The sequence below is a fragment of the Leptonychotes weddellii genome, chromosome 16 (genome assembly GCF_054177405.1).
Source record: "Leptonychotes weddellii isolate Sample4059 chromosome 16, ASM5417740v2, whole genome shotgun sequence".
Lineage (NCBI taxonomy): Eukaryota > Metazoa > Chordata > Mammalia > Carnivora > Phocidae > Leptonychotes > Leptonychotes weddellii.
The window spans coordinates 41769028-41824792 of record NC_138384.1 but is presented as its reverse complement, the minus strand read 5'-3'; the positions used below and the strand labels follow the sequence as shown (position 1 = coordinate 41824792).

Below are 55765 nucleotides of genomic sequence, written 5' to 3'. Positions count from 1 at the left end.
TCCGCAGATACCGGGCCGTGAGGCAAGCCGGGAAATGGAGTCGTCACCACGCCCTCACCGCATTGCAGGTGTAACGCGACTTCCAAAGCACGCCGGGAAATGGAGTCCCATGTGCTTCCCCAAGCCTCAAGTAGACACTGCAATTACGGAGATAGTCTAGAAAATAGAATAGGTAGGTACGGCGTTCTTCTGCCCTCCTATGCTAGGCCGCAGTCCCTGCCGGGAAATGTAGTCAACACCAAGGCTTCAGAGTAGTTGCTACAGAGAGCCTTTGTGTCTTCTGGGAAATGGAGTTCAAGGCAGCCTCTCCGTTTGAGGGGGAGGGAGCTACCAGGAGCCCGGAGCATGCTGGGTAATAGTCCAGACCGGATCCTGACCCTTTATGAGACGAGGCTGCAGAGGCTTGCTGGGAAGTGAAGTCCAATCGATACTTTTGGAAAAGCGAGAGCCAAAGGTGGAAAGACATCAGTCCCTTGCGGGAGACTGCAGAGTGTTCAACGCCTCCTTCCCCTCCCCAGGCTCCAAGAAAGAGCTGAAGTTGATCAGGGGCTGCAGGAAAATGGGAGTCCAAACATTCCAAGTTTCCACAAATCAGGAAGGAAAAATCCCTCTCAAACAATTTGGGGAACAAAGTTATCGGTGGTCTCTCAGAACAATAGTCTTCAAATACATTTTAGCTTTTTCTACCAACGTGGGTTGCACCAAGAAACTGAGACGAGCATTAAAACATGTGAAAACAGAATTTCTGTTTTCAGCTCTTTGCGTCCTCCCGCTTCCTAAGTTTACAGGATCCAGGAGGGCCCCAAACGAGGAAGCCGGCTGTTAGGAGTAGCCTCGGATTTTGTGCACGGACTAGGTTGCTCTATTTATCGATTAATACCCGGAAAGACACTATCCCCAAAGGACGCTGGGAAACGGAGTTCGTGTGAGCGCGCGCGCGCGCGCGTGTGTGTGTGTGTGTGTGTGTGTGTGTGTGTGTGTGTCCCGGAACTACTTGGAACTAGAATGAAATCATCCTCAGCCCCTCCTGCCTCGTAGAATAATGGGAAATGGAGTCTCTAGACTTTCCCTTAATTTGAGTCTATGTTCATACTAACTGTCCTGCCCTTTCTGAAGCCTCAAGAAATCTGCAATTCCCAAACTGACCCACAGACCCCTGGGGCCGGACAGTCTCGCTGAAGCCTTGTCGGACTACAATAACCAAAAGGCAAAGCGCGGACATACTTCCGCTCCCTTTTCAGTGAATGCTGCTGCATTGTGAGCAGTCCATAGCGGGTGTTTCTGGGAGCTGTAGTTTTTCAGCCAAATGGTCGTTGCTGCCCTCTGACGGCAGCTCAGAGATGAAAAGCAAAAATCTGAGTCAATCCCCAAGGCTGGGAAATCCTACACTGGACCAACAAGGCCCAAAAGGGCAGCGGAGCGGGGGCGGTACGGGGGCGGTTACTTAACGGACAGAACTCATGGGACACGCGCAGTGGACGGCTCGTGGGCAACCGCCAAAAGGGGATTGGGGTCCGTGGGAGTCAGAGGGCTACCGTCGGAGGGAATCTTACCAGGATGTTTGCAGGGGTGAGAACGTTTGTTGAGGGGTGCTAGGGCAGATTATAAGTATCTATGAGGGGCCTGTGGGTGTCTGGAGGTGCTCAGGGGAGTCCGTGGAGAGGTAAGGGGTCTTACTGGGGTCCAGTGGAGAAGTGACTGGGGATTTGGAGCGTTTTTAAAAGGTCTGTGGGATACCAAGAAACTACTGCTGACTGAGGGGATCTCTGAGGGACCCGAAGGGGTGAGCGATGTTTAAGAAGCCTCAGGAAGGAGCTTCGGAGGCCTGGGGGGCTGGGGGAGGGGAGTGCTGGGGGTTATAGGCATGAAGAGAGTCTCTGAAAGGATGAATTAATTGATGAAGTGTTGTGAGCTCTATAAAGGACTTTCTATTTGGAGTCCGAGATCCTGGGATGTAGAAGGGAGCAAGGGTGTGGTTTTGCAGAAACTGAATAGGCTTAGGTGAGTCATTAAAGATTAGAAGAGCCGCTGGGGTTTTCAAGACGAGATGCCACCTGTGACATCCCACTGGGTCAGAATTGGGAGCAACAAGTCTGGCTGGGCTGTGGTCTGACCTGGAGAGCGGTTCTGGAGCTGAGCACTTTTTAATCCACATTAGACCTGGTTAGAGGTGCTCTGAAGGCACTGGAATCGGGCTAAGACTCCTAGTCTGGGTCCTCCCTCCTCCCCCCAGTGATAACATCCCCCTTTCTCCATCACACCACCAACCACCAACTCCGTTGCATCTGTGTTGCCAGGAGACATGCCTCATCCCAACTTCCAGAAATAGCCCAGTGGCCCCCACCCCAGGGAGTGACTTACATCACCCAGGAGAGGGAGCAGTTGCCCGCAGCCTGCCAAGGGAGCCTCGGTTTCCTGCCAGTACCCCAGCCCTGGATCCTCTCTTCACTGCCAATCGACATCATCTGGGACCACCCACCCTGGGCTGGCAGGAAATGAGGGTGAAGCCTGAGTAGATAGGAGCTGCCAGTTCCTTCCCCCTCAGAGTTGTGCAGGGTGGAGTTTCTCCGTGAAGCCAGTCCAACAGGCCTGAGTCCTCAATTCCCACTTCATTTCTTCACTGTGTGGCTTTAGGGAAACTCCTTCCTCTCTCTGGGCCTCCGGCACCTCACCTGCACTGAAGGAGTTGGGCTGCCCCTAAGGACCCTTTTGGCTTGAATTCCTCCTCCTGATTCTTTCATCCCTGAATCAAGCTCTCCAACCTTAGCTGCTAGCTTTAGGAGCTCACCTTTCAGAGCCTGTGATCTGGAGACCTTTGTCTAGATCCAACCATCCTGTGCTTAGGAAGAACATGGGCTTGAGAAACAGACCTCATTTCAAGTCCTGCCTGGGCTTAGGGCCTTGGGCAAGTCATTTAACTGAGCCACTTGCCCCTGCCTTGCTGGATGTGGGAGATAAGGCACTGCAGCTAACTAGGTATCAGGTACTTGGCACACAGCAAGTCAATCAGTAGCAACTAGGATTAAGCCTGGCCCTTCTCAGTTTGCTGGTGGACGACGTTCCCTCAGTTTGACAGAAAGACGAATAAGGAACAGTGGAAGCTCTACATTTCAAGAGACCCTGCAGGCCTGTTGCCAAAGTCCCGCTCCAGGCCACAGGGCCACAGACAGGAATACACAGAAGCAGAAAGGAAAGGCAGTTCAGGTGATCAGAAGAGCAAGGGCAATAGCGTGGTTTCAAGGACCAGCGGATCCCCACAGTATAAGGGAGCAACTGGTCAGAGGGCCAGAGGATGCCTGAGAGCTTTATCATCAGGCCCTGGGGGTTATGTATGTGCCTCTGGGGTCAGATCATTTCCCAGGCCTGGATTGGACCCATTCAGATGGGGTTAGACCCTCTGGCCATAGATCCCCTGGAGGGCCAGTCTAGGCTCCTGTCTCTGAATCAAAGGCTGCGACCTCGTGGTGATTGTACCCAGCACCCAGGACAGATCACCGCATCCAAAGGTCCAAAGTTTTATTGTTTTGAATACATTCTCCAGCAGCCCCTCAACTTCCCTCCCCCCCACCCTCCATCCCCAATACAGAATAAGGCTTGACCACAGACCCCCACCCCAGGGGCCCCAGCTAGGAGGCAGAGGGGGCTTCCAGTTTGGTTTCAGGGCACCCCCTTCTCACCCCCCCACCCGCCTGCCTGTGGGCTAGTCCTAGGAGCAGCTGGGGGTGAAGGGGTTGGACCAGTGCTGGGGTAGGGGGTAGGAGAGGAATAGCAGGCACTTGTAGAGATTTGTGGCCTATGGGCGGCACCCCTCCCCCTCCTCTGCCCCCCACCCCCCAACATGGAATTTTTGGTTCATCATAAAATGTCCCTCCCTCCCCTGCTGCAACCCTGTGGGGTATGAGAAACCCAGGCACTCAGGGCCCCTGGAGGGGCAGGGAAGGCAGGATCGGGGCTGAGGATGGCCCGGGAGTGGAGAGGGAGAGGGACAGGGACAGGGACAGGGACAGGAGGCAGAGAATAGGGAGGGAGACAAGGCTTTTACTTCCTAAGCGATTGTAATAAAAAACGTTCCTGGGCATTGAGGCCAGCGCCTCAGTTCAAATATAAATTCCCCAGAATGGAGGTGGCCCCCTCAACTCCCCCCCCAACCCCCCACCACCACTTTGCCTGGAGCTTCGAAACCCACAGATAGGGGAAAGCCCCCAGCCCTGGGCACCCACCCACCCTCACCATTAAAAAAAAGAAAATTAAAAGTTTTATACAAAACGTCGGGGCAGGAAAGGGGAGGAGGCAGGGGAGACACCAGAGAGCTGTCCTCACCTCCAGGGCTTGGGGGGGGGGGCGGTTAAGGCAGCAAAAGAAGCATGGGAGGTGGGGGGACCAGGGCCCCCTGCCCACAGCCCTCAGGAATCTCGATGCTCCAGAGAGAGCTGGGCTGTAGCGTGCTGGAGGTCAGAGCTCACTCGCCTCGGGGTGAGGGGTCCCCCGGCCTCCCCGGGTCCCTCCCCACGCACCTTCTTGTCCTCACCCTCATCCTCCAGGCCCCCAGCGGGGCCCCCACCCCCCTCCAGGCGACAGTCTTCGCTCCAGCGCCGCTTAAAGCGCAGCTTGAGAGGCATGCACTGTGCTGCCCCGGGTGCCTCTCCGGGCTCGGGCTTGGGGGGCGCAGGTGGGGCACGGGGGGTCTTGAACACCTCCCCGTCTTCCTCATCTTCATCGCTGATGTCAGTCACCTCTACTTCCTCCGACTCGCCCTCCGAGATGGGCTCCACCTTGATCTGCGGTGGCGGCGGGGCCAGCGCCCCCGCCCCTGCACCCTCGGCCAGCCCGCCCGCGCCGCCGCCGCCGCTCTTGTCGGCACCCACCGGAGCCTTCTCCCCGGCCGCCCGCTGCCGCCGTCCCAGCGGGGGCGGCTGGAGCTTAAACTTGAACGGGGAGGAAGAGGAGGAAGAGGAGGATGAGGCCGAGGAGGGGACCGGAGGGGTCTCGGGCGCCATGGGCGGCAGCGGGCACTTGTCAGGGCGCTGGGGCTGGGGCACCACCAGCCCAGGGTAGTGCAGGAAGGCGCGGGGACTGAGGTGGTAGTTGTAGACGCTTTGGGTGTGGGCCTGCAGGTACCGTTTCATGTCCTCAGGGCTAAAGGAGAAGTGGGAGCCTCCCCCTGAGCCGCTGGGGCCCCCACCACCACTGGGGTACATAGGGCTCAGCGTGGGTGAGGGAGTGTAGGCCAGGTGAGTGGGTGTCATGGGCAGAGCCGGTGAGAGCTGAGGGGGAAGCAGGGAGCCAGGCCCAGCCAGAGGCGACACAGGGAAGGGGCTCAGGGGCTCGGGGCCACCCCGGGGCCGGGGGTAGACGCGGAAGACGCCAGGGTCATGGGGCAGGCGTGCCAGTGGGGGCCCGCGGAAGGCCCCCAGCTCCGGAGGGCCTGGCGGTCGGGCCCGGGGGTCCTCTCCCAGCGGCTCTTCCAGCTCTGATGTGCCATCGCTACAGTCACTGACTGAGCCTCGACCCAGGCGTCGGGCCACCACAGCCGAGAAGAGGGAGGATGAGGAGGAAGAGCAGGCCGGTGGTGAGCGGGGGTCCTCGGTGGGGGACAGCACCTCGGAGGGCGTTGAGGGAGGGAAGCGGAAGTGGCTGCCACCCGACGGCACTGGCGGGGCGCTCTGGGGCACTGCCCCCCCTGCAGGAGAGGGGAGACGTCATTGTCAAGGCCCGCAGCCCAGCCTGGACCCAGAGGCAGATGCCCTCCTCCCTCTGAGGCCCAGCACACCAGCCCTAGTAACTCACCAGCCAACCCCACATCGATGAAAGGGTAATTAACCAGCACCAGTTTGTTGAAGTTGAACTTGTAGGTGAACCGTTTCCCCTTGGTCTTGTGCAGAATGCGTTTGTTGTAATAATAGCTGTGGGTGCAGAAACACATTGGATGACCGCTCACACCGGACCCCAGTCTAGACCCCATTCCTTGACCCAAGTCAGGTGCTGCTCACAGAGAGGGACCAAGAAACCTGGGCCACGCAAGAGAAACCAAGGACCCGGAGGAACGGACCTAGCTCTCCCCTCAGGTCTGGGGCCAGACTAGAGGCCACACCCAGGACTGCAGTCTCTCCTCAGGACACCTCTATGGGACAGAGGCGCTCAGAGGAGCCTTACGACTTGCCCATCCAGGGTCACACAGCTATGATTTGGCAGAGGATCAAACCCAGAGCCTATTCCCGTGGCTTACAGGCTCCCCAACCAGTGGGGGCTACCCACATCTGCCCAGGGGCTTCAGCCCCTCCTCACCGCAGGGCCCGGCTCAGCTTGTCATAATTCATCTGAGGCTTGCACTTGCGGACGCCCCAGAGCCGAGCCACTTCATCGGGGTCCTTGATGACGAATTCCCCGTAGTCCCCCTGCCAGGCGATGACCCCCTGGTACTCCTCCTTCCTCAGCAGCTCCAGGATAAAGTGCCACAGCTGGATCTGCCTGGAGCCAGGGGACGACTCCGGCTTGTAGGCCCAATCCGGGAAGGCAAACCCTGGGGACAGGAGGCAGGGGAGTGGCCCCGGGTCAGGACGCCAAGTCCAAGGCTCCGGGTCCCCTCCCAGGGTCCACCCTCCTACCCCGCCCTCCACATGGGGAAATCCGTCTCCCCTCCGCCAAGTCAGGACCTGAGTTTGAGGGAGACAGTGTGTGTCTGTGTGTGAGGGGGCTAGACAGGAGCTGGGGGGGGAAGGGAAGCTGGAGCCTGCTCCAGCGACACCGGGAGAAACAGGAAACCGTCGGCGGCGGGTCCCGGGGCCAGTGCCAGGGGGCCAGGCACCAAGCCAGGCCGGCGGGCAGGGCTGCCAGTGGGGGAGGGGCAGGAAGGGGCACACGTGGCCAGCCGGGTTGGGGCGCACCCCCCCAGCCCCCCCAACGCCCATTCAGGGCCAGTTATACCCCTCCCCCAACTCACCCCCCAGCTCCAGTCCCCTCCTGGGAACATAACACTGTCTCCCTCCCAAAACCTACCAGAGCCCTACTCCCACCCCAGGACCCGATGATTTTTTTTTTTTTTTTTTTTTCTTAAAAGGACCAGGAGGGGTGGGGTGGTTGGTTGACGATGAGGTCAGCGCTTGCACACACAGAGGCTTCTGTCTTCCCTGGAGAGTGAAACCCAGACTGTCTGAGAGCGAGCCCCCCCCCCCCGCCCCCAAGCCCTAGACCCTCTGTGCAGCACTGCCCTCCCCGGACCCAGGCACATGGACACAACCTGGCTGGAAGGCCCCAGCCCAGGCCTGGAGACTGAGCAGGCAAATGCTGCAGCCTGTTCCCCTCTTCCGCCTTCTCATCCTCAGCTTCTTCCCTACCCACCTGCCTACCCGCCCCCAGCACTAACCTTGGGTAGAGGTTGGTGGTGGGCTGGCTGGTCCCTGGAGGGGGTGGGCAGCCTGTGGGGGGGGGGCTGCGGTTGTCATTTCCCAAACCCCGGGGTAATCAGGGGCCATCAATAATTCAGCACTAGGCAGCCGGTAATGGAGGGGTGGGAGGAGGGAAGGGGAGGAAGAGAAGGAGGGGGAGGCAGGGCAGGGGCCCTGGTGCCACCAGAAGGAGAAGGCCAAGGTGGACAGCTAAGGATGGGCGGGGTCCCTAGTCCCAGTCAGGCTGCACAGTGAGCCTCTGGCCCCTGGCCCTGGCTCAAGCCCCAGCTCAAGCAGGTACCAACCAGGCCTGGGGCAATGCTGAGCCTCCCTCAAAGCCTCCACAGCAGTCTGGACTCCCAACAGGGGATCCTTACCCTTGGGGACACAGGGGTTCAGCAGTTCATACTGCCACAGGGACCACTCCTTCTAAATCCAGAGCTGACTCTGTCCCCTACAGTGACCCAGCTTCCTGAGCCCTGGCCTTGGGTAGAATGGGATGGCCAGCATTCCCCATGTAGTCCCTGCCCAATTCAGAAATCCCAGCCTCAAACCAGCCCCTTAGGGCTCCAAGGATACGACCTCCAGCTGGTCACAGACCCAGAGTCCTACACCAGCAGCCCCTGTTCAATTCAGAAGTGACAGCCCCCAACAATGCCTTTCATAGATCCCAGCATCCGTAGCCCCATCCCTCTCACAGGAATCCAGGTGTTCACCCCATTATCCTCACCCTGCTCGAGAATCCAGGTCCCAGGGTCTTCCTCAGAGCTCAGAGGCCCTTGGGAATCCAAGTTACCAAGTCACTAGCTCCATGTACCCTCTGAACCCTCCAAAAAGCTGCTACCCCCCACTGAGGGCACCAAGCTCTGTGCTTCTCCCACCTAAGCCCCAATCTGGCTTTCAGACCCAGGAGTGTGTGTGTTGCGGGGGGGGGGGGGGAGGCGAAGCCCCTGAGACAGCAGTCTGGAGGTGGGGGGGTATACTGACTTCCATCCTCCCCCCCAAAATTAAAGCCACCCTTCCCAGCCCACCCACCCCAGCCTCCTTGTCCCGGTAACCAGGCAACGTGTGTGCAGCGACAGTCCTGGGAGCGGGGGAGCAGGAGGCTAAAAATAAACTTTGCAGAAGAGAAGGAGTGAGAGAGACTACATGCAACACAAAGGGAACTCGAAAGGGAGGTGGGGGGCTCTGGAAAGGCCGCACACCGCATTCCGGGGGCTGTCCCAGGCCACCTTGTTAACCCCCCCTCCCTGAGGAAGCCCCCCTCCAGGCCTACGACCCTGGATCCCACTCCAGGCAGGGACCCTCGCCACTCCCAGGTCCACCCCAACCCAGCTTTCCTCATCGGACATGGCATACATGAGGGCCTGTTCCTGGCTTTGGGGGGAGAAGAAGAGCGGGGGTGACGTCAGGGTGTCTCAATGGGGCTCTGTTCCCCAGGCCTTGGAGCCAGGAGCCAGGCACGGGCAAGGGGAGCATGTGTGAGTGTGTTGTGTATGGGTCCACGTGCTTAAACAGGGAACCACCGGGCCTGCACCAAGAAAGCTTGGGGGAGCAGGACCTCTGGAGCATGGGGGGCCGGTGAAACAGGGAGCAGGCAGCTGACACAGAGAGGTGCTCAGGGCATTTTGAGACAGGGTGGAGAGGTGGCAGCAGACAGACAGGAAGGGTTGGGATGGCAGGGTCCCAGAAGGCACACCTGGGTCCCACAGAGGCGGGGCAGGGATTCTCCCAGACAGACTGGAAATGCGGGGGGGGGGGGGCAGAACTCCTGGGCACCCCCCAAATTCACATGACTGGGCAAACTTTTTTTAAAGAGACTATGGGGGTCGGAAGGGAGGGGTGGTAGTAAAGGAAGAACACGCCGACCTCCTGGGGGGCCCTACCACCTCCCCCACTCCAGGCAGCCCTCGGTGGCGCCAGAGCCGGGAAGAAAACAGGAAGTGGGAAACAGCCGCGGCAGAGAGGAGAGGGGCCGGGATGGAGGATCGGATGGAGGGGCGTGCGGACGGACAGACGCACCGATGGGCCGATCGGGAAGCCATTCCAGGCCCCCGCCCCTTCCCCCAGCCGGAGAACCTACACGCGGCTCGCGCCCAAGACAGGGTTAGGGGAGCGGCCCAGCCGGTCCCACCAGGCGAAGGCCCGTAGCAGGGAGGGAAAACGAGGCGGGGTTGTCTGAGCGCCTAGGCCCCCTCCCCGGGCGAGGGGAGGCTCCTGCTGCCCCCAAGGCCCAGGGGCCCTGGAGCCTGTGGGAGCCAGAGAGTATGTGGGACGCACGTGACTGACCCTACAGCACTCCGCACCCCTGCCCCACCCCCCTGCCCCCCTCCTCGGCCCCAATCCCCAGGCGCCGGAGCACGGCTCCGAGCCCTTTAAGAGCCGCCCCCTCCCGCCGAGCGGGAGGGGGGGGCGGGGTGGGTGGGCCGGTCGGGGCACACACCCGCACACAGGAGCCCTAGCCGCGGCCGCCGCCGGGGGAAGGAAACAAGTTTGAACAGCGGCGCCCGGCCCCCTTCCCCCTCCCCCGTCCCCGCCCCGGGCCGGATTCCGACGGGGTAGACGGGCAGGGGGCGGCTGGGACCCCTCCCCCCAGCGCGCTCGGGCGCAAAGTCCAGCCCGCGCGAGCCCGGGGGCGGCGGGGGAGGGGTGGGGGGAAAGTCCGAGTGGGAGGGGGGTTAATCCCGCTGCCCCCCGCCCGCCGACGGATGGGGGGAGGGGAACCTTGGCCCCTTAAGGAGGAGCAAGTTGGCGGGGAAGAGGGGGGCGGAGGGAAAAGACGGCCGGTTGAAAGAGAAGCGCTGGATGAGGGAGGGGGGGTGAAGGGGGAGCCTCCGCGTCCCCCTCACCTTCCCCACCCTCCTCAACCCCGGGGCCCCGGCGGCGCGGGAGAAGGGTACCCAGGTCTCCCCGGAGCCACCTTAAAGCCGCGCGTTCTAAGGTCGGAAACAAAAAGTTCCTTTTTCGAACGTTCGGGCTGCGCTTTGGAACTTTGCGACTCGGCGCGGGCGGGGGAGCGAGGAGCCGGCGGAGACGGGCGGGGGAGGGGCGGCGCAGCCCGGACCCCGAGTCTTGGGCTCCCCAATCACGCCCTCCTCCTAGAAGCCATCCCGTATCCCCCTTTAAGCCGGTGCGGGGCACGCGCCGCCGTGAAGGTCATGGGCCGGACCACGCAGCGCGGAACCGGGAATAGCGGGCCCCGTGGACAGCCCCCCCTCCCACGCCCCGCACACGTCCCGGCCCCCAAAGTGCAACGTGACAGAGCGGCGGGGAGGGACCCCGCCACCCCCGTGATCCCGGGAGTGGGGGAGAACCCAGCTTTCGGGGTCCAGTAGGGAGAGGACCAGGACTCGCAGCACCCACACCACTCCGCCCGGACCCAGAAATTGGGGGTCCCGTGCAGCACCCCTCGGTTGCGCCACGAGAAGCAACAGGTCTCGAGTGCTCGGGGGTCCCCCGGAACTGGGGATCACTCGGGCTACCCCGGAACCCTCCAGCCCCCCCAAAGTTTCTCCGCCTGGTTTCCCGGGGCAACAAGTCTCCCCCACACGTGCTACCCCCGCCCCCACCTGTGTCCGCCGGGGTCTTCATGCTGGGGGGCCCGGGGCGAGGCGCCCCGACTCCGGGCCGCAGCTCCCGGCGCCCGCGCTGCCCCGTCCCGTCCCGCGCCCGTCGGGCCGCCCTCGGCGCTTCACCCGGCCTCGCCTCTCAGAGCCTCTCCCCTCCCCGCCGCCGCCTCCCGGGTTAATATCGCACTCCGGGGCCGGGACGCCCACGCCCCCCGGCCGGCGACGTCACCGCCGCGTCGCCATGGAGACACTGCGCCCGCCCCCTCCCCGCGCACTCACACACACACTCGCCGGCGCGCAGCCACTGAGGACCGGCCGGCTCTGGGCTTAAAGGGGCCGCGCGGCGGGGGAGGAAGGAAGGAGGGGGCGGGGGTGGGATGGGGTCCTGCGGGTCATGACCCTTTTCCGAGGCTCCAAGTCTGCAGATAACTTAAGTCCTTGGCACTCGCGACCTGCCGCCCCTCCTCCTCCTGCCCACTGCAGAATCCAGAGTTTCTTTTGGGAGCTTGTAAGAGGGCGGAGTTGGGGGCACATGGAGGGGGGCCAGAAACTTTTGAAAGGCCTGGACCTTTCGGGAGGGGGCAGAATCTTCACCTCAGGGGGACGGGGTCAAGACCTTGGGGGTTGATCAAGACCACAACATTTCCCACCCTGGCCTTACCCTACTGCCCCCCCCCCAAAGCCCTTAGCCTGAATGGGGGCAGCTGTCCAGGGGTGGGGTGGAATGGGTGGGAGGCATTTCCCAGCATCGGAAATGGGGAGGCGGCTGTGCCCTCCGCTCCTCCGGGGATGGGGTCTTGGCCTTCCAGATATCCCCAGTCCCAGCTGCGGAGGAAGTGACCTGAGAGAATGCATTCGGGAGCATCCCCCCACTCCATCCCCAGGCTGCAGCTGTTCTAAGGACGCGGCTGGCGTCGGAGGTACCCCCACCTCCACCACCAGCGCAGGGGTTCCGGAGGTGGGGCCAGGATGCGAGGGGGCGACCAAAGTCTGAACAAATGTGCTCCCAAGGGGCACTGGGGGGTCGCCAGGAGAGAGGAAGGTAGGGCTTAAGGATGAAGGCCAGTGCGTAGGGCAGTGTTAAGTCTGTTCTCCGCAGCAGGGAGGGATGGAAGGAGCCTGAGGCTTCAGGAAACAGGAAATCAGCGCTGATCAGATGGCTAGTTGGAGCCAGCAGCAGGGTAGAGAGAGGGCAAACAGAAGCAATATCCACAGACCGAGCCTGGAGACAGAGTTTCAGAGAAGACTCTGAGGTACCAAAGGAGGGAAATATTGCAGGGGTTGGGGGGTGATGCTCAGAGAAACTGAAACTGAGAAGATGGGCAGGGAGAGACAAGCCACAGGGAGGGAAAGCCAGCAGGGTCAGACTCTATCTTCTTAGGGCTCTAACCCGCGGCGGGTTCCTAGATGCATTAGAACAGTCTCTCACCATCGCCTCAGAAGAAGTCTCTAGCCTCTTCCTCCTGGAGACCAAAGCCTCCAGGGAAGCATCACCTCCCTGGGGAATTATGTAACCTTGCCTAAGGACAGTGCAGCTCCCCCACGGATATTGTAACCCTCTGGGAGCAGTGTGGTCCAGCAATAATAATCACCATCATTGTTATTATAACAGCTCCCGAATTCCTAGCGCTCATGATGTGCCAGGCACTGGGCCAAGCATTGTCTGGGGCATCTTGTCATTTGATGCTCACAAAATCCCAAAGAGGGAAGTTACTATTGTTATCCCCATTTACAGATTAAGAAGGTGAGGCTCAGAGGGGAAATCAGTCTGCCGAAGTCCTACAGCCAGGAAGTGTTGGGAGTCAGGATTCAAACCCGACCTATCCCATTTGAAACCACCACCCTTCACCACTATGCTTTACTAACGCCTTTACTGTCCCCCCCCCCCAAGAAAAAGACAATGCAGAGTTTCAAATATAATAGGTCTGTAACAACTTCAGTGATCCCACACTCCCACCGACAAGAGAGACCTGTGTTGCAACCCTAACTTTGCTATTTCCTGTCTGTGACATAGAGCAAGGGAGTTTGCTTCTTTGAGCCTCAATTTCCTCATCTATAAAACGGGAATATTATTAGATCCTACATGACCAGTATTTTTTTTAAGAAGTAAGATGTGAAGTAAGTATGCAGTAAATACTGGTAATAATTAGTAGCAGAATGAACTATATACCCCATGGATAATGTAAGCACCACTCACCATATAGACTCCCAACTGTACACAGTAAACACAGGGTACGGACAGTGTGAAATGGCTTCTTAATGGCGTAAGTCCCACCCTGACCCAGTCATAACTCAATCCTACTGTTTCTATGAAGTACAATCATGGATGGTGGGCATGCCTGGTGGTAGAGTCTGAGCCATCACAGAGAATGGGCATCCCCGGTGAAAATGTCCCTTGGGTTGTGTGACCTCTGGTGGTTTGTGAAAACCTATCCACAGCTAGTGTAACCACTGAGGGATTGATGCGACTCTACCACAGAAGTGTGGACCCTTTTGGATAGTTCACTTGCCTCGTGAACGCTGAGAGCCATCCTCAGGGAAGGTGGACCCATCACCACTGGTCATTCCTTAAAGACATGCCATCCAACCAAGGCCGTATCAATTCCAATGAACAAGGGGACACTCCACTCCCCGCTTCCGTTCACTGTGAAAAATCTCCACAGATCCCCCCTGGGGCTTGTGAAAAGTGCAGCCTCTCACAAAGACCTAAGACATGCCTACAGTGAACAGTGTCGTGCTCCGGGGAGAAAAGAACTCTTTCTAGACAGTGAAGGCACCCTTGCTCCCATGGACCTAGCACTTCTTGTTCCAGTTTACCATCCTGACACAGATAACACTTATCCTGTTGCTGTCAGGCCAAGGCATGGACAGAACCTGTCCCCAGAGAAGTCCCAACACTCCACGGACCTCACTCCTGGAAAGGAAACTGTATGGATGATGAAAATCATAGTTGCAACCTACCTATCACCTATAATAAGCAACACTGAGCCATCATTACTGTGTGAACATTGTAGTTCCCTTAGAAATAACATGAATCACCCTATATAGAGAGTGTAGCCACCTAAATAGAGTGACTGCCCCCAAACAAAAATGTAATCCCATTAGAGAGTACCACCCCTCTTCAGCTCCCTGACTTGAAATGCCAAAGGGCTCCTGGGCTCAGACCTGGGTCCTCCTCTCTCCTCCATCTATTGCTCATTCCCTTGGTGATCTCCACCAGCGCCATGTTTTCACATGCCATCTCCATGCTGATTCCACCCAAATTTCTCTCTCCAGCATAGGACTCACCCCTGGCCTCCAACCTCACACATCAAACTGACTCACCAGTGTCTCCATTGGGATTTCTCAAGCTTGCCAAGTCAAAGTGGTTTTCCTCAGCTCCCCCAAACTGTCCCCACCTCAGTCTTCCCCATCTTGGGCACCTGCAGCGCCATTTTGCAAGTTGCTCAGGCTGAATTCCTTGGAGTCCTTGACCTTCTCTCACCCGTCATCTGATCAGAAAGGAACTCCCATATGCTCTACTTTCAGCTGCTTCAGAATCAAGCTCCTCTTCGCCACCATTCCTCACTCTCTCCTGGCTGCCACCAGCCCCTATGGTTTGAGCCCCACCCATAGCCAGAGGGGTTCTAGTAAATCACATGATGTCCCTGTGCTGCCCCAAATCCTCTGTTCCCTGGGAGTAAAAGCCAACTCCCTGTAATGACCAGCAGGGCCCTTCCTCCCTGACTTCACTTCCCACCTTTCCCCTCCATTTCTGTGCCAGCTTCACTCCCAGCCTCTTTGCAATTCCTTGAACAGGCCAGGCAGATGCCTGCCTCAGGGATTTTGCCAGGGCTGTTCCATCTGCTCAGAAGGCTCCCCCCCCACCCCAGAAGTCTACATAGCTCTGCCCTTCATCCCCTTCGGGTTTTTACTCAGAAACCACCTTCCCAATACCTGACCACTCTTTTAAATTGAAGCCCCCTGGGCGCCTGGGTGGCTCAGTTGGTTAAATTGGAGCCCCCTTCCTAGACCCCTCTGTCCTTTCTATGCACTGTTTCTCCCCATAGCACCTTTTTCTCAAGTGATATAGATTAACTGTAACGTATTAGCTAGTCATCTGAATCCCTCCTCCATCCCTGCTTTATCACCGGTGCCTACACCGGGGTGGGTCATAGAACAGTCTGGTAATATGTACCTGCTGAAATGAGCTGAGTCCATGTACAGCTGGTATAACCCCACGATCAGAACCCATCAGACAGACAGAACAAGGTCCATAACTGATAGAAACTCCCATTTGCAATGTGGCTCTCATATGGACAGTGGAAACCCCAAATAGTGCAATGCTCAAAAACAGCGTGAACCCCAGTAGAGGCAGCACGACCCTCATAAACCTCATACAGACAGGGTAACCCTCATAAATGATAGGAGTCCCATTCAAACAGCCCAGCCTTCATAAACTTTGTGAGCCTCGTATAAAAGGGCAACCCACATGAATGGTGTAAACCTCATATTGCCAGTGTAACTCTCATAAACAGTGTGAGCCCCATATACATGGTGAGGCAGCAAATAAACAGTGTGGGTCCCCCTACAAATAGCATATACTCTCATTAGCGTGCCCTACCATAGACACAGCGTGGCTTGTTGAACATGTGAATTCCTCTATCAACAGGGTCAACTCGTACAACCTGGGTAAACCCATATGCACAGCGAAGACAAGCATATAAATAGGGTCGTTTCCATAACCAGCGTGACTTTTCATGTGAACAGTGTAGCCCCATAGTCATATGGCCTCGTGCAGTGCAACCCATGGACACCGTGCCCTCCCGGGAACAGTGCCGCCTGCCTCAGTGGACCACTCAGTGAACAGTGTAGATTTCACAAGGATTGCAACAGGGGCGCCTGGGTGGCTCAGTTGGTTAAGCGTCTGACTTCAGCTGAGGTCATGATCTCAGGGTCCTGGGATCGAGCCCCATATCAGGGTCCTGGGATTGAGCCCCACATCGGGGTCCACGTGGCGGGGGGGTCTGTGCTTAGCGGGAAGTCTGCTTCTCCCTCTCCCTCTGCGCCCCCCCCCCGCTTGTGCAGGCACTCACTCACTCTCTCTCTCTCAAATAAAATCTTTTAGAAAATCCAATGCTTGCAATAAACCTCAATGTCACTATGTCAGTTTTTTTTTTTTTTTTAAAGATTTCATTTATTTATTTGAGAGAGAGAGAATGAGAGAGAGAGCAAGCACATGAGAGGCGGGAGGGTCAGAGGGAGAAGCAGACTCCCTGCCGAGCAGGGAGCCCGACGCAGGACTCGATCCAGGGACTCCAGGATCATGACCTGAGCCGAAGGCAGTCGCTTAACCAACTGAGCCACCCAGGCGCCCACTATGTCAGTTTTATTAAGTCATTGATAATGTAGCCCTTTTCCATAAACAGGGAGAAACCCCATGTTCCATTTAAGCTCCCTGGGCCTTTGTAACCTTCATAAAATTATATTATCCACCCCCCTCCCCAAAGTCCTAATTCTCTCATTAAAAGTTACCCAACTGTCCTTCAACACACACATGTATTAAGACAGTAGGAGTCCCTGAAGGGTGGTGTAACCTGTCACAGACAATGAGGTCCCAAATAAAGACAAAGAAATGGTGAATTCGTGAACGGCAAGGATTTCCCAGGGCCCAACACAGGATAAGCCACATAAAAAGCGCCCCTCCGGGATGCCAGGGTAGCTCAGTGAGTTGAGCGTCTGCCTTCGACTCAGGTCATGATCCCGGGATCCTAGGATCAAGCCCCGCATCGGGCTCCCTGCTCGGCGGGGAGTCTGCTTCTCCCTCTCCCTGTACTCCTTCCCCTGCTTGTGCTCTCTCTGTCAAATAAATAAATAAAATCTTAAAAACAAAAGCACCCCTCCTATTTACTGAGCACTCACTATATGCAAGGCCCTGGATTCAACATCTGATTTCATTGTCACCTCAACTTTATTAGGTAGGTACTCCAATGATCCTCATTTTTCAGAGGAGGAGAGTGAAACTTAGGTTCCAGGCCCACGGCAACACAGCTAACTATGGTGACAGCTGGGACATCAAGTACTGGACCATAATGCCTCCCGATAGATTGACAAATGCCCCAAAGATATGCTGAACCCTGAAATACCTCCCCAAAACATTGCCACCACCATCAGCAGCACCACCAGCATACAAACTGCGGACAAGGTGACCAATAAGACTGAGACAGCATAAACTCTTCAGGCAGGGATAACCTCCTGAATACTAACAATCACACTAATAGCCAAGATTTTCGAGGATTTACTCTGCTGGAGACACTGTCCTAAATCCTTTGCACATATTAATTCATTACAACCCTATGCCGAGGTGGGGTTTTTTTGTTTTTTTTTTTTAAATTATCCCTGTACAGATGTAGAAATGGAAGCACAGAGGGATGAAATGACTCACCCAAAGTCACACAGCTGGGGAAGAAGCCCCACTAGCTGGGTTTGACCCCAGCAGCCTGGCTAAGCCTGTACTATCCTGCTTCCTGCAACATCACCCCCCCCCCCCAGCTTCACAGGACAGTGTAATTGCAGTGAACTGTAGAACTAAGTTAACTACGGTTTATGTAATTCTCCCAGGGGCAGGGCACAGCTCACTGTGCACACCTTTCCTCGATGACAGGGAAAATAGGCCTTAGACAGCATGAATTCCCATGGACAGGTCTCCTTCGTGCATGGTGTAACTCCAATAAGCAGTGAGGATTCCTCTGTGGACACTGGTTTTTGTTTTTTTGGTAGATTTTATTTATTTATGAGAGAGAAAGAGTGAGGGAGAGGAGCAGAGGGAGAGGGACAAGCAGGCTCCTCACAGAGCACGGAGCCAGATGTGGGGCTCGATCCCACGACCCTGAGATCGCAACCTGAGCGGAAACCAAGGGACAGACGATTAACCGACTGAGCCACCCAGGCGCCCCTCCTCTGCGGACATTGTGAACTCACCACAGCCAAGACGTTCCTGAATGGGACAGCAGAGGCCCCTCTCACTACAGCAGAGCATACTCCCTGGACAGGGTGAGTTCCGTCATGGACAGTACACACCTCCCCACCAACAGTCTGATTCTCCCTCACACCTGATGTGAACTGACTGCGGACCCTGAAACAGCATCCCCATCAGTGGAAGTCTCCCTGTAACGCAATAGAATCTCCTATGGGCAATGAGAACTCCCACCTGGTATGTGGTTCCCGTGGACAGTATGATGTCTCATATCCATGACAAAGTTAACAAGGACATGGCACATCGCCATGTATGGGGAACCTTCTGCAGCTTCTGTGAACCCCTTTTTGTGACAGTGTGAACCGCTCTCCAAGGGTCTACCTACGTAGGCAATGGGAACTCTCTGATGAGTATAAACTTCCCTCAGACCCAGCATCTGCCCAACGTACCCAGTCTAAACTGCCCTGTAAAAGTTCCCTCAAAGCCCGCTCAATGTTTAAGTGCAAACTCTTCCAGAATGTTATTAAAATAGCATAAAATAGCATGGTTATAAAATAGTACGTGCAAGTCATAATATAATACTGTAAGTAATTGTGTAAGATTCCTTCCCAGTGGAACTTGCAGACAGTGAAATTTCCCCCTCTCTCAAAGCAAATCTCTCGTGGACAGTGCATAATGCGTATCTCCTTCAAACTCAGTGAACCCCGCTGGACAACCGACGTTTCTTCCCAGCCCCGCGGTGAACTGGCCATATGTCACGGGTCGTGGGAATGTCACACAGCATGCACCTGCAATAGGCTGGGTGCGTTTTCTTCACAACTGGTGTGGATCCTGTGTGCATACTGGGAACCCACCACAAGCAGCGGACGCCTCGGCTGAGGCCAGTGTTCACTGCTCCCCATTACCCTCTATCTAGGGCAAATCCAACGGGGAGAGTATGGATGCACTGCAGACAGCTTCCCACCTGGTGTAAACCCCGTGTCTGGGCTGCAGGAACCTACGACTGGCAGGGCATATCCCTCTCCTCCCTACCCTGTGTGAACACCCCCCCCACACACACACCCCGAGACCTTAAAAAAGTCTCGCTCCCGCCAAGTGCGAACACCCACAAAGTAGCTCCCCCACAGAATGTAGTGTGAAGGGAATGTGGTGTGAAGCGCCGCCTTTTCCCATCTTGTGCCCCGACAAGCCTAAGGGGGCTGTCAGAAAACTGCACTGCCCTACATGTCAAAGTCTTGGAAGAGAGGACTTGTCCCCAGGGTCCCCAAGCCCCAGGCCGCGCGCGTTCACTCCACTGCAGCGCGCGCCTCCCCACACGCGCACGTTCTCTCCCCTCCCGGTGGCAACAGGGCTTTCCGCGGGGCCGCGCCGGACTTTCTGAGGCTGTTGATTGGTCATAGTCCCGGCCGCCCTACAGCCAATCAAGCGGGGGAAAGGTGACATCACTCGTTCTCCTCCCCTCCCCCCCCACCCCGAACTTCCCTACTCCCGGCTACCGACAGCAACAACCACGTGGGGGAGGGGTAACAGAGTAGAACCCGGTGAGGTCATTGCACCGCCCCGGCCGCTGCTGATTGGCTGCAGGGCTTGCGGGTGGCGGTTGGCTGCTCCTCGCACCTCCCCCTCGTGCCGCTACCGCCGCCACTGAGAGGAGCCACTGGCGACGCCAGAGCCGGGAATCCGGGTGAGTCGGGGCCCTGGGTCTAAGATGCTCCCGGTGTGCAGGGAGACTTACAGGAACTGCCCTGTCCGACTTTTTCTCCTCGCCCGGGTTCTTTGGTGCTCCAGCACTCTGTCACATGGGAGTTGTAGTCTGCTTTTTACTATCGACTATGGGCCGGAGACGTAAGAAGACTACCATTCCCAGCAGGAATTGCGACTAGCCGGTCAACAAACGCTCAGGCCACGCCTCCTCAGCCTGCTTATTGGACAGCCTATTCCTTAGCCCTTCCTTCTTGCACCCCATTGGCTACTGTCCCTCACAGAGGCTGGGTTCCGGCCTAGAGTGCAGGGCGACTGGGTACTGTATTCGTCGTTCTGCACTAAGACGGCCTGCAATTGGTCAAGGCTGATGCCCATCACTTGTTGTGGGGCAGGGCCCCAGGCAGATCAGGCGGTCGTAGGCTCAGGTTGGTGTCGGTCCCAGAGGGAGGCCGGTCTTGGGCTTTGGCCCCTCCCCCTGGCGCTGCCGGGTGGGCGGGATTGGTCAAGGCGAATGTCGCTCGTCGTGGAGAGGCGGAGCCGACCAGGCTGCGGATATCTATTGGTCTAGGACGGCGCCGGTCAGCGGGGTTGTGGCCGGTGATTGGCTGGCTGCTCCAGCTGTTGCAGGTCCATTCACCATTTTGTGTGTTGGAGTAAAAAAAAAAAGGGAGAATCGAGAGGGAGAGCCGGAGGGGGGGCGGGGAGGGACCGGACCGGACCGAGCCGGGGCCACGGCCCCCCGCCCCGAAACCCCGCCGAGCCCGAGGTGAGGGGCGGGGCCAGGGCTGACACGGGCAGGGGGGATTTGGGGTGCTGGGGGCCGAGAGGGGACAGGTGGCAGGGACGGGGAGAGGGTACAGGGGGAAAAAAGGTGGGTTGGATGGTGGGAAAGGCGGATAGAGTGGATGAAGTGGTAGGGAGGAAGAGTGACAGAAAAGGGGTGACGGAGAGGGGATGGTGGGCAGAGAATGGGTAACAGGAATGGAGGGGTGACAGGACTAGATCAGGGTGACAGGGAGAGGGAGGGGACAGAGTTGGAGGGGTGACAAGGAGAGGTGATGGAGAGAAAAGGTGACAGGTCCAGAGATGGCTGACAGGGGAGTGACTGGGAGAAAGGGGTGACAGAGATAGATGAGAGTGACAAGGATGGGGTGGCTGAGGAGGGGGCCTAGGGCCTGTGAGGAGAGAGGCAGAGGTAGAGTGGTGACAGGACGAGAGAGAGAGTGGCAGAGAAGCTGGTGCCAGGAGGGCTGATGGGAGCAGAGGGCATGAGACCCTGAAGACCCAGGGCCTGGGCTTCGGGAGTTACTGCTTAGATTCTGAAGGAGGTGAGGGCCCACAGGGCCTTGGGTGGGAGTTATCCAAAGTGGGGTGGACAGGAAGAGAGTAGGCCCCAGGGGAAGGAAAAAGGCTTGGCTTCTGGGGTGAAGAGGCAGGACCAGACGGCAGGGTCCAGGGGTGCCAGGCCGTATGGTTGTAGGCCCTGGGTGGGGTATGCAAAGGTTTGTGTTTGGGCAGGATTGGGGCCGGATCTCAGTCCCCAGGACGGTGGCCCAGCGGGTCAGTGGGGAGAAGGTGGTGGCAGCTGCCCAACTCCTGGGCACTTGGATGCTTGCCCCAGTGTGAGAAGCCCCGGGCCCTACAGGCTCTGCCCGCGAGGACCCCAGGACTGGCCCAGAGAAGGAGCAGCCTGGGATTGTAGGGTCCACAGGAGGAGCAGGCCCCAAGTAGGAGAACACAGGATCAGGGGTCCTGGGGGAGCTTGCAGACTGAGTCAGGGGTGTCTCTGATTGTGTTTGGGTTATGGTCCTGGGTACCCCCACCCTCCCAGAGGCCTCCTTTTGGCCTCTCAGCTTCTCTTAGTCACTTCAGAGTAAAGTTTTTTTTCCCTTTTCTTTTCTCAGGGCAGCTTGAAAGGGGGCGGGCAGTAATGACTGTTCAGGAAGTGGGTGAGGTTGGCCTGCTGGGCTTGCCCTGCTTTCTTTGACCTTCTCCCACTTACCCCCACCTGGAGTCAGAGGGCATATTTGGGGGCCCCAGGGGGCCGGGCCAGCTCAGCCACCCTGCCAGAGGCAGCCCAGTCAGGGCGGGGGATGCGTGCAGGCCAGAAGGGGGGCTGGGCTTGCTGGTATCACGCTGGGTGCTGTGGGGGGAGGGGCAGGCTCCCATCCAGTGGGACAGCGAAACCCTGGGGTGTAGCTCCGTGTCCCACTGTGTGATGACGTGTGTGTGCCTCTGTGTGTGTTTTTGTGCGCGTGCGTGTGCTCATGCACGGCCCCGTGGCAGCACTGGGTATAAGCTCTTGCCCCAGACGTGCCCCTGCCTGCTCCCTGCCAGGATCTGGGGAGATGGCTATACCTGGCAGGCCTGGGGTGCAGAGCAAGAGTGGGCAGCCGTCCCTCAGGACTTTCAGCTGCCCACTCCTTCCCACAATGTCTGGCCATGTCAGGCGGCCCAGAGGGGGTGGGGGTGGGGGTGGAGAGAGGCTCACATCACAGCCCAGTCACCTCCTTTTCTGTGACTGTGTTCCTGTGCATGTGTGTGTATGAGTGTGTGTGCTCTCTGGACAGTGACAGTGCAAGGAAGCGTGCCCTCTGGATCATGTGACAGGCGGCACACTGAAATGGTTAGGAGCACAGACTCTGGAGCGGCCAGATTGCCTGGGTTCAGACCCTAGCGCTGCCATTTCCTAGCTGGATGAATTTGAACAAAGTTGCTTGAGCTCTCTGTGCCTCAGTTTCCTCAAGTAGGGCTGTTGGTCGCACCTGCCTCTTAGGGCCGTCGTCAGGATAAAATGGGTTAATAAAATCAAGTTCGGCCCACAGTTTGGCACCAAGTGCGTGCTCCACAGGCGTGAACTGTTACTGCCTTTTTGTGTCCCCTCGGGCAGTTGCACTCACCTGCTGTGGCCTGTGTAGAGGGAACAGATCTGTGTCAGTGGCCCCAGGGAGCCAGAGTATATAACTCAGGGGACATGGGTGCCAGTGTGTCTGGGTGCCGGTCCGGGGCTCCCATGAGTTGAGGACAGCCAGGAAAGAGCCTTCAGGTATCATGGAGCTGAGGCGGTGGCCTCGGCAAGTGGCAAGTCTTGGGGGACACTGGCTGTGGTGGGGGAGGTTCATGAGTTGCTCCCGATGATCCCTGTCTGCCCTCCCACCTGCAGGTGGACAAAAGATGAAGCCAATGAAGAAGGCATGTGTCGGCCTCCCGGGTTCTGGCAGTGGTGGCAAGTCCCCACCGGCCACTCGGGCCAAGGCCCTGAGACGGCGAGGGGCTGGGGAGGGCGACAAGCCGGAGGAGGAAGACGAAATGGTGCAGCAGCAGCCGCCGCCGCCTCCGGGGCCAGAAGAGGCTGAGGAGGGTGAGGAGGAGGAGTCCGAGCGGGGCCCTGGGGCTGAGGGGCTGCTCCCGGAGCTGCCCCCTGACGACCCGGCGGCCCCAGGCCCCGCTGAGGACCCCAAGGTGGAGGGGGAGGCGAGCCGCTGGGAGCCGTCACTCAGCCGTAAGACGGCCACGTTCAAGTCTCGAGCGCCCAAGAAGAAGTATGTGGAGGAGCATGGAGCTGGCAGCGGTAGCAGTGGGCCAGCCGGGGCCCCTGAAGAGCGGGCACGGACCCCTGAGGAGGCCAGCGCCCTGGGTGTCCCTCCACGGCCACCCACCTCCACCCGTTCCTCTTCCACCGACACGGCCAGCGAGCACTCAGCCGACCTGGAGGATGAGGCAGCCGAGGCTTGTGGGCCCGGCCCCTGGCCCCCAAGTGGCACCAGCGGCGGCTATGACCTGCGGCAGCTGAGGTCCCAGCGGGTGCTGGCTCGGCGTGGAGACGGCCTCTTCCTGCCGGCCGTGGTGCGCCAGGTGCGCCGAAGCCAGGATCTGGGGGTGCAGTTCCCCGGGGACCGGGCCCTGACGTTCTACGAGGGGGCCCCCGGCGGCGGTGTCGATGTGGTTTTGGACGCCACGCCGCCGCCGGGGGCCCTGGCGGTGGGCACAGCTGTCTGTACCTGCGTGGAGCCCGGCGTGGCTGCCTACCGTGAGGGTGTGGTGGTGGAGGTGGCCACCAAGCCCGCTGCCTACAAGGTCCGCCTGAGCCCCGGCCCCACCTCCCAGCCGGGCCCGCCGGCCACCCCACCGCAGCCCCCGCAGCTGCCACACCGTGAGCCTGAGGAGGCCGTGTGGGTGGCCCGCTCCAGCTTGCGCCTGCTGCGGCCCCCGTGGGAACCCGAGGCCCTGCCAAGGAAGCCCCCTGGGGGCCCCGAGGAGGAGCAGGCTGAGCCGGGGGGCGCCCTGCCCCCCTGCCCTGCCGCCCTGGACCCCAAGCAGCCTGAGGATGCGGAGGTGTCGAAGATCAGCTTTGGTGGCAACCTGGGGACTTGCGAGGAGGGCGAGGAGAAGCACCCGCCGGCCCTGGGCACCCCGGCCCTGCTCCCACTGCCCCCGCCCCAGCTCCTGTCGCCCCCGCCCAAGTCCCCAGCTTTCGCAGGCCCCGGCCGCCCTGGCGAGCAGCCGTCGCCCTGCCAGGAGGGGAGCCAGGGCGGGAGCCGGAGCAGCAGCGTGGCCTCTCTGGAGAAGGGGGCTGCGCCCGCCCGGGCCCGCACGCCGCTGACAGCCGCCCAGCAGAAGTATAAGAAGGGGGATGTGGTCTGCACGCCCAATGGAATCCGCAAGAAATTCAATGGCAAGCAGTGGCGCCGGCTGTGCTCCCGAGACGGCTGCATGAAGGAGTCGCAGCGGCGGGGCTACTGCTCGCGCCACCTGTCCATGCGAACCAAGGAGATGGAGGGCCTGGCGGACAGTGGCCCCGGTGGGGCCGGGCGGCCGGCAGGCGTGGCGGCACGTGAGGGCAGCACCGAGTTTGACTGGGGTGACGAAACCTCGCGGGACAGTGAGGCCAGCAGCGTGGCGGCCCGCGGGGACTCGCGCCCACGCCTGGTGGCTCCTGCTGACCTGTCGCGCTTTGAGTTCGACGAGTGTGAGGCGGCCGTGATGCTGGTGTCGTTGGGCAGCTCTCGCTCTGGCACGCCCTCCTTCTCTCCCGTGTCCACGCAGTCGCCCTTCTCACCGGCCCCCTCGCCCTCCCCCTCGCCGCTCTTTGGCTTCCGCCCCGCCAACTTCAGCCCCATCAACGCCTCACCAGTCATCCAGCGCACTGCCGTTCGCAGCCGCCACCTGAGCGCCAGCACCCCAAAGGGGGGCGTGCTGACACCACCGGACCTGGGCCCCCACCCACCGCCGCCTGCCCCCAGAGAGCGCCACTCTTCTGGCATCCTACCCACCTTCCAGACCAACCTGACCTTCACCGTGCCCATCAGCCCCGGGCGGAGGAAGACAGAGCTGCTGCCCCACCCGGGGGCTTTGGGGGCGCCTGGTGCGGGGGGCGGGGGAGCCACCCCGGACTTCCCCAAGAGCGACAGCCTAGACTCCGGCGTGGACTCGGTGTCCCACACGCCTACACCCTCCACACCGGCTGGCTTCCGGGCCGTGTCACCCGCCGTGCCCTTCTCCCGATCCCGCCAGCCCTCGCCGTTGCTGCTCTTGCCCCCGCCTGCTGGCCTGACCTCGGACCCTGGGCCCTCTGTGCGCCGGGTTCCTGCTGTGCAGCGGGACTCACCCGTCATTGTTCGCAACCCCGACGTGCCGCTGCCCTCCAAATTCCCTGGGGAGGTGAGCACTGCAGGCGAGGCACGGGCAGCAGGACCTGGGCGGGGCTGCCGAGAGACCCCGGTGCCCCCTGGGGTGGCCAGTGGGAAGCCTGGCCTGCCCCCACCTCTGCCAGCCCCCGTGCCCATCACCGTGCCTCCAGCCGCGCCGACTGCCGTGGCCCAGCCGATGCCCACCTTCGGCCTGGCTTCTTCACCCTTCCAGCCGGTGGCCTTCCACCCCTCACCTGCTGCCCTATTGCCCGTCCTGGTGCCCAGCAGCTACACCAGCCATCCTGCCCCCAAAAAGGAAGTCATCATGGGCCGACCTGGGACAGGTAAGAGATGGTGGAATGGCTGGGTGAGGGCTCATTTGGGACGGGGCCGCTTGCAAACTGGCTCTCGAGAGAGGTGAAGCTCCCCACCTTGGGAGGGGCTCAAGGGGAGATTAGCCTCCCCTCTGCATAGATGTTTCAGCGGGAATTCACATGCCAGGCAAGGGACTGGACTTGGAAGGCTCAGTGCAGTGTTTCCAGAGGTCTCCTGTTGGGAATGCACCCTCAAGCGCTCTATCAGTCAGCAGACCTTTCCTGAGCTTCGGGAGCCAGGCCCCCACCATCCTGATGGGGTAACAGAGGAACAGAGTTGATAATCGTGATGACAGCCGCTGTGTTTGGAGGGCCAGTGGGGGCATCACCATGATAATAAGCATCGTGTGAGTTACCTCGTGGAGGTACTGTACGGGGCCTGTTCTCAGCCCTTTGGAAATACCCGCTCATTTCGTCTTCACGAACCTAACAGGCGGGGGCTACGATTATGTTCATTTAAAGATTTTATTTATTTATTTGTGAGAGAGAGAATGAAAGACAGAGAGCATGAGAGGGAGGAGGGTCAGAGGGAGAAGCAGACCCCCTGCTGAGCAGGGAGCCCGATGCGGGACTCGATCCAGGGACTCCAGGATCATGACCTGAGCCGAAGGCAGACGCTTAACCGACTGAGCCACCCAGGCGCCCGATTATGTTCATTTAAAGGCGACTGAGGCCAGGTTAGTAACTTGCCCTGGGTCCTACGGCTAGTAAATCCTGGAGCCGGCCTGCAAAGTCAGGCAGGCTGGCTCGTCCCCGCTGGGCCACAGTGCCGGGTCGCAGATGGGAAGATGGAGGCTCCAACAGCGCCTTCTGCCTCGGGGTGGCAGGATCAGGACTGGAGCGCTCACCTCACGCCTGTGCCCAGTAAATACCGCAGGTGCAGTCAGTGCCGTGGAGGGGAGCTGGGGGTGTGCTGGGCAGGCCTCCAGGTGTGAAATCCAGCCTGGCTGCCCTCAGGAAAGGGCGTGTAAGCCAAGAGTTGAAGGATGAGTTGGAACCAGCAACCCTGGGCTGGAAGAGCCTCCTAGGAGGCCAGAAGGAGCACAGCTGAGGGAAGCTGTTATGTCCAGAGGGCTGAGGCCGGAGGCCGGGAGAGCCAGAGGCCAGGCCAGGTTGGGCCTTGTCAGAGCGACTGTCAGGGAGGGTGACCAGTCACCAGCCCCTTCCCTAGCACCTTCTTCTTCTTTATTTCTTAATCCACTGTTGACTGAGTGCCCTGACTCTTTGCTAGTTGGTGCTGAGGACACAGCCCTACCCTCACAGGGCTCACAGTCCTGGGATAGACAGATCTGTCCCCAGACAGTGAGCATCCGGAGCGGTCAGGGCTGGGATGGGGAAAGCCCAGGAGGCGGGGGGCGGCGGGGGGGGGGGAGTCAGGGAGGGCTTCTTGGAGCAGGGGCCAGGGTCTCTAAAGTGAGATGTGCAGGGTGTGCAGAAAGCGGGCCTGGGTAGGCTGGCGGGAGGGCCGTCAGGCGGAGGGAAGAGCTTGGGCAAAGGCCTCGAGGCCAAAGTAGGTAGTTGAAGGAAGTGGAATCGGCAAAATCAAGGGCTCTAGATGGGCGAGTGTGGGAATGTGCGGCTGTATTGATGAGCAAGGGTCAGATCCCTGAGGGCCCTCAGGAGACTTGGGAACTTTATCTTGAGGGCATTAGGGAGCCATGGAAGGCTTTGAGCTGATCTGACCCGCACTTGTACTGTGGAGGGTGAGTTCCCGTGCCTGAGACCAGAGACAGGGAGGCCAGGGAGGAAGGAGACTGGATCTCAGGAGGTGGGGATCTGGGTGGGAGCTGGGACTGGGGCAGAGACTGTGGCAGGAGGGAGCCCAGGCCCTGACCTTACGGAGCTCCAGCCCAGATCCAGGGCACAGGGACACAGGGGCTGTGCTTGCCCCTCAGACTTATATGCTGAGGTTGTGAGTTGTGTTTTTTGCCCTGCCCCCAGCATTTTTTACACTTGTTAGTGTAGTTGATAGGAGCAAAATTCCACAGAGAGGGGCACAGCAGGGATTTCTGTCCTTAGCCAGATGAAGAAAGTGAAGCAGAAAGACTCCATCGAGAACTATCCTCCTCTGCCCCCACCCCACATGCCTACAGCCCCCGACATTGCCTTCATAGCATTGTGTCACGTGACCATCACTGCTGGCGCTTGGAGGGGGATGGCACCAATGCAGGTGACCCGAGGCCTACCAGGGCTGACCCAACAGGGGTACCTGCCACGATTTTCCTGATGAGGAAAAGCGACAGAAGAAGAGTTCTGATTGAGGTCACCCAGCCAGGGAGGGTCAGGACTGGGCCTTGAACCAGGTCTCCCAATCTCCAGATCCTGGGTCTCTCACTGCCAGAAGCTACAGCAGTCCTCGTTTCCGGAGCACCACCCATGTGTGTGCGCGGTACGCGGCTCTGTAAGGGCCGCCTTAGCGTTTACTCACCGAATCCTCACAACACCCTAGGAGGCCAGCACCATTAGGATTTCCAGTGTTCAGAGCGGGAAACCGCTCCCCAAGAGGTTAAGTGACTTGCCCAAAGTCACCCAGCTAGGAAGAGGGAGAGCCAGGATTTGAACCCAGGCTGTCTAGCTCCAGAGCCCAGGCCCTTAAGTACTCTCGATAACAATGATAACAATAATAGTAACCCGTCTTTTATTAAGCATTTACCACGTGCCCAGCCCCAGGTGTGGGGCCCTCTCATGGAATCCACCTGATGCTATGCAATAGGGATTACCAGCCCCGGTTTGGGGGGTGGAGGGGTGGGGCCTGAAGTTCGGGGAAGGGAGGCTGCAGGCTGTCTGGTCGTCAGAACTTGTCCGGTGCCTGTCCTGGCGGTTCTGAGCAACGCCTCCCTAACAACACCCATGCTGAGGTATCCAGGCTGCCCTCAGGTTCCCAGCCAGCAGGTCCTTTTGTTCTTGTCCCAGAGGCCTCCCCAAGCCCTTGGGAGGCAGGCACCCTGGGGCCTTCTGCCTCTGAGGCCCAGGTAGGGCAGATCCTGCCCAGTGGCATAGTGAGGCCGTGGTCCTGTCCCTTTCTGCCCACTCATGGCAAGGCCTGACCCTCACTCAGGGCAGCAGGTGTGAGGGGGCGGCCTGGGACAGCTTGCCTGCTCCTGCCCCCCGCCAGGCATTTGCTTCCGCTGGGGGACGTGCTGGGGCAGGCGGCCGGCATTCTCCACATTCTGTGCATGGCCAGGCCAGCCAGCTGCCACTGCCACCTCCCTCTGACTCTTCCCGCCTGCTCCCCAGGAGAGGAAGCTGCCCCAGGGCCTGCAGCCCCAGCCCAGGAGGCCAGATGTCTCAGCCCCATTCCTGGCACGGCCTCCTTTCCAGCTCCCAGCTTCCGCCTGGCTTCCCTGTGCTGACAGGCAGTGCCCCCTCTCCGGGGCCTCGGTCTGCCTGCCTTTGAGCCACTGTGTGTCTCTCTGTTTCTCCCTTGGGTCCCTACATCTGTCTGTCTAGGTCTCTATTTCTGGGCCTGAGTCTCTCTCTCTGGACTTACGTCTCTCTCTCTCTGTCTGCCTCTCTATACCTTTCTTGGTTTGTCCCTCCCTAGACATCAGTCCTTGTCTGAGCTTTCATCCCACCTTTCTTCTGTTTTGGCCCCCTATCTTGGGATCCCGTGTCTCTGGGCCTTCCCTGGCCCTCCTCCCCCTCCTCAGACAGACTTGCTGCCCGCCTCCTAGCCCCTCACCTCCACCTTGTGCACATCAGGTGCTCCATCCCTTTGAATCAGTGGACAGTTGCTAAGCACTAGGTCCCTCACTCCCCTTCTTGGGGAGTGGTGGGAGGTTGTACAGGCCTGGGAGCCCCTTCCTGTTCCTTGACAAATTAACTGCCCACCACTGTCCCTGAAACGTCCTGAGAGGTGTCAGAAGCCATCTACATCCAAGCACCTGTTCCCAAGTCAGGCAGGAAGGCGGGGGCTGCATGGGCAAAGCTAGGAGATCCGGCTGTAGGGGAACAACAGGAAGGCAGCTCCTGTGCCCACCCACCTGCTAGAGGGCACGACCCAGGTCACCCCAACTACCCCCTCAATGCCTTGCAGGAGACACATTTGGTGCCAGCTCCATGTAATGGAGTCCCACATGTAGTAGGACCTCAGAGACCATGCTTGGCCAGGTGGGGAAAATAAGGCCCAAAGAGGGGCCTAGGTTCTCCTGACTCCCCAAATCCAGATTCTGCCCACCAGAGTTCCTGTTTTGTCTCAAACGGTGAACCCCTTCCCCCCCGCCAGAAGTCCCTCCTCATCTCTCCCAGGCCCAGGCTGAGCAGCCCTGGGGGAAGTGGGTGGGCAAGGCAGACTGGAAGCAGGCACAGGCAAGGATGAGCAGAAGGAGGTACAGAGTGTGGGGAAGCCAGAGGACAGAGACAACTCTGGCTCGATGCAGGGTGATGAGGGAGGTACAGGTATGCTTCTTAGTGGAAGTGACATTTGAGCTGAAGCATGAGGAATGAGTGGATTTCAGGAGAGTGAAAGAAAGGGGTGTTCCTGGCCGAGGCAGCCATAGGAACAAAGGCCAGGAGGGGTCAAAGTGCATGACCTCTCAGTGGCTTAGTGGAAGCTGGAGCTGACACTAGAGCCCAGGATTGGCAGAAGCGTGCCAAGGAGCACAGTTCTAGCCAAGCCAGCTTGAATGCCGGTGGGTGAAGAGGCAAAAGTTTAGAGCAGGAGAGGGAAAAGGTTAGATTTGGATGTCAGAGATCTCTGGAGACTCTCCTGGAGAGGGAGGAGGCCTAGGCTGGGAAGAAGAGGATGACCTGCCCAGGAGAGAAAAGAGAAGGGCCGTTTTTGAGGTAGCGGGAGTCAGTCTTAGGGACTTCGCGGAAGAGACCCCAGCACCAGGAGCTGCAAGGGGTCAGGCTGCCTCCTGGCGGCGGCGGCGGCGGCGGCGGCGCGGCGGCGCCGGGCGGGCGCATGCGCGGGGCGGGGGGGTGCGGCCCGGAGCCCCCGGCGCCCGGGCATTAATGGCTCCATTAGTGGCCGGGAGGGAGGCGCATTAGCGGCGGCGACGGCGTCTGGCTCCCATTACCACCGGCGGCAGCGGCTGCACCGCAGGCGGCTGGACCCTAGCCCGCCGCGCCGCCTCCTCCGCCCGCACCCCGTCCCCTGTTCCCGCTCCCCACGGGGGCCTGGGTCAGGGAACCCCCGTCTCCCTGTTTCCGCAGAAAAGCTGTGTGTGAGGCCAGGCAGACCTGGGTTCAAATCCCGACCGTGCCACCTCCAGATTGCAAGAACCTATCCCCCTCTGAACCTTTTTCTTGCGAAGCAGCCGGGGAAACAGGGTGCACCCGGGGCTTTGCAGATCCGGACCGGTACCCTGAGGGCCGCGCCCAGCCCCGGTCCGCACCGAGGGGCGCGGATTCCCGCGCCCCAGGGGTAGGCCCTGAGCGTCGGGCCTCCGTCTTTCCCATTGGCCGCCTACGCGCCTCCCGACGCTGATTGGCTGAGACCACCCCCCACGCCGTTGCGCCATTAACCCTTAAGCGGCCGCGCCCTCGGGCTGGGTGGGGGGGCCCCCCCGCAGACAGCTCGGGTGCCAGCTGGCCCGTGCCCCGCCGAGGCCCGCGTGGGTGTCAGGCCGGCCGGGCGCCCGCCCGCCCTCCCAGCACAAAGCGGCTTTGTGGGGCCCGCCGGGGGCTGGCTGGGGGCCAGGCGGCGAGTGGAAAATCTCGTGAGCGCGGGGAGGGTTGGAGAACGCAGGGCGGCGCCCCCTCCTCCGCCCGGGTTGGGCGCCTCCCTCCCTCCGCGCCGACCAGCCCTCTCAAGCCCGGGTGCCTGTACACTCCCCCACCCCCCCGCCCGTTTCCACCCCCAAACCCACATGCCCCCTCCTCCGTCCTATCCCGTCCGTCTCCCAATCCCTGGGGACCCTCCCCCACACCTCTCGGCTGCCTCTTTCGCTCCTAGTCCCCCTGCCTACCCCAGCCCCACTCACACTGACTCACCCCGGCGCTATTTTTAGGCCCCCATCCCTCCCGAGCCTCACAGCCCAATCCTGGGCTCGTTCCCCAGGCAACCCTGGCCGTCGCCGACGCCGCCCGGGGTGGGTGGGTGTGTATGTGGAGAGCGGGTGAGGGGAGCTGGGGACACCGGGGTGGTGAGCCAAGGCGGGGACCCGGGCCTGTAGAGCTGGGTGGGGAGCCGCGGGCGACAGGGGCGCGGTGCCTCTTGGGCTCAATAAATGGGCCCGTGAGTTCAGAGTGTGTCTGCCTGTCCCTCAGTCTGTCAGCATCCCTGGCTGTACGCCCCAGGCCTCTGGGCAGGCCTCAGCCTGTGCCACCCTGGGTGGCAGCTGGTGTCTCTGTCTGGGCTCCCTGTCCCCGGGCTGGGGGTGGGGTAGTGCTTCGGGGGATGTTTGGCGCCAAACCTTTTGTGGAATTGGCGATGGGGTGGTGCAGGGGGTGGCTGCACCACAGTTCTGTCGGGTACCTACCTGCCTTGAGTGCAGGGTGGGGTTGCACCACCTCTCAGATGGGACTGGGGCCCTGGTTTGGGAAACCCCCTCAGCCTTTTCCAATCAGGGAGGCCCCAGTTAGGGTTGAGGATGGCTGGAGAGATGGAGCTGTCTGGGGTTAGGACCTGCTCCCTCTTCTCCACTTCTAATCACCCCCACCCAGGGTTGCTCCACTCTGAACAATGGAAGCTAAGTATAGGGCTGGCCCGGTGCCCAGGGCAGGGGGGCCCTTCCTGCCCGGATTCCGGCCCCTCCCTGCCAGGCTGGGTCCCCACTTGGCTGTACCCTACCCTGTAAGGGGCCTCTTCCCATCCCTCCTATGTGGGCACTGTGTCTTCTACCAGATGTGCAACCCTCCCAGATGTGTGGGGCCCTCTTTCCCTGCTGTGCCAGGCCTAGCTCTTTTCTCACCCTACAGAAGTCGGGGGGCTGGGGGCAATGTTGCTCCGAGCTCTGTCCTGGGCTGCATTGTAGTAGGGAAGGGGTTAACTTGCCAGTAGGTGACTCACCGGAGGGGAGAGGAGGGGGCAGTGGTGGGGAGATAGCGGGCCACATTGATTTCAGCCTTGATTTCTGCCTCACATTGCAGTCCCTGGGGCAGTGAGGTAATGGAGGGTCTGAGTCTGGGGCTGCATAGGGAGGAGGGGGCAGTCACCTAATAGCCCCTCCAGTGGCCCCCTCCAGGCTCACAGCCAAGTGTCTGGCCCTGCAGTCTCTGGAGGTCAGAGGGCTATGGACCTTCCCTTCCCCTCTGGGCCCAGATTACAGGTTTCTGTCCCCTTTCCATGCCTTCGGCTCTGTCAGTGGATGGAATAGGCTGGGAAAGGGATTTGTTTGTGCTTGTCATTGACTCCACCTGTGTAGGAGCCCACTCTTTGTCCATCTGGGCTTGTGCAACCTTTAAAACCTGCCCGGGTGTGACCCCAGGCCTCTGCCTCTACTGGATGTGACCCCAGGGCCCATCTTGGGTGATCCAAGGCCTCTGCCTCTCTCCCTGGTGGGCCCCAGACCTTTGCATGTGTCTCTGTGTGTGCTCTCTGGCCTTTCTGTAGTTCTTTCTGTATCACTGTCTGACCATATTCCTGGACGTCTGGGAGTGTCTGCCTGGGTCCACCCCGAGGTTAAATTTTCAGTAGTGGAAAGAGCAGCTGAGTTGGAGCACTGGGCTGTTACGTTCTGGAGGCATGATCTTGCACAATTTATTCAGTTTCTCTGAGTCTCCTTTTCTCATCTGAACAATGGGCATAATAAAGTATACCTCCCTAAGTGGTTGTGAGGATTCAATGAGCAGTAGAATACATACAAGCTCCCAGCATGCTGAAGCCCCAGTGTTTGTTTCCTTTCTTCCTCCTGGCCCCTTTCTGGAAGGGGTGACTCCCAGCCTAGAGTGGTAAGGCCAGCCCACAGTGGTGCTCTGTGGCCCCCCCGCCCCCCACCACCTTACACTGTGAGGTAGAGGGTCCCAGGTGGCTGCTAAGTGTCAGGCCAGTGAATGGCCATGGCGCTCTGTATTCCTGGGGGGCCAGGGTACTGAAGGAGTGCTCACTGGGGTAAGCTTACATAGTGTGCAGGGGTCAGTACAATGGCATCTGTAAGAGTTAGCCTGTGTTGGGGATGGGAGGTGCCAGGAAGGCCCCATGAGAGTGTGTGAAGATGGAAGAGTGTGTGTGGTTGTGTGGGAGGGATGTGGGGTGTGTGTGTGTGTGTGTGATGGACAAGCAGCGGTTGTGATGAGATGTGTGAGATAATGCTGCCTGTTTGATATGTTGTTTGTATGATGATTCATGTGGGCTGGCAATGAGAATATGCGTTGGTGAAGCATGTATGACAAGGCGTGCATGAAATGGGTGATGTGGAGGATGGGTGAGAACGAGTGTGTATGATGATGGGTGGGGAGTGATGGACCAGGAGTGTGGGAGGTAGTACATACATGTGAGCAGGTGTTCAAGGTGTGTGACTTCGTGTGTGACAGTGTGAGTGTAAGGCCAAGGGTACATGTGACCGTGGGGTGTGTGTGAAATAATGGGTGTGGCAGGAAAAGTGTCTGTGAGAGGGGTGTGTGTGTGTGTGTGAGTGTGTGTGGTGGGGGAAGAGTCTGCTGGCGTGAGTTGGTGAGGGCTCGGGGTGGCTCGCGTAGCCCTACCGCGCAGTTCGTCTGCCCTGCCGAGCCGTGCGCGCTCAGGCGGGCGTGAGGGAGGTGGGCCAAGCCGCGCGTGAGCGTGTTCCTCGCGTGGACTGGACACACGTAGCAGCACACACAACCCCGAGGCCTCCGCAGCGCGGTGCCGCGAACCGCCCCTCTGGCTCGCTGCCTTTACTGCAGTGCGCCCTCCCTGCCACCCTCCTCCCGCGGTCCCGCCCCGGGCCGGCTTGGGGCCAACCGGAGCCCGCCCCGCCCTTCCCTTATTTGCATATGACTGACGTTCCCCCGGGGCGGCCAATGGGGGCGGGCGCGGCGGGGCCTGACCCGCGCGCGGCGGCGGCAGCCAATGGACTCACGCGCGGGGGGCCGGGCTTGCGCGGAAGGCCGCGGGGGAAGCGGGGAAGGGGCGGGGGGAGGTGCGGCGGGGGGAGGGGAGCGCGTAGTAGTGGCGGGGCGGGGAGGCGGCGGTGGCTCTGCGCGGGGCTCGCTCGGAGCGCACGGACGCACGCACGCTGGTCCGTCTGCCCGCCCGGAGCCGAAGGTCGACCCGGCGCTGAGCCGCGGGCCCGGAGCCCGGAAAGGCGGGGCGGCGGCACCGGCAGCCGGGGCGCGCGGGGCCAGAGCCGTTACCCGCCGGAGCTGCGAGGGAGGGAGGGAGCGAGCCAGCGAGAGGAGAAGGGAGGGGGCCGCCCCCGCGCACGCGCGCCGCGCCCCGCCCCGCCTGCCCCGCCCGCCGGGCACCGCGCGGGAGGAGGGAGAGGGAGGGGGCGGCGCCGATGGCCCCAGTGCCGCGCGCCCCGTGACGGCCCCCGCGCGCGCCGGGGGGCGGGGCGGGGCCGGCGCGCTCTGACCTCCCCCGCCCCCCGGGCGGCGGGAGGCAGGCGGCGCTGTGCGCAGGCGCGCCCGGCAGAGACCCCCCCCCGAGTGGGGCGGCCGGAGGGGGGCGGCGGGGGGGGGGCATGCGGCGACGGCCTCCAGCTCCCCCCGGGCCCGAGCGGCGACGGCCGAGGAGCCGGCGGCGGGCGGAGTGGCGGCGGCCGCTGAGGAGGCGCGAGCCCCGGCCGGGCCCCCCCGCGCCGGACCATGTACTCAGCCCACAGGCCCCTTGTGCCCGCGTCCGGCGCGGCCTCCCGTGGCCTCGGCATGTTCGGTCAGTAGTGCCTGGGCCCTGGGACTGCAGGGGTCAAGGTGTCGGGGTGCTAAGTGCGGCGTAATGGTGTTAGGGGTATAGTATGAGAGTGATAGAGGCGGAGTACAGAGGTGACGGGAAAGTTACAGAGCTCAGCTGGGCCAAGCGGTTAGTGACGGCAGGTGGGAGTGTAGCGGGAGTGATGGGAGAGAGGCGAGGGGAGTAGCTAGGGACAGCTGTGGTGTTTGGGTGATGGGGTGGCACGGTCCGTTGTCATTGGAGGTGAGGGGTGCAGAGTAACTGGCTTGGGAGCATGGATTAGGATAGGGGCAGCATGAAACCTGCTGGCCTTAGGTGTGGAAGAGAGGGGGAAGGGAGCGTGATCGAAGAGTGGGGCTAAGAACAGGGCTTGAGAAGTGAGCGAGGCGCTGCTTGCTTAGAACAGAGTGATGGGCTGGAGTGTATGTGGTGTGCTAGGCAGAGACGGAGGGACCCAAGAACCTGGACGGGAGTGCACTGAGGAGGACCTGAGGAGGGGCAGGACCAAAGGACTCTTCCCCCATTGTCTGCTGGTCCCCCTTCTTCCCCACCCAGCAGATGAGAGGCCCGGTGGGTAAGATCTTGGTGAAGAGAGGGACAGGTCTAGATCCTTGGAGTTGGAGGGCCGAGCAGGCTTTTGCGGTCCCCAGTGTCCCAGGGATCAGGGACAGGGTCCTCAGAGCGTCTTGAGACCCCCTCCGGTGCTGGCTTCCTTATCCTTCTTCTGTTGATTTGATGTCTACTTTTTCTTTTGTCAGCCCTTTGCAGAATCAGGTCTCGAGGCCAATGTCTCCTATAGAGCTGTCTTAGTCCAGGCTTTTGAGGGCATAGAGGGGTCACCCCAGGTCAGATTGATCTGGCTCAGGGGGAGGCTTGGAATGATGGAGACCAAGGCTAGGGCGTTTCCCTTCTCTCTTCATCGTCTTCCCTCGCAGGGGCCTCCTCAGCTGGTTCCACTTCCCCCAGGGAGCCAGCAGTGAGAGGGCAGCCCACTCCTAGGCTAGGCCTGCCCCAGGAGTCCTGCCAGGGATGGGTCCCAGCCCAGGGCTTACCCTGCTACCCCCCAGGTCCTGGGGCAGAAGGTTGGACCCCTGGGACTGGCCCCCTGGGAGGGAAGTGCCTTCCTGTGCATATTCTTAAGAAAACACCTGACACTTTTGTCTTCCTTGGGCATAGACTTGTAACAGTTCTCTTGTCTGTCCCATTGTCTGTGCCTTTTCTTCCAAGGAGTTTACCACACCCTCCCCTTTTTGGGCAAGGGGCCTGGATACTGCACCCAGGATAAGTTCAGAGGTTGAGAGGGAGCGGGGCTGGGAGACCACTTCGTGGGCAGTAGATTCTCTTAGGGGGCCGGGGGAGACGCTGGAGCCACCTGTGCCCAGCCCAGGAAAGGCGGGTCTGGCTCCTTGGGGTTTGTGGTACAGGGAGGGAGGCAAGGAGAAAGACTTAAGACCCCACATCCTGTGGGTAATGGAGAGGGAAGAGAAGGGGAAACCAAGCCATGGTCTCCTCAAGAGAGAGAAAGGGAGTGCGAGGTGAAGATGAGGGGCCATGTCAGATAGCAACCTGGGTGCTGGAAATGTGGCATGACTGGGGAGGGTTCCTAGCCCTGCTGAGGTCTTGGGGCCTTGGGAGTATGAGATGGCAGTCGAACATGGCCTGGTTTGTGACAGGAGCCAGTCATTCCTCTGGCCTGGTCCCTGGTGGCAGGGCTGGTAGCAGTGGGGGAGGGAATGGGGCGTGAGGCCTATTTCCCTTCCCAGCTTCTGTTTTCTTTTGTATAAACCTCGAAATCTTTCAGGGAGGAGTTTTTCCTGAGTGATGTTGTACGCACAAGCCCACGAGGCTCTGGGATAGTGGAAGGGGGTGTGAAGGAGGCGTGGAGCCACCTCATCCAGGGTGGAAAAGAGCTTGAGTTGGGGGTCAAGGCCAGGGTCTCCTGCTGCACAGCTTAGCTGGCTTCTTCCCACAGTGTGGACGAATGTGGAACCTCGCTCTGTTGCCGTGTTCCCCTGGCACTCCTTAGTCCCCTTTCTGGCCCCCAGCCAGCCCGACCCCTCTGTGCAGCCAAGTGAGGCCCAGCAACCTGCCAGCCACCCAGTGGCCTCCACCCAGAGCAAAGGTGAGGAGTGGGGGGCCACGGAAGGCATGGGGATAGGGTCCAAGCAGCCCAAGAGCCCTCTGACCTGCCTCTCTGCCCCCAGAACCTGCTGAGTCCGCGGCTGTCGCTCACGAGCAGCCACCAGGTGGGACAGGGAATGCTGATCCCGGGCGGCCCCCTGGAGCCACCTGCCCTGAGAGCCCAGGGCCTGGACCCCCCCACACTTTGGGGGTGGTGGAACCTGGAAAGGGTCCCCCTCCCACCACTGAGGAGGAGGCCCCTGGCCCTCCAGGAGAGCCCCGACTGGACAGCGAGACGGAGAGTGACCATGATGATGCGTGAGTGCCATGAGGTTTGGGACCGGGCGGGCGGGGGGAGCAGAGATGTGGCCCTCACTGTCCCTGCCACTCCCACCACAGATTCCTCTCCATCATGTCTCCTGAGATCCAGTTGCCCCTGCCACCCGGGAAACGCCGGACCCAGTCCCTCAGTGCCCTGCCAAAGGAACGAGACTCCTCGTCGGAGAAGGATGGACGCAGCCCCAACAAGGTGCCTCATCTCTACTTGTCCCCAGCTCACCCTCTGGCTGCCCAAGCCTGTCTCCTGGTTTTAACCGTCCCACTGTGCTGTAGCGGGAGAAGGACCATATCCGGCGGCCCATGAACGCCTTCATGATCTTCAGCAAGCGGCACCGGGCCCTGGTCCACCAGCGTCACCCCAACCAGGACAACCGGACCGTCAGCAAGATCCTGGGCGAGTGGTGGTATGCCCTGGGGCCCAAGGAGAAGCAGAAGTACCATGACCTGGCTTTCCAGGTAATGCCTCTTCCTCTTGGTTCCTCCCCAGCTTCCTCTGGTGGGGTGGGTGAGTGAAGGGTCCCTCCTCTCTCTCCTGCCAGGTGAAAGAGGCCCACTTTAAGGCCCACCCAGACTGGAAGTGGTGCAACAAGGACCGGAAGAAGTCCAGCTCAGAGGCCAAGCCCACGAGCCTGGGGCTGGCAGGCGGGCACAAGGAGACTCGGGAGCGGAGCATGTCAGAGACAGGGACTGCCGCTGCCCCTGGAGGTTGGTCGGCTCCTTGGTTGACTCGTCCTGCCCCCACCCTCCCTGAGAGGTGCCAGCTACCCCCTTGTTTGCTCAGCCCCTGCCCCAGAAGCCTTTGTCTGTCCTCTCATTTCATTTGAGGACCCTTAGCCATAAAGGAACTGGCAGTTGTCTTGTATGAAGAAGCCAGGGAGGTCTAGACAGACAGAGTTTCCAGGCAGTCATTTTGTTACCGGTTGTCATTTGCTGAGCATTTACTACATGCTGGGTACGAAGAGGAGTATAGCCTCTACTTTTGAAAGCTGTACCCCCATTTTCCAAATGAGGAGACTAAGACTCAGGCAAAATCGCTTGTCGGAAGTTATAGAAGACTAGTAAATGGTAGAGCCAGAGCTTAAACCCCAGCTTGGGTGGTATCCAGAATCATAGTTGGAAGCCCCTCAGTGGCTGCTTCTACTGACAGTGTCTCGCGTGCATAGCGCTTTTCTGAGGCACTTTTTTGGAGTGATCTGTGGGTATGGGCCTGCAATTTTCTGAAGGTGGGGTTGCTTCCTCTCTGAGATAGAGGGATGGAGACTCAGGCCCATGGTTATTAGCTAGCAAGCACCACACTACCTGTTTTCAGCTTTTCATACTCAAGAAGGCCTGCCTCCCGGGGAGCAGTCCATTAGGAAATGCTGGGCTGGTGGCTGGCATCTCTTCTGCCAGGTAGCCCGGGAGTTTCAAACTTCCTTTTGCTTCTCCAGTATGTAGACATATCTGTAGATGTTTTGGCCGATCTAGGTGCTGCTAAGGGGCTTCTTGACTCCGTGACACCTCTCTCCTTACATTCTGCAGTGTCCTCGGAGCTCCTGTCCGTCGCAGCCCAGACCCTCTTGAGCTCGGATACCAAGGCTCCGGGGAGCGGCTCCTGTGGGACAGAGCGTCTGCATGCAGTGGGGGGACCTGGCTCGGCCCGGCCCCGAGCCTTCTCCCACAGTGGGGTCCACAGCCTGGATGGTGGGGAAGTAGATAGCCAGGCACTACAGGAACTGACTCAGGTCCGGGGGCAGGGGAGATGGGCAGGGAGGGCTGCCCCAAGGTGATGGCCCCAGCTGAACTCTCCCGGTACCTGCCCTGCAGATGGTGTCTGGCCCTGCATCCTATTCTGGTCCAAAGCCTTCCACCCAATATGGGGCTCCAGGCCCCTTCTCAGCCTCCAGTGAGGGAGGTGCCCTGGCGGCTAGTGGGCGACCCCCGCTGCTGCCCACCCGGGCCTCCCGTTCCCAGCGTGCAGCCAGTGAGGACATGACCAGTGACGAGGAACGCATGGTCATCTGCGAGGAGGAGGGAGACGATGATGTCATTGGTGAGCAGTTGCAGGGCCCAGAATCCTGCCCGGAGAGCAGTAGGCTAAGGTTTGGGGGGGTGGGCAAAGATTTGATCTAGGCCTCAGGCTCTTCTTGTTTTGCATGTTTGTTTAGGATTGCAAGCATGTTCAGCTCAGGCCCTACTGAGTAAACCCAGCCCTGCCTTTGGGAAGCTTCTGGCCAGGCACAGGGCCACGGATGGCCAGGCCATGGGGCACAGTGTTAGGTGGTAGTACGTGCATGCTTTTAGGTTCCCCTGGGCAGGTGGGCGCACCCTAGGCTGCGTTCTTGGATAACAGTTACTGCTGGCTTAGGGGGCTGAGGCCAGAGCCTGGGCTCCGTGCTGTCCCTCCCGGGCACTCCTGCACCCAGCCCTTTTGCCAATACCATTCGCTCCCTCAGCTGACGACGGCTTCGGCGCCACTGACATTGACCTCAAGTGCAAGGAGCGGGTGACTGACAGCGAGAGCGGAGATAGCTCTGGGGAGGACCCAGAGGGCAGCAAGGTGAGACCTGGGGAATTGGCGGTGTCTGGTAATGGTTCTAGGAAGGGGAGATACCTGTTCTTGTGCGCATTGCCACAGAGGAAGATGAAGGCCCAAAAAGGGCAAGCTACTCGCCCCATGGCGAATTGGGTCACAGCCTGGATGAATTGAGGCCTTTAGCTGGCCTCACTGCCAGGCAGGACAGGGATGGGCAGGATGTGCGTATCCAGGCTCCCTTGATGTGGTTGCGTCTCCTCCTTCCACCTAGGGCTTTGGCCGGAAGGTGTTCTCGCCTGTGATTCGTTCCTCTTTTACCCACTGCCGCCCACCGCTGGACCCTGAGCCCCCAGGGCCCCCGGATCCACCACCTCCAGCCTTTGGCAAAGGCTACGGGCCCACCCCATCCTCCTCCTCCTCGTCGTCCTCACCTGCCTCCTCCTCAGCCTCTGCCGCCACCTCCTTCCCCCTGGGCTCAGGGACCTTCAAGGCCCAGGAGTCAGGTCAGGGCAGCACGGCAGGCCCACTACGGCCCCCACCTCCTGGGCCTGGGGGTCCAGTGACACCTTCCAAGGCCACCCGGTTCCTCCCAACGGATCCTGCCGCCTTCCGGCGCAAGAGACCTGAAAGTGTGGGAGGCCTGGAGCCACCGGGCCCCTCTGTCATTGCGGCACCTCCTGGCGGGGGAGGAAGTGTCCTGCAGACGCTGGTCCTGCCCCCAAATAAGGAGGAACGGGAAGGCGGCGGAACCCGCATGCCCTCGGCCCCAGCCCCATCACTGGCCTATGGGGCCCCAGCAGCCCCCCTGTCCCGCCCAGCTGCTACCATGGTCACCAACGTGGTGCGGCCTGTCAGTAGCACTCCTGTGCCCATCGCCTCTAAGCCCTTCCCCACCGCTGGCCGGGCTGAGGCATCTCCAAATGACGCAGCAGGTGCCAGGACTGAGCCGGTCACAGGGTCCCGGGCGCCTGGGAGCTCCCCGCTGGGCGTAAGCTTAGTGTATTCGGACAAGAAGTCGGCAGCAGCCACCTCGCCGGCCCCGCATCTGGTGGCTGGGCCCCTCCTGGGCACTGTGGGGAAGGCCCCTGCCACAGTCACCAACCTGCTGGTGGGCACACCTGGTTATGGGGCCCCGGCGCCCCCTGCTGTTCAGTTCATAGCCCAGGGGGCCCCTGGCAGTGGGGCCGCTACAGGCTCAGGAGCAGGTGCTGGGAGTGGCCCCAATGGGCCAGTGCCCCTGGGCATCCTGCAGCCGGGTGCCTTGGGCAAGGCTGGGGGAATCACCCAGGTGCAGTACATCCTGCCCACGCTGCCCCAGCAGCTTCAGGTGGCACCTGCCCCAGCACCAGCCCCTGGGACCAAGGCAGCAGCTCCTGGTGGCCCCGCACCCACCACCAGCATCCGTTTCACCCTCCCACCGGGCACCTCCACCAACGGCAAAGTTCTGGCGGCCACCGCACCCACTCCTGGCATCCCCATCCTGCAATCCGTACCCTCCGCCCCGCCCCCCAAAGGTGAGGTCTGGGCTCAGCGGTGAGGGAGGGGGGCCCCAGGCCCCTTGTGGCTCTCTGACAACTTCTCCTCTTTCCACTTGCAGCCCAATCGGTTTCTCCTGTGCAGGCCCCACCCCCGGGCGGCTCAGCCCAGCTGCTACCTGGGAAGGTCCTGGTGCCCCTGGCGGCCCCTAGCATGTCGGTGCGGGGCGGAGGGGCTGGCCAGCCACTGCCCCTGGTGAGCCCGCCGTTCTCGGTACCTGTGCAGAATGGGGCCCAGCCACCCAGCAAGGTAAGGGCATCCTGGTTCCACCTGTTCCCCGTGCCCTCCCCTCCTGGGTGTTGGTTTCTGTGCCATGGTTTCTGCCTGCTTTTCCTTTGGTCTCTTGTGCTTTTTTTCCTTTTTATCTTTCTGGAACCCTGTCTCTAGGACTGTGTCTTTCTGTGTACTTCGATGTCTGCACGTGTCTCGATTCTTCTCTCAGCGTCTGCACCTTGCTCCTTTGTGTGAAACACGCCTTGCTGTTTTCTTTGTTTTGTTCTGTCTTGATTTCAAATTTTGTGTTCCCTGTCTTCGCTGAGACCCACCTTCCTAGGTCTGGGTCTGTCCCTGCTCCAGCCTGAGTCCCCAGCTCACCCCAGCCTGTGGGTGCCCTTGCCCACAGATCATCCAGCTGACTCCGGTGCCCGTGAGCACACCCAGCGGCCTGGTGCCGCCCCTCAGCCCAGCCACGCTCTCCGGACCCACCTCGCAGCCTCAGAAGGTCCTGCTACCCTCCTCCACCAGGTAATGGTAGCTGAGCCCACACCTGGAGGCCAGCCCAGAGAAGGGCCTGGGGGTGGGGCGGTGGGCAGCTCACCTCACTCTTCCCCCTTCCTCTCCCTGCGGCAGAATCACCTACGTGCAGTCGGCGGGTGGGCACGCGTTGCCCCTGGGCACCAGCCCTACGTCCAGCCAGGCTGGAACAGTCACCTCGTATGGGCCCACGAGCTCGGTAGCCCTAGGCTTCACCTCACTGGGGCCCAGCGGACCCGCCTTTGTGCAGCCACTGCTTTCAGGTGAGGGGCAGTGTGGCAGGCAGAGCTGGGGACCCAGGGTGGTGCAGAGGTGGCCCAGGCCCTAATTGGGGCCCCTGCCTCTCTTCCTCTGTCTCCATCCCTGCAGGCCAAGCCCCGCTGCTGGCTCCTGGCCAGGTGGGCGTGTCACCCGTGCCCAGTCCCCAGCTGCCGCCCACCTGCACGGCCCCCGGAGGTCCCGTCATCACGGCGTTTTACCCTGGCAGCCCTGCACCCACTTCCTCAGCACCCCTGGCCCAGCCATCCCAGGCGCCCCCAGGCCTGGTCTACACCGTGGCCACTAGCACCACCCCACCTGCTGCCACCATCCTGCCCAAGGGCCCACCAGCTCCTGCCACTGCCACTCCGGCCCCCACCAGCCCTTTCCCTAATGCCACAGGTGGGTGTTGGGCCATCCCAGGGTGGGGTGAGTTGGGAGACCCAGGAGAAGGGCTCCAGACAGGCCTGGCTCAGCAAATGCTCTTCTCTCCACCAATAGGCTCCATGACCTACAGCTTAGTGGCCCCCAAGGCCCAGCGGCCCACCCCCAAGGCCCCCCAGAAAGTGAAGGCGGCCATCGCCAGCATTCCCGTGGGTTCGTTTGAGGCAGGTGCCCCTGGGCGGTCAGGCCCTGCAGCCCGGCAGCCCTTGGAGCCTGGCCCGGCCCGGGAGCCCCCTACCCCCGAGTCTGAGCTTGAGGGGCAGCCTACGACACCGGCTCCTCCACCGCCCCCAGAGACCTGGGCTCCCACAGCCCGGAGCAGCCCCCCGCCGCCCCCACCTGCTGAGGAGCGAACAAGCACCAAGGGCCCTGAGGCCATGGTGAGTGCACAGCAGGCCCGGGGGCTCCCGTTGCTGCCTGGCTCTGTGCGTCAGTCCACCGTCTGTTTTTCTGCTCCATCCCTTTTCCCTGCACACCTGTCTGACCTGTATCCTTGTTTGTGGGGGTCGGGGGGAGGTTCTTCTGTCCCTTTTGCTTGTCTGTATGACCGGGTCTTCTCCAAGACTCTACACCTGGGGCAGTCAGCATCCATCTCTTTGTTGTTCTGGGTTTTGCACCAGTGAGTCTGAACCCAGTGTCCTCCGTCTCCCTGCCATCCCTACTACCCCAGGCCAGCAAATTCCCCAGCTCATCTTCAGACTGGCGAGTCCCTGGGCTGGGTCTGGAGAGCCGGGGGGAGCCTCCCACTCCTCCCAGCCCAGCACCAGCTCCAGCCCCGGCCCCTGGCGGCGGTGGCGGCAGCGAGGGCAGCAGCGGGAGGGCAGCTGGGGACACCCCTGAGCGCAAGGAGGCCGCTGGTACCGGCAAGAAGGTGAAGGTGCGGCCCCCGCCCCTGAAGAAGACCTTTGACTCTGTGGACAAGTGAGCATGGGCTGGGGTCCGCGGCAGCGTGTGCGGGGCTGGCAGGAGAGGGGGGCAGCTGCAGTCCGGGACGGGGGAGGTGACCCTGCCGGCTCTCCAGCAGGGTCCTGTCGGAGGTGGACTTCGAAGAGCGCTTTGCCGAGCTGCCCGAGTTCCGGCCTGAGGAGGTGCTGCCCTCGCCGACCCTGCAGTCTCTGGCCACCTCGCCCCGGGCCATCCTGGGCTCCTACCGCAAGAAGAGGAAGAACTCCACCGGTAGGCGAGTGTGGGGCACCCGGGGAAGGCAGGGGACAGACTGGGGCCGCCTCCGCTGAGCCTGCTTGCTTTTGTTGGACCAGACCTGGACTCAGCCCCCGAGGACCCCACCTCGCCCAAGCGCAAGATGAGGAGACGCTCCAGTTGCAGCTCCGAGCCCAACACCCCTAAGAGTGCCAAGTGCGAGGGGGATATCTTCACCTTTGACCGCACAGGTGCCGGCGCCGAGGCAGGCGGAGCTGTGGGGACCCGGGAGCGGGGTTACAGATGAGAGGTGGGATGGCAGGTCAGGGATGGGAGGGTGGGGTCTGGAGCCCGACAGGGTCCGGAGACAGGTGCCCTCTCGGAACTCTGCTGTGGAATAGAATTCGGTGAGGGCTGGGTGGACGCTTCAGGCGGGGGTTGGGGGCGGGGGCGGGGGTGGGGGCGGGGGTGGGGGCAGGCTGCAGGCCCCTTGACCGTGGCGCCTGCGCTGCTCCCAGGTACAGAAGCCGAGGACGTGCTCGGGGAGCTGGAGTACGAGAAGGTGCCATACTCCTCATTGCGGCGCACCCTGGACCAGCGCCGGGCCCTGGTCATGCAGCTCTTCCAGGACCATGGCTTTTTCCCATCAGGTGAACCTAGCTCAGCGTCTTCGGGGGGCACTTGGAGAGGACCTGCCTGCTCCTCTCATCCTCCTCTCATCCTTCTGTCCCCAGCCCAGGCCACGGCAGCCTTCCAGGCCCGCTACGCAGACATCTTCCCCTCCAAGGTCTGTCTGCAGTTGAAGATCCGCGAGGTGCGCCAGAAGATCATGCAGGCGGCCACTCCCACGGAGCAGCCCCCTGGAGCCGAGGCCCCCCTCCCCGGACCGCCCCCCACTGGCACTGCTGCTGCCCCTGTCCCCACTCCCAGCCCTGCTGGGGGCCCTGACCCCACCTCACCTGGCTCGGACTCTGGCACAGCTCCGGCTGCCCCGCCACTGCCCCCACCTCCAGAGCCGGGTCCCGGACAGCCTGGCTGGGAGGGCCCCCCCCAGCCCTCCCCCCCACCCCCCGGCCCCTCCCCAGCTGCCACAGGCAGGTGAGGGGTCCGAGAAGATCCCAGGACCCACAGTACCCCCCTCAGGACATGGACAGTATGTAGGTGGCAGGAATGGGGGGGGCAGGATGGTTACGTCCTCCCCACTAAAAGCCATTTCGTCCTTTCTAGTTTGGGGCGGAATGAGGCCTGCTCCTCTTGTCTATCTCCCCTCCCCCCACAGCTTTCTCCCTGTGATGGGGGGCAGCTGAGGGGAAGCAGGGGCACAGTCTCCCTCCACCGAGCCCCTGTATATAACCTGGAGTGTGTTACCTTCAGACCTTTTCACTTGTACTTTATGCAAAATGGCTCATGTGAGGGCTACAAGCTGGAGGGTAGTGCGGGCCTTGGGCCACAGGGAGGTGCCTGTGGAGTAGGGGGGAGTTCATGCACCCCTTTTTTCCCCAGAGGGGCTGGACTCAGGTTAGTTTGGGGTGGGGGCTCCTGCACTTTGCCACAGGCATGGGGAGGGTTCTCTCCCCACCCCCTCTGCCCTCCCAACTTGGGTTGTACTTTCTAAGAAGGTGATTCCCCCTACCCTTGTCCCTGTCCCCAGAACAAAACATGTTGATCATGTGCAATATTTCTTACTGTGCCGAGAAGCCGAAATGACCGAAATTAAAGCTGTTTAACACACCTGTGTGGCTGCCCACTCTAGAGGGAGAAGGGGTGTGGGTGTGCTGGTCCTGTCCCCAGATGGGCAAGGAGCTATACACTAGCTATATGCTCCCCCCCCACCTCACTGGGGGGAGCAATTCCAGGACCCACCCTCCCGACACTGCGGGCGGAGGACCCGGGCTCACCGTGGACCGAGCAGCCTCTCTCCAGCCCTGGTGCTTGGGGCTCACTATGCCTACTCTCCTTCACAGCCATCCAACAGGAGGGCGTTAGGGGAAGGGGTCAGGTGAGGTGCTACAAGAAGGACAGTTCACCCTCGAAGTTCCAGCTGGACCTGAGAGGTCTGAGCCTCAGTGGTGCAAGGCAAGGGACAGTGCTGTTCTCAGTGATTCCTGCTGCCCCCACATGGCCTGAGCCAGCACTGCAGCCAGGCCCACTGGAGCTTCTCCAGGGTCACATCCCTCATGGCCAGCCTGAGGACCGTGGCCTGTGTGGAGGGAAGGCTGCTTGGGATGGGAGGGTCAGGAAGCTTCTGCAGGAAGTGGCATCTAAGCTAAGACCAGAGCACCAGAAGTTCCAGCCAGGGGAAGATCTGCAGCAAAATGGGGAGGGCAGCTTTGGACGGGCTTTGACTGCTGGGTCACTATGTTCCCAGAATTCTTACTTAACCTCGACCGTCTAGGGTAGTGTTGGCAAACTGGTTTCGCCGAGTGTGTTACCGATGGGCAGTGCCTGCGTGCAGCATTCCCGATGGTAGAAACCTGCCAGACTGTGCAAGAACCAGAGTGCCTTGATGGATCGGCGGATGCCTGCTTCGGGCAGAAACAGGACACCCCCCAGAGCGTCAGGGTCGCAGAGGTCAAAGTTGAGGTGGAGGGACCCAGAAGGGCTGGGCCATAAAGCAAGAAACGGGAGACTGAGGAACGAGAATTTAATGTCGGGGAAGGAGGATGCTTAGGGTGCAGCCTCTGGCAGGGGAACCCCCTGGCCCTGGTCTTGGGCCAGCAGACGCAGAAGCAGGGAGTGCAGGGCCCGACAGACAGGTGTGTAGCCCAGGCGGCTCAGATGCAGGTAATCGTACATGTCATGGTGACTTATGGTACCGTCTGAGTGCACAAAGCCGGGGTCGGCATCCAGGAAGTGGGCCCGTGGGTGGCCAGCCAGTGCTGCCCGGACCAGCTCGTTCACCCGTCGGTTTTTCTCACGGAGTGGGTTAGGGTGCTGGCCCCTCGGAAGCAGGCCCTGAGGAAGGGCACCAAGAGTTGTGAGGAGACATCCTACCCGCATCTGGGTATCCTGTGCTCTGGGCCAAACCGTTCCCCCTCACCACGGAGTCCCCAGCTGTGGAATACACTAGGGATGGGAAAGCGGGGGGATTGGCAGGATGATTCCCGATACCGTGTCTGAGACCCCAGTTCAGCAAGAACCTTCTGGGTGCCAGCCCCTTGCCAAGTATCAATCCTAAAAATGTCAACAGCGTGGCAAAGGGTCAATCCCTCTTTCTGAGGAGGAAAGGTTCTGGCCCGAAGTGATGGAGCCTGGATTCACCCTGGGAATGCCTGACGACTTCTGGCTAATTGTTTTGAGTTTTGCAACACCCCCAGAACCTTCAGCAGTTTCTTGGGCAAAAGAGGCTAACTGGTCCCTGAACGTGACCTTAACTACAGCCGCTGGGTGTGTAGCAAGCCTCGATGTGAGCTTTTGCCTGAAAGCCACTTCTCTGCTGCCATGCTGCCCAGAACCAGCTGCAGCTGCACCTGAGGGGGTCCCGGACCACCGCCTTTCTTTCCTCCCTGACCTCCCACCACCTCACCAGCACCACGACCCGGGCCTGGGGCTGCCGTTGGTTCACCAGTTGCACAATGGCCTGGATGCCACCAGTCACTTGCTCCGCTGTGTGCCCGTGGTTGTTGGTACCCACCCAGACCACCACGATCTGTGGAAAGAGAGGCGGGAAGCAGTGGTAAAGGGGGAGGCCTAGGGTGCTTTCGCTGCCCACCCAAGCTCCGCTCACCTTGGGCCGGATGTGTTCCAGCTCTCCATTCTCCAGCCGCCAAAGCACATGTTGCGTGCTATCGTTGCCAATGCCAAAGTTAAGTGCGTGCAGAGGAGAGAAGAGCTCCCGCCAGATCTGTAGACAAGAAGGGGTGTGGGCACAGGGGCGTTGGCAGCAGGGACCATGGCCCTCTGTCCGAGCGTGCACCAAATGTCAGCACGGAAGAGCCCTGCCTTATGGAAGGAGTCTGGTCAAAACCTCACTTTATGCAAACCTAGTATAGTCTCCCTTTCCCGGAGCCCCACAGAAGCAAGACTCACTTTATGGAAACCCACTGGGCTTGAGTCACGCATTGAACCACTAGCCTTACAGCTGATGAAAGCCTCTATTTACGGTTTGACCTCACTCAGTGGAAAGATAACATAATTGCGCCCCCTTTGTGGAGAGCTATTACAGCTGACTTTCACTTCGTGCAAACACTGCAGCTTTGTGGCCATTCACTAGGGCTGTGCACTCCCTGAAGCAAACAATAGAGTCTCACCTCAGGCAATCTCGCAAGAAAGCCTCAATCTGACAAAGATTGGTCACACAGTTCCTTCTCAGTACAATGTTGCCCCTTACGTGGGGTGCTGCCTGAGGCTACTTCGGGGAACCTCATACTCCGGGGTGGGGTCTGATCCAGGTGTGTCAGTGAGGGCAGAGGCCCGGGTGGGGCAGGGGGACGGGGACGGGCCTCACCTCGCACTGGTGCATTAGCTGGACCAAGGAGTCCCCGATGAAGACCACTTCGGGTTCCTTATCTTTGCTGTCGGCCACGAACCGATGGTGCTTTGAGGACGTACAAGGGGCAGTGAATGGCACGCGCGCTCCTGGGCCCGCCCCGCTCCGCTTCCTTAGGCAGCACCGCCCCGACTGCCCGGTTTCCTAATCGCGTACAGAGAGCGGCGCCACACAGCTGCTCTCCTGAGGCCCCTCCCGGACTCCCGAGTATCGCGGGCCGGGTCGCTCACCAGGGACATCCAGCGTCCGTCGCCCTGCACGTCCTGCACCGGCGTGGGCTTGCTGGCTGGGTTCTCCTCTCTGCTCATCTTGGCGCCGCAGCTCCTGCAGGATGGGCGAGCGAGGCCGACCCGGGAGAGTTGGCCAAGGAGGTGGCTCCGCCACGCCCACCCCTCCCTTCCCGGCAACAATGGACGGTCCCGACGCCCGCACTCCAGCGGGGACGACGGCCGATCCCGGGCGCCGCCTCCTCTGCAGGAGCGGAAACCTTCACTTAGAAGGGGAGACGGAATCGGGAACACATGCTTCCCCCGCGGTGGCCGCGCAGTGGACTCGTCCAGCGCTTCCCGCCCGGGCCTCTCTCTCTCTCTCTCTCTCTCCTTCTCTCTCTCTCTCTCTCTCTCGGGCGGCGGCCGCTAGCGTACTGGGGCACCTGGGGACGGGGAGGCGAGACCATCCAGCACCCGTGGGGGAGGGAGAAACGACCACATCGGTGTCAGGGGGAGGGGCGAACTACCTGAAAGGCAGAGAGTGGGGGAGGGGAATCTAGAGCCTTTTCTGGTAGGGGAGAAACCATTTGCTATAGGGCGAGAAATGTGCGGACGGGATCACCAGGTTGTGTGTGTGTGTGATCACCAGCTGTGTGTGTGTCTCATTCACGTGGTGGGGGGAGAGGAGTGAGTGGAGGGACGGGTTCACCAGGTGTGTGTGTGTGTGTGTGTGTGTGTGTGTGTGTGATCGCCAGCTGTGTGTGTGTCTCATTCACGTGGTGGGGGGGGGACGGGAGTGAGTGGAGGAGTCCATTCCTGGATCCCTTGAGGGGGTGGCTCGCACGCACCTGGCTAGGAGGGGACGCTCCCATCTTCTACTGACGTGGGGAGAAAAAAGGAAGATGGCAAAATGTGAAAAATAGAGCCTCAGTTGTAAGCCTCAGGCTAAGGCAGCACCAGGACTTCAGTGAGCTTACCTGCTCGTGCCCCCACCCCAGCCCCCCTCTCAAAAGCACCAGTGTTTGTGGCATAAGATCTAAACTACATAGCTTTGCATTACATACATCACAGGCAGCTGCAAAGAAGGCAGCAGAAGGTGCAGAAAGAGAAAGGAAACTCGAGATGCTTCAAGGCCTAGGTCCAGCCTGGCGCCCCTCCCGCCCAGCTCATCTTGCAGATCCGTGGCCTCCATTCCCCCTCCTAAACCCACAGGTGTGTCTGGGCTCTGAAACCTACATCCATAGCCAAGGCCACCTAAGGTCGCCCCCCCAACACCCCATATTAATCTGAAATCTCAAGTCTTCCCAGCTCTTCCTGTTCTCAGGGACCAGGTGGCGGCGGGGGGGGGGGGGTCCTCTACCCCCTAAACTTCCTGGTTATATTCCTGAAGCTCTACTCCCAGATGAGACCTGCCCGTCTATTCATTCTTTCTGGGTAGGTTGATACTGAGATAGTCTTATTTATCATGTTAATGTTTTGCCTCCATCCACTGGCCTAGAACAGGGCCTGACTCATAGTACCAAGTACCATCACTGCTCACAAGAACTTGAATGAATATTAAATGTATGGGTCAGATCCTGGCCTTGTCCCAGCGTATTGGGGAAGACAGATCAGACAGACACAGAGCTGGGAGAAGGATCGAGGCTGTGATTAAGAGAAGTAGAGAAGGAGGAGGAAGAGAAGGACTCTGAGGGTGACGGGTTTCCCAGTAGTATTTGAGTTAGGCTTTGAAAAATCAAGAAGACTGGGTAAGCAGTATTACACAGGGAATATAGCTTATTGGGGGGGGGGTGCCTGGGTGACTCAGTCGTTAAGCATCTGCTTTCGGCTCAGGTCATGATCCCAGGGTCCTGGGATGGAGCCCCGCATCGGGCTCCCTGTTCAGCGGAGAGTCTGCTTCTCCCTCTCCCACTCCCCCTGCTTGTGTTCCCTCTCTCGCTGTCTCTCTGTCAAATAAATAAATAAATAAAAATCTTTATATCTATATCTATCTATATATATATCTATATATATATCTCTTATTAGGGCATGGGGAATACTCTGGCCATAGCTTGATTTTAAAGGTTGAGGAGGGGGCACGGCTCCTGGGTGGCTCAGTCGGTTAAGCTGCCGACTCTTGATTTCAGCTCAGGTCATGCTCTCAGGATCCTGGGATCAAGCCCTACATCGGGCTCCGCACTCAGCAGGGAGCCTGCTTGAGGATTCTCTCTCCCTCTCCTGCCCCTCCCCTTGCTCATGCTAGCTCTCTCTCAAACAGATAAATACATCTTAAAAAAAAAAAAAAGTCTGAGGGACTGAGTGTAGATAGATCAATTGGAAAAGGGAGAGAAGCACTTCTGGAAGCAAAGCTTAGCGAGAAACAGCTTTGAGGCATTCATCTCATTCAAATCAAGCGCTGTTTCAGGTTAGGTATATTGGCTCATTTCATACTTACAGCCACCACATGAAGGACGTACTACTATCAACTCCATTTTACAAATTAGGAAACTGAGGGTCTCAGCAGTTACACACTTGTCCAAGGTCACACAACTAAAATATGCCAGTTTGGGCATTTGAACCTGGGTAGTCTTAACACCAGATCCAACTTCTGAATGACGACTCTACACTGATTGTCTGGGGACCGGCTGCAAACGGAGACTATGATGGCCCTTTCCCCCCTTGTGCCTCGTCTCATCGCACCTTCTGGAGAGAAAGTCCGCTATTAGACATCTAAACCAATCAGCATTCAGGAAGGGGGCGGGCCCCAGTGTGCCTCACAGCCAATTGGTGGATGGGAGGGGCCTAAGGACAAATGAGAGAGGTTTCTGAAAGTAAGGCTGGAATGGGCGGGACTATAACCGGCAGTCTGTGCCTCGTGCCCGCCTCACGGGAGCAGGAAGCCGAAGGGCGTGGGAGAGACACACGCATGCGCGTTGTGCGCAGGAGGCCCAGCGTAAGGCCCGGAAGAGATCTCGGTCCGTCGTGAGCTAGGGTTACCGCGGAAAAGAAGGCACTGCACCCCACAGCCACGTGGGGTGGGTGTGCGGCGGGGTTCGTTGGTCCAGGAGAAGGTGAGGTGCTCCACGCCCTGCCCCCACCAACCGTACCCCCCCCTGTAACCTCAACTGCCCACCCTTGCCTGGTCTCCTACCCTAGGCCACCTTGCTCCCGTGACTAGGCCCCAGTTCCTGGTAGCTCCGCCGTCGCCCTTTCTGCTTTCCCGAGGTCTTCTCAGCCTCTCCCAACTTCTTTTCTGCCGTTTCTCTCCTGCCTTTCTCCCTCTGCCCTCTCTTTCTGCATTCTCCAATACCTCCTCTATGCCTGGATTTCTCCTCTGTCCACAATCCCTTTCTGGTTCACCAGATCCCTGTGATCTCATGATCCCGTCCCCACCCCCCATCTTCTAGCTGTTTCCTCACGACCCTGTACCCTGTAGCCCTTTGTTTATTCCCTGACAAATCTTCCCATTGATCATGACTCCCTTGACCCCACCCGACCCCTATGACTCCTTCCCTGACCAAGCCTTTGCCCGTCGCTCCCTCCCCACTACCTTGCTCCCATCTCGTCTCTGTAAATAGTATATCCACCTCACCCCAAACCATCTCCTCTTCTCATCATTCACTCTTAGTCCCTGACTTACCTGCTTACGGTTAACCATCCTAGCTTTCTCTTCCAGTACACTATGGACCCCCGAGGGCCAGCCCCCCAGCCTTTCCAGCGGCCTGAGAAACCTGGTCGTGTCCGCCGTCGGAAGACCAGGCGGGAGCGCAATGAGGCCCTGATGGGCAGCCGCCGGCCACTGACCCGTCAGGATCCTCCTGTGACCAGTCAGGATCCCTCTGTGGCCCCTACTGCTTCCAAGCTTGTGGTCATAACCCAGGGCCGGCTGAGCCGGGAGCACCGGGGTCTCTTCAACCATGAGGTGAAATCTCTGGACGTGGCACGGCTGCTTAGCTGTGAGTCCCTGGAGCCAGGCACCCCTTCACTGCCCACCAAACCCTCCCCGAGCCCAAGGCGGGCCCAAGAACCAGCCCCGCAGTCAAGGGGCAAGGAGAATCAGGTGCCTAGAGGCTCCGGCCCAGGCCCACCCAGTCCCCCAGAGCTCCCTGGCTTGGGGCAGCTGCTGGAGGAGCTGCAGTGCCAGCTGATTCTGCCACAGGCCTTCCCCAGGAGGAACCTAGTGCAAGAAGCCAGGGATGCCATTGTGGGCACCTTACAGGCCTGCCATGGCTGTGTGCCCGACCTCACAGTGGTGCTCCGTGGCTGCCAGCCACCCTTACCAGGTGAGCCTACCTCCTGCTCCCTGTACTCCCCTTCTCCTTGTCTGCTCTGGTTCAGCTGTCTCCCATGCTTTTTTCCTTTGTGCCAGGGACCAAGCCTGGGGGCCCTGAAAGCCGAAGGATGACACCCTCCTGGATCAACAGCCCTGAGCTGGCCCCAGGGGAGGGGAGGCAGAGGAGGCAACAGAGGACAAAGGAGCTCACCTTTGCCATGCCTCACACCTCCAGCACTCCCATGGTGCACGGGGTGAGCCTGGCACCACCAAAAGGTCCCTGGCCACCCCCCTTGCCCTTGCTGCCTTCGCCATCTGGGGCAGCCTGGGGCCCCCCAACAGCCTTTGACCTGCTGAAAAGCATCTGGCTGGTAGCCACACCACCCCCTCCGCGGCCCTGGGGGGTCGGGCCCCAACAGTCCGTGCCTCAGCCACCATCACCCTTGTTGCCCAGAACCTCTGCCCTGGACTGGAGCCCCAGCCCCCCTGCCCCACTGCCCAGTCTCTCCTGGGTGGTGGCCCAGAGCAGTCCAGAGGCCTGGTCCTTTCCACCCATGAGACTGTACTGAGGGGGCTGAGGCTGGGCTGGGGGTACTCCTAATCTCCTCAATAAAGTACCTTCTACATGGTCCTCTTGATTTTCAGTGAGTGGCTGACCCAGGACAGCAGCTTTGCTTTGTTCTGAGTTCTGGGTCCAAGAGGGAGGGGAAGATACTGTCACTTGTCACCTTCCTGGGGTTTGAGGTGCCAGGGGGCTGGGGAAACCTGGGGCTTTAGTCAGTCCCACACGTTCACCCACTGAAGCCAACTATGTGCCGGGAGTGCAAGGAGGGAGTGATGATCCTGCCCTGGTGATGAGGGAGTTATTCAGAAAGGAGCAGACGTAGACCTTTACACATTTTAAGATTAGTAAAAACTTACTAGTAGAGGCAGAAAAGAACCATCTCAGGCAATCCTAGAAATGCTGTTCCTGGGACGGTATGTGCATATAGTCCATATCCCTAGGCTGTCCTGGGACCTTGAGTGAATCATGTCCAGGCCCTGCCCTTGATGGACTCCTGGTCCGGCGGGCACAGGAACTGTGTTTGTAGGATCACGACAGGAGTGGCAGATGAGGCCTGAAGCTGCCCCACAGACTTTTTACTTCGGCCCAAGATATATTTTACATTTTTGAATTAATTGCCTACTATTACAAATCAGTTTGCTTTAAAACAAAAGCAAAACAAAACAAAACAAAAAGCCGAACACATTTCTGGCTTCTCTGGAAAAAAAAGAAAGAAAGAAAGAAAAGATCTGGCAGCAGACCTACTATCCCTTCTGGCAACAACTGGCTCAAGCCAAGTAGCAGAGGCCGCCTTTTCACGGGGCTCACACTGAAATGTTTCATGCACTTATGTTTCCTGCTTGGCCCCTGGCTTAGAAAGTTTTTTAAAATGATATTTTGAGGAGCAACACATTTTTTGCAGAGGAGAGGGAGGAATGAAGCTAGAAATGTTTGTTGGAATCTGATCAGGAAAATGAAGCTGAGGGACTTGGACGCTACTCTCTAAAGCCTTTCCAGGGATCCTCATTGCCCACTGGGAAACCGTAAGGTTGGAACCAGCTGGTAGGGGACTGAACTGGGAGATTACAGGACTTGGCTGAGGTTTAATGAGAAAGTGGCAATGTTGGGTTTTGAACCCAGGTAGTTGATTTCAGTCTGCTGTGGACTTCTCACAACACCACCTCTTCTGAGAGGCAGCAAGCCCGTTTCACACCCCAGTCAGCAGTGACTGGACAGGGTCAGGCAATGGAGTGGAGTGGTTGTGGCCCAGGGTTGTGCCATCTCCGTGTTTTGTGACCCAGAACAAGTGGTTTGCCCTCTCCCGCCTCTGTGTCTCTGTGGGCACTTCACAGAGTCCACAGGATCTCGGGTGGACACAGCTGGGGATGGCTGTCATGCGAGGCGGGGATGAGCAATGAAAGAGCAGTTTGGGTCTAAATTCGGGGGAGGTCAGGACAGAGCTGGGGTCTGTGGTTTGGGGGGTCATCCCGAGAGGGCAGTCTGGAGGAGGCGGCACGGCTTGGGGGAATGGGAGTTCAGTGTAGGACACGGGGAGCCAGAGGAGTCAGGGACACTCCCAGAGGGGAGGACTTAGGCTGGGGCGGGGTGGAGAGGCGTCCTCTCTCACACCGATTGGGAAGGCGGCAGGCCAGGCCATCCTGGAGGAGGGGGCGGGGAGCGCGGCGGCCGGCGGCCCCTTTAATCGGGGGCGCGCGCTGGCCGGCCCGCGCGCTCTCGCCGCCGTCGCCGGGCCGGAGCGGGAGTCGGAGCGGATCTGGGGCCGGGGCCGGG

At 60.0% G+C, this 55765-nt stretch overlaps 5 protein-coding genes across 14 annotated transcripts in view; 3 read left to right on the top strand and 2 right to left on the bottom strand.

Annotated features, from left to right (window-relative positions):
- Positions 1-3502: 3502 nt before the first annotated feature.
- Positions 3503-11121, bottom strand: ERF (ETS2 repressor factor). 2 transcript variants are annotated; one of them, XM_081806970.1, is made up of 5 exons: positions 10955-11101; positions 6997-7127; positions 6286-6520; positions 5788-5903; positions 3503-5680 (listed from the first exon to the last, which is right to left on the bottom strand). In XM_081806970.1, exons 3-5 carry the CDS (start codon positions 6315-6317, stop codon positions 4404-4406), a joined length of 1425 nt encoding a protein of 474 aa, XP_081663096.1. In that variant the 5' UTR covers positions 6318-6520; positions 6997-7127; positions 10955-11101; the 3' UTR covers positions 3503-4403. The 2 variants fall into 2 exon arrangements, with proteins under 2 accessions (XP_081663096.1, XP_006748343.1); XM_006748280.2 differs by lacking the exon at positions 6997-7127 and having other exon boundaries at positions 10955-11121.
- Positions 11122-19449: 8328 nt separating this feature from the next.
- Positions 19450-46211, top strand: CIC (capicua transcriptional repressor). Of its 5 annotated transcripts, none has more exons than XM_081806963.1 (21): positions 19450-19593; positions 22777-25587; positions 37347-37496; positions 37579-37813; positions 37895-38024; positions 38108-38290; positions 38374-38539; positions 39356-39558; positions 39641-39866; positions 40270-40373; positions 40621-41863; positions 41947-42134; positions 42508-42629; positions 42735-42901; positions 43008-43298; positions 43398-43720; positions 44011-44261; positions 44362-44516; positions 44600-44731; positions 44999-45130; positions 45215-46211. In XM_081806963.1, the coding sequence occupies exons 2-21, from the start codon at positions 22788-22790 to the stop codon at positions 45580-45582; spliced, it is 7569 nt and encodes a 2522-aa protein (XP_081663089.1). In that variant the 5' UTR covers positions 19450-19593; positions 22777-22787; the 3' UTR covers positions 45583-46211. The 5 variants fall into 5 exon arrangements, with proteins under 5 accessions (XP_081663089.1, XP_081663090.1, XP_081663088.1 ...); XM_081806964.1 differs by lacking the exon at positions 19450-19593 and adding an exon at positions 20229-20379 and having other exon boundaries at positions 44365-44516; XM_081806962.1 differs by lacking the exon at positions 19450-19593 and adding an exon at positions 20229-20379.
- Positions 46212-47107: 896 nt separating this feature from the next.
- On the bottom strand, positions 47108-49479 carry PAFAH1B3 (platelet activating factor acetylhydrolase 1b catalytic subunit 3). Its single transcript, XM_006748281.3, has 5 exons — positions 49200-49479; positions 48928-49017; positions 48208-48324; positions 48007-48129; positions 47108-47435 (listed from the first exon to the last, which is right to left on the bottom strand). Exons 1-5 carry the CDS (start codon positions 49275-49277, stop codon positions 47148-47150), a joined length of 696 nt encoding a protein of 231 aa, XP_006748344.1. The 5' UTR covers positions 49278-49479; the 3' UTR covers positions 47108-47147.
- Positions 49480-50995: 1516 nt separating this feature from the next.
- Positions 50996-54046, top strand: PRR19 (proline rich 19). Of its 2 annotated transcripts, XM_031019293.2 has the most exons (3): positions 50996-52228; positions 52834-53440; positions 53527-54046. In XM_031019293.2, exons 2-3 carry the CDS (start codon positions 52840-52842, stop codon positions 53997-53999), a joined length of 1074 nt encoding a protein of 357 aa, XP_030875153.1. In that variant the 5' UTR covers positions 50996-52228; positions 52834-52839; the 3' UTR covers positions 54000-54046. The 2 variants fall into 2 exon arrangements, with proteins under 2 accessions (XP_030875153.1, XP_006748345.1); XM_006748282.3 differs by lacking the exon at positions 50996-52228 and having other exon boundaries at positions 52251-53440.
- Positions 54047-55693: 1647 nt separating this feature from the next.
- TMEM145 (transmembrane protein 145) overlaps positions 55694-55765 on the top strand; it is an 8731-nt gene continuing 8659 nt past the window's right edge. For 2 of the 4 annotated variants that reach the window (XM_031019294.2, XM_081806959.1), the window contains exon 1: positions 55695-55765. This exon is cut by the window's right edge and continues 145 nt beyond it. The gene's annotated coding sequence lies outside the window, so the exon portion shown is untranslated. The other 2 variants (XM_081806960.1, XM_081806961.1) reach the window with 2 other exon arrangements.

Excerpts from the sequence above, each read along its gene's own strand:
- ERF (XM_006748280.2), bottom strand. The coding sequence starts at position 10,976 with ATGAAGACCCCGGCGGACACAG. Across the intron at positions 6,521-10,954 it reads GAAGACCCCGGCGGACACAG|GGTTTGCCTTCCCGGATTGG; the intron begins GTGGGGGCGGGG and ends TCCTGTCCCCAG. Across the intron at positions 5,681-5,787 it reads CATCGATGTGGGGTTGGCTG|GGGGGGCAGTGCCCCAGAGC; the intron begins GTGAGTTACTAG and ends CCTCTCCTGCAG.
- PAFAH1B3 (XM_006748281.3), bottom strand. The coding sequence starts at position 49,277 with ATGAGCAGAGAGGAGAACCCAGCCAGCAAGCCCACGCCGGTGCAGGAC. Across the intron at positions 48,325-48,927 it reads AGCTAATGCACCAGTGCGAG|ATCTGGCGGGAGCTCTTCTC; the intron begins GTGAGGCCCGTC and ends TCTTGTCTACAG. Across the intron at positions 48,130-48,207 it reads TGGAACACATCCGGCCCAAG|ATCGTGGTGGTCTGGGTGGG; the intron begins GTGAGCGGAGCT and ends CTCTTTCCACAG.
- PRR19 (XM_031019293.2), top strand. The coding sequence starts at position 52,840 with ATGGACCCCCGAGGGCCAGCCCCCCAGCCTTTCCAGCGGCCTGAGAAA. Across the intron at positions 53,441-53,526 it reads CTGCCAGCCACCCTTACCAG|GGACCAAGCCTGGGGGCCCT; the intron begins GTGAGCCTACCT and ends CCTTTGTGCCAG.
- CIC (XM_081806963.1), top strand. The coding sequence starts at position 22,788 with ATGAAGCCAATGAAGAAGGCATGTGTCGGCCTCCCGGGTTCTGGCAGT. Across the intron at positions 38,540-39,355 it reads GACTGCCGCTGCCCCTGGAG|TGTCCTCGGAGCTCCTGTCC; the intron begins GTTGGTCGGCTC and ends TACATTCTGCAG. Across the intron at positions 42,902-43,007 it reads TGTGCAGCCACTGCTTTCAG|GCCAAGCCCCGCTGCTGGCT; the intron begins GTGAGGGGCAGT and ends CCATCCCTGCAG.